At 38.7% G+C, this 72,089-nt stretch overlaps 1 protein-coding gene and 2 long non-coding RNA genes across 3 annotated transcripts; 1 reads left to right on the top strand and 2 right to left on the bottom strand.

Moving 5' to 3' along the window:
• Positions 1-30,344: 30,344 nt before the first annotated feature.
• LOC107763570 (uncharacterized) lies at positions 30,345-31,435 on the bottom strand. The gene is made up of 2 exons (XR_001643066.2): positions 31,347-31,435; positions 30,345-30,862 (listed from the first exon to the last, which is right to left on the bottom strand). It is a non-coding gene; the product is annotated as an uncharacterized LOC107763570 (long non-coding RNA).
• A 987-nt stretch (positions 31,436-32,422) lies between these two features.
• LOC142174779 (uncharacterized) lies at positions 32,423-33,080 on the top strand. Its single transcript, XR_012703833.1, has 2 exons — positions 32,423-32,561; positions 32,651-33,080. It is a non-coding gene; the product is annotated as an uncharacterized LOC142174779 (long non-coding RNA).
• Positions 33,081-43,969: 10,889 nt separating this feature from the next.
• On the bottom strand, positions 43,970-51,341 carry LOC107763568 (UDP-glycosyltransferase 75C1). Its single transcript, XM_016582054.2, is given in 6 exon segments — positions 43,970-44,609; positions 47,123-48,513; positions 49,452-49,724; positions 50,081-50,330; positions 50,986-51,191; positions 51,194-51,341. Coding segments are annotated over 5 exon segments (2,220 nt in total). The 3' UTR covers positions 43,970-44,609; positions 47,123-47,170.
• Between the last annotated feature and the right edge of the window lie 20,748 nt (positions 51,342-72,089).

Genomic DNA, 72,089 nt, shown 5'->3' with positions numbered 1-72,089 from the left:
AAGAGGGGCAGCTGTGAGCACGTGATTTTTGTTTTCGCGACAATCACTCCAAAAAGAAAACGAAAATAATAGCAATTGGTCTTGCTGTAAAATTTCTGGATTTTTACGTGGCACTTTGTTAATTATTTATGATTTTGGCCCATTTTTATTTTTATTAAAACAAAATACAAAAAAATGTGTGTCATGCGTAGTTTGAACCGTAATCCGGTTATTAAATGGAAAATCATAAATATGCATCTTTGTCCTGATTGTTGCCTTGTTTGATTTTACCTACTTTAAATATTTTAATATATGTGTGTAAATAATTGTATTAAGTGTTTAATTAATGAATTTTAATTTGGTTTAATTAGGTTTTGTTTTAAAAAAAAATAAAAAAAAATAAAAAAATAAAAGAAAAGAGTGCAAAATTGGGTTGAAATCAAATTTGGGCCTGTTTCCATTTTTATCTGAGGCCCAAAGAACGTGTGTTTGCCCGGGTCCAGACCAGCTGACCTCAGGAGCTTCCAAACGACATCGTTTCGATATGGTCTGATCTGGGCCGTTGATCTCAGAATGATCAACGACAGATCATATTCCCCATACCCACGAACGAACCCAACCCGTTCAAACCCGGACCAACCCAACCCCTTGCATTCGAAACAACACCGTTTCCCACCAGTTGAAAGATCCTGGCCCTTCATCTCGCCTCATCCGACGGCCAGGATCTATCTATCCACTAACTATATAAGCCTGTAACCATTACCCTGCCCCCCCTATCCAAACCCCCATGCCTTAGTCGTCCCCTCCACGGACCTCAATCCCCCAAACCCTAGCCGCCTCTGTACACCTTCACCATGAAAGCCGGCGGCAAGGATGTCGGTGACTCCCACTTTAACACCGTAGGACCGCCTCACCACCCTGGACATGGATCTGTTAACCGCTTAGTTCGAATCTCCTCCCACCTTCTCGAATCTTCATTTGAAGATTCGAGTCGGACCTCAACTTGCCCCGGTCTACCCCAGTTTCACACCAGACAGTCCCCGGACCTCCCTCATGACCAAACCATGCTTGGTTTGGTCCGAATCTAACCATAGACACCCAGATCCCAAATCTACCACCTAGGTTTCCTCGTGACTGACTTGTGTCTGTTTGAGCCAAGTGATTAGGGTCTAATGGACCTTAATCGAAGTGTTTCTCATTTGAGAAACACTTCGATTAAAGTCCGTTCAACCCCAAGGAAGGTCTATTTGAGTCCGAGCTAAGGCTTTCTGATTTTTCGAGGGTTTAAGGTAAGTTCGTTTTTCTTTTTCTTTATTCAGTTCATGTGTTGATTAAAGGTCTGTTCGTATGGCCAAATGTTTGTTTAATTTGTGTTTTGAACTGTTGTTGTCCACCTTGCTCGGACCTCTGTATTCGGTCAAGTTCTTTCTTCATAATGTGTGTGTGTGTAAACTGTATGTTCGATTGAATTTGAAATTGGTCATTTAATTAGTTCCCAGGGTCATTCTTGTTTTGACAGTGCAATCTGAACCCCCTTTTGTTGATATTGTTGGATTCCTGATTATTGGTTTTCGATTGTACATGTTAGGATTAGTATAGTCGAGTCGACATGTGTCATCAATTAGTTTCAGCTGTCTGAACAACAACAAATTGATCTGCTTCTGTTAAGCATTGTCTGAATCAATTAGGAATTGAGTTTAGCTACTTATAGTTGTTAATTTGAATCAGAAATATAAAAGGATTTGTTTTGATTAGTTGCAATCTGAATTGTTGTCATGTGCACTTCTGCACAGCATGTGCATTTAGGGGACTTTTAGGATTAAAATAAGCTGTCAACAGGTGCTGTCAGAACACACCCCTGCTGCCCATGCCCTGTTTTAATTTAGAAATAATAAGCCCCATCCAGAGATAGGTTTGTCAGGGAATATCATGGGAGGGTTTATACTTAAATGGTTGAGTGGAAACTGAAAAGAAGACAGGCCACATGGGGGGGGAGTTTCTGATTTGTCTAACAGGCTATTAAAGGGCTGATGCTAGGCTTATAAAATAGGGGAATTTCGATTAGAAAAGGACGGATTTGGAGAGACTGAATTTTTTGAAAAGAAAAAGGCAGACAGATTTTCAAACCGAACTCAAATTTTTGAGACTTGATTGTTAGATAGATACAGACACATACACAAGAGAGAAAAACACACAGAAAAATCAGAAACTGTTTCTTCCTATTTGTTGTTTGGGCTTCATTTGTTTTCAGCCTTTTCAATCAATTCTGATTCTTTGAAGTTCCAATTGAGTTTATTGGTTGAGTGTTTTCATTGGTTATTATTGGTATTGGTCTGCCTGGAGTTCTGATTCTACTCCATTGTGTGCTGCTGTCATTTGGCTACCTTTCCTATCGGCTGTTAGTTGCCATTCTTGCGTTCAATTTTGTTCTGCTGTTACCAGTTGTTACTGCTGCTGCTTCTATTGCCATTGCTACTCTACTGAATTCTCTTCTTCTTCTTCTGTAAGCACTTACAGGTACACACTTTCGAAACCATGTTTGTTGAAAGTTTGAAGTTTGAAGCAGAAATAAAGAAATGAACGTTTGTTTACTTCACAATACTTGTGTTCACAAATAGGTTGAATGTTAGTTGGCTTATATTTGTTTAAGTTAATTCCAGCTACAATTGCGCTGTATGAATTAAACACTTCCTGATTGACATATTAGATAGCACTGTTTTTTAGATCAGACGTATTTTCAATGTGTATAACCATTAGGTTTCGATTTAGTTATGACAGTATAATATAGAATCATGGTAAGCATCTGTATGTATTTTGTCTAGACCTTTGAACTGTCAGATCTGTTGTATTTGGTCCTGTTTGACTTCAGGATAAATGTATCCCAAATAAATTCTCATGTGGTTATGTTAATAGGTTGGCCATGTACGCCAACCCTCTTGTTAGATTACTTGTTCCTATATAGGTTCGATATGGGTTTCGATATAGATTCATTGTTTTCGAAATAATGCGATGACTTTTGAGGAAAACTAATAAGAATTTTGAGTTCAATCAGTAGTAGTTTTCCTAGTAAACAGCCAATTCCATTTATCAAGCCCAAATAAGCTAGTTTAAAATTAAAACTTGAAGGTCGTTTAATGTAAATTTAGTATATGTTATTAGTTTGCTTGCAATCTCCCTTAACCAATTAACAAGCGTATTCACTCCTTGAAGACAAAGCATGAGGTAATTCTCACCTCATAAACAACCAATCAGGTAATCGAACAAAATTCGGATTCGTCAAACATAGTAAAGATTTAGTATGTAGTTGCTTAAACAAGTAAGTTTGGTATCTTTCTCTTTTATTTTTAGAGATAAATGTAATAAGAATGTAGTCACTTTAGGATATCCTTTTGAAAGGTAATGAGACGAGCCTCGTCGAATAAAGATACATATCGCGAGGTCCTCAAAAATTGATCATAATAAACACATAAGTTTTTGGGATGGACTGTCTAGACAAAATTCACTCCTTCCCCAAAGATAATAACGCGCTAGGCTCTTTAGGCGCGACTTAATTAAATTGCATTCTTAATTCGGGTGCTCATTGATGTGACCCAAATCCAAATCTCAACGGAGTCAAAATGTGTTGACAGCCACGGGTGCATTGATTGTGACGTGGTTCGAGATGCATTTTCACGACATTGCAATTCTATAGAAATAAATGATAATAATAAAAGCGGTTTAAAACTTAATAAAAGCACGTAAGTCATAAGATGTATTTAAATCAGATATTTAGCCATTATAATAATTTAAGCGACCGTGCTAGAACCACGGGATTCGAGGGTGCCTAACACCTTCCCTCGGGTCAACAGGATTCCTTACTTAGAATTTCTGGTTCGCAGACTTCATTTGGAAAAGTCGAAAATTGCCTCGATTTGGGATTCAAGATAAACCGGTGACTTGGGACACCAAAAACCAAACCTTTCCCAAGTGGCGACTCTGAATTAAATAAATAATCTCATTTCGAACATTGTCACTTAAATTGGAAAAACTCCCTCGCGCATTTAACCCTTCGGAGCGGGCGCGCAAAAAGGAGGTGTGACAACCCCTATGGGACCTGAGCTGGGCCCACCGAAACTGTTTGGGCCGGAACCTCATCATCAAACTCTACCTAAGGCTCTGCCGTTGGTACTGCTGTTCTGGGCTGAGCTTTGCCTTTGCCTCGGCCCCTAGCATGGCCTCGGCCCCGTCCTCTGTCCCTCGTGGGAACTGCTGCTGGGGGATCAGGCTACTGGTTAGTGGATGAAGAAGCACGTGTTCTCACTATCTGTAAAAGAACAGAGTAGAAATTTAATTAGCATTAAGAAACCAATCCGCACGACAGAGATGAATAGAAGTGAAACTGTTCCTAACTTTGCAGCCTCTAGGGGATAAGCACATACGTCTCTGTACCGATCCCTCAGACTCTACCAAGCTTGTCCGTGAATTGTGAGACCTAAGCAACCTAGAGCTCTGATACCAACTTGTCACGACCCGGACTTCCCACCCTCTGGAGTCGTGATGGTGCCTACTCGTGAAAGCTAGGAAAGCCGAGCGTTATAGATTTTATTATCCTTTTTCTTAACCTTTTAACAATTTCAAATTAACATGGAATTGACAGCGGAATAAAAATAATAATAAAAGAAATGCGAAAGACGAAATCTGATAACTTAGCCAAATACTACTACGAAATATTCAAAATACATCTCTACCCAGAACTAGTGTCTCAATATCACGGGCCGTCTACAAATACTACAAACAGTTGTCTAGAAAGAAAGATACAATCTGTCTCTGAAGTAAATGAAAATAGAATATAAAGGATATAAGGGGACGCCAAGGCCTGCGAACGTCTGCAGGACTACCTCGTGTCTCCGCTGGACTGAAGGCAACAACCACTCTAAGGTCCAAAACCTCTAGTATCGAGATCTACATATAGTGTAGAGTGTATTATCAGCACAACTGACCCCATGTGCTGGTAAGTATCGAGCCTAACCTCCGCGAAGCACTGACGAGGCTAGGACAAGACTACCAAATAAACATGTGCAGTTAAAGCATATACGACAAATAATAATAACGAGAACTAGCACTTAAAGATGGGAATGGGAAATATGTTGTGGGGAATATAAAGTACCAATAGAATCTCAATAGAAAAGCATAAAGAACACCTTAAATTTCACATCAGCAAGAATAAGGAAACTGTAACGAATCAATGTCCACTTTTATTCATTGTTGTTGCGTCGCGCAACCCGATCTAAATCATATAACACTATTGCGGCATACAACCCAATCCAAATCATATATAACTGTTGCAGCGTGCAACTCAATCCAAATCATATATTACTATTGCGGCGTGCAACCCGACCCCTCTTGTCCTTCCTTATTACTCCATGTTGCGGCGTGCAACCCGATTCTATATAATATTGTTTCGACGTGCAACCCGATCCCAATATACAATTCAAAACCAATCACAAAAGAATCCTGAAATGGAACAATAAGGAAACAAGAATATCCCGGTAAGGGAATCAATAATAAGAATAAACACATCCGACAAGGGAACCGACAGTAAGAATTAAATACGTCCCGGTAAGGAAATCAGCTATAACCAAACTTGTACCAATATTTAACTTCACAAAGGAAACCTCAACTGAAACCAATACTCAGCAATAAATAATTACCACGAGAATAATCATAATTCTTGCCCAACACGGAGGATCAACAACTTAGACATTTGTAGTACTTATTAAGAAACACAACGATTACAATTTAAGACTCACATGCATGCTTGACTACGACGTATAGATACTCGTCACCACACATATACATTGTACACTACACTAGAACCTAGAAAATAAAGCACAATACCTATTCCCTCAAGCTAAGGGTACACCAAACACTTACCTCGAACTTTCAGGGCCAACTCAAGCCTCAAGCACCGCTTTTCCCTTAGAATTTGCCTCCAATTTACTTGTATCTAGCCCAAATTAATTAAACAACATCAATAAATGCTAAAGAATTTGTACCAAATGCTTAATTATAGGTTTTCTATCATTTTTTCCAAAAAGTCAAAAATTGACCCCGGACCTGCTTGGTCAAAACTCGAGATTCGAACTAAAACCCGATCACCCATTCACCCACGAGCCCAAATATGCAATTAGTTTCGAATTCTGACCCAAAACAAGGTCTAAATTTCAATTATTCAAAAAGCCTAACTCTAGCCAAATTCCTAATTCCTACCACGAAAACTCTTGATTTTTGATTAAAAAATGATGAAAAATATTGGGTAATTGAAAGAGTAAAGTTTAAAATTGATTACCAACACTTTGGGGATGAATTTGTGTGAAGAAAATCTCCTCTAGGTCTTGGGAGTTCGAAAATATGAAGAAAATGAGTTCTGTTTGTTTTGAAATCTGTTTTAAAATGATTGGGCAGGCCTTCATTGCGTTCGCGATGGACCTGTCGCGTTCGCAATGGGCCTGTCGCGTTCGCGATGGGTCAGGCCTAGATGGCCTTCGCGTTCGCGATCAAGTGGCCGCATTCGTGTAGAACAAAATCCCTTTCCCCCAGTCCTCGACCAAAAAGCCTTCGCATTGGCGATAGCAGGTCTGCGTTCGCGAAGGGTAACACCCCCAAGGCTTCGCGTTCGCGACCTGTGTTTCGCGTTCGCATAGAAGGAATTTTTCCTTCAGACTAACTTACCCTTCGCGTTCGCGAGAGTCCCTTCGCGAACGCGAAGAACAAAACATCAGTACACCAGAAACAACAAACCTGCAATCTTTCCTAAGTGTAAAAACATCCCGTGGCCTATCCAAAACTCACCCGAGCCCTCGGGGCTTCAAACCAAACATGCACAATGACCTAAAAACATCATACATACTCACGCATTTGATAAAATCACAAAATTAACATCTTTAATAACGAATTTAGCATCAAAATCAAAGAAAAATTTCAAGAATTCTTAAGTTCAAATTTTAACAACTGAGGGTCCGATTCACGTCATATCAAGTCCGTTTCTTACCAAATTTTACAGGCTCGACTTAAATACCATATAAGACTTGTACCGGGCTTCGGAACCAAGATACGTGCCTGATACTAACAAATTCAAACACATTTAAATTTCCAAAAATTTTTATAATTTCAGTTAAACAATTTTCTTCAAAAATTCATTTCTCGGGCTTGGACTCGGAATTCAATTCCGGACATATGCTCAAGTCCCATATTTTTCTACGGACCCTTCGGGACCATCAAATCATGGGTCCGGGTCCGTTTACCCAAAATATTGACCGAAGTCAACTCAAATTCAATTTTAAAGGCCAAATTAGCATTTTCATCAAATTTTCACATAAAAGCGTTTCGAAGATACGCCCGGACCGCGCACGTAAATGGAGGTAAGATAAAAGGAGGCTTCTAAGGCTCCGAAACACAGAATTTACTTGTAAATCAAGTGATGACCTTTTGGGTCACCACAAGTAGTGACGAGGGGTCTACTTCGACACTTACTAGTGGTCCAATAATATCCAGTACAGTAAAGAAGTAAATAAATATGAGACAGAATAAATATATGAAACAAACAAGTATAAAATACGTGGTACAATTTCCCTTTTTACAATCTTTACTCAAGCTCTCGAATGGCAGGTTCCCTCCATAACCAGAGCATATATATAGATATAGTGGATTTCATCAAGAGGTTGTCATAATTCAAATCAGGGGAAAACCCTCAGCTACACTGGCTACACTGGCTTCTAGCCAAAAGTTAAGCATGATTCCATGAGAATAATATATACATATAGGAAATGCCGAGGCGTACGGCCCGATCCAACATAAAAGTAAACTATGCACTACCGAGGGTCGAACGACGCGAACCATAGATGCATCTATTAACCTGCCGAGACGAACGACCCGCTCCCATGAGAGTGGGGTACATAAATCCTGTCGAGGCGAACGGCCTGATCCCATAAGAGTAGTAGAAGAAAAATACCCCACTCGCGAATAATACGTGTGACACGGTCAAATAAAAATTTAACATTTAAAATTATGTCTCTTTCTTGATTCTTTTCAAAATAAGGGAAATTCAACTCGTAGCTTTTAAAGGGAATTACGCCGCTCGCGAAACATGCATGCGACGAGGTTACACATAGATTTTTTAAGCTATTAATTAATATTACTCAATTCTTTTCGAAATTACGAAGTTCAAATGAGACCTTTTAAATCTTAAATTCTTCGATTTCAACTCCTTTCAAAACATTTAATAAGCAAGCTAAATCTCGCTCCCTCTCAAGGCAGACGATAACATAAATCAATAACAATATCAACAAGGCATGATGTAAGCATAAAACTAACCGGATATAGGCATAGCTAGTAGCTACGTACGGACTCTCGTCACCTTGTGCGTACATAGCCCCCACAAATAGAAACACATAATAATTTATATTTACTTAGAAGATTAGAAAGGGACTTACCTCACTCTGAAGTTCCATAACCGGCTCCAACGCCACTCTAGCACCTAAAACCGATGCCCAACGCTCTAAAACTATCCAAACAATGTGCAAACCAAAGAAAATATACTTTAATACTCATAACCATTCAATTTACAAAAAAATTCCCAACTATGCTTGGAAAGTCGATAAAATTACCTTCGCGCCCACGTGCCCGGATTTCGAAATTGTTCGAACATAACCATTACCCATAACATTATGAACTCGAATATATGGTTTATTCTCAATTTCATGCTCAAATTCTTGGTCAAAATCCAAAAATATAAAATTCTAGGTTTTCTTCCAAATCCCACAATTTCTATAAATTTTCATGCCTAAATCCACATATAGATTATGTATTTAACTCACAATGGGAAGACATCACTTACCCCATAGAAGATGCTGGAAATGACACTCCAAACTTGTTTTAAAATCGCCTCCCATGGAAGAAATGAAGTGAAAATGAGCGAAATCCCCGATTTTAAAAGAACACTACCCGACCGACCCTTAACGCGGAACATCCCTCGCATTCGCGAAGCTCAGAAATCTCACACCTAGAAATTTCTCTTTGCGTTCATGACCCACTGATCACATTGGCGAAGGCCATCTGCCCTGACCCTTCGCGTTCGCGTTCCCTTCTACGCGTTCGCGTAGGCCAAATGGCCTTAGGCCCAGCTCTCCTTTTCCTTCTTCGCGTTCGCGTAGCCTTGGTCGCGTTCGCGAAGGCTTAACCAGCTTTTGCCTCGCGTTCATGTCCTCTGCCTCGCGTTCGCGAAGGCCAAACTCAACAGCCCTAAAAGTTCCTCTTCGCGAACACGGGACTTCCTTCGCGTTCGCGAAGAAGGAAACCAGACACCAGCAACAGTAGTCCAAAATAGCTCCGATTGATCCGAAACCATCCCGAAACATACCCGAGAGTTTTCGGGAACCTGTCCAATCACATCAACCAGTTCTATAACATAACAGGGACCTGCTCGAGGCCTTAAAATACATCAAACAATGCTATAACCATGAATCGCACTCCAATTCAAGCTTAATGAACTTTAGAACTTCAAACTTCTACATTCGATGCTGAAACCTATCAAATCACGTCCGATTGACCTCAAATTTCGCACACAAGTCATAATCTACATTATGGACCTACTCCAAATTTCGGAATCGAAATCCGATGCGGATATCAAAAAGTCCACTTTCGGTCAAACTCCTCAAAACCTTCAAATTTCTAACTTTCGTCAAATGACTCCAAAATGACCTACGGACCTCCGAATCCACTTCCGGACGCGCTCGCAATACCAGAATCACCATACGGAGCTATTCCCAAACTCGAAATCCCAAACGGACATCGATAACACTGAAATGCACTTCAACCCAAATTTATGAAATTCTTCCAAAATGCTAACTTCCACAATAGGCGCCGAAACGCTCTCGGGTCATCCAAAACCCGATCTGAACATACGCCTAAGTCCAAAATCATCATACGAACCTGCTGGAACCTTTAAATTCCGATTCCGAGATTGTTTACTCAAAATTTTCCTCTTAGATAATTCTTCCAACTTAATGCTTCCGAAATGAGAATTTTCTTTCCAAATCCTTACCTAACTTTCCGAATTTTAATTCCGACCACGCGTATAAATCATAATACCTAAAGTGAAGTCGTCCATGACTTCAAACTGTTGAACGACACGCTAGAGCTCAAAACGATCGATCGGATCATTACATTATTCCTGTGAGGAAGTGCATTTCCACGACCCTTTGTTTGTATAGCAGAATCCAAGCTGATATCTTGAAATTTTTTTTGTTAGAAATTTTAATATGGCTTCATATACACTCCCTGTCTCTTTTGTTGCCTATGTTATCAAGATTATGTTGTATTTCCTATCACTTCTTTTTATTTAACTGTGAGGACAAAATGTTTAATCAGGTATAAGTTTCAAGACAAATATTCTCTATGGTAATTGAATGCAATCCAAAGGTGACATATCTTAAATTTTTTCATATCTCTAATTCTCTAAAAAAAATTATTGTCCATTTGATTTAGCCCATACACCACCTGTTAACCGCCTGAGAATCGCTTATCCGCTATTAATCCACCCAGTATCTTATTCGTTTGCTAGCTGATTACTATATTTATAAAGCGATAACTGATAAGCCAAATCATTAAGCGTAAATATCTGTCCGATCCCCCGACAAATCCCTACATATAAGCAGACATATACATTATACCATTGTTATGCCATTTATATTATAAAATATACAATATAGTTACATAATTAAATTTTGCTAATTAAATGAGAATTATCATATTGTTAGAGAGAAAATAGTAAGGGTTTGGGTGGAAATGGGAAGGTTAGGCGTGAGGGTTTGTTATATTTATATTTTTATGTGGAATATAAATGTTTTGCTGTCTGGACATGTAAATCTCGTTATGCTGCTAGGATTCTATAACTTTTTGTAAAAGAAAAATTGTAGTGCTGTCAACCATTAGGCTAACAACTAGGCAGCTAGCTTCTAAATTTAACCGAGGCTATCATGGCGGCATACACAATGCCCAAAATATATTACGACGGCATACACAATACTCCAAATATATCACGGCAGCATATACAATGCCTTAAATCTGTCACGACGCATACACAATGCCCCTAATATATTACGACGGCATACACAATGCCCCAAATATATCATGACGGCATACACAATGCCCCAAATATATCACGACGACATACACAATGCCCCAATATATTACGTCGACATACACAATGCCCCGAATCAATCACGGCGGCATACACAATGCCCCAAATATATTACGACGGCAAACACAATGCCACAAATCTATCACGGCGGCATATACAATGCCCCAATATATTACGACGGCATACAAAATCCCCCAAATCTATCACGGCGACATACACAATCCCCAAATATATCACAGCGGCATACACAATGCCTCAAATCTATCACGGCGGCATGCACAATATCCTAAATCTATCACGACAACATACACAATGCTCCAACATCATGGTTCACAGCCGTTCAAACTATCAGACTCAACACTATCGCTCACAGCCATATCAAAGTATCAAACTCAACACCATCGCTCACAGCCAAATCACGCCATCAAACAACTTAATTTTTTCTTATATTTCTCATAAAATAATATATTTGCAGCTAGTCTAAGATCACCGATTCTGCCAAGCACATAGACCAGGTAGGGAAAATATATTTTCAAAATGGATTTTAGAAAAGCAAATATCAAAGCTTAAAGTCTCACTTATCTCGCTAACCACAAGTTTTCCAACCTTAGAATGTCTAGAGCACTGACCAAATGGCATTCAATGGCCTCAATCTATACAACATATTGATAAATGATTTCACTTAATGGGTTAGAAACTCAATCTTGATATCAATTGGCGAGTAAAATCTCATATTCCCTAAATTTCAAACTTAGAGCTGAACCTCAATATTATAACCACTCATGCCATGAATTTAACGGTGAAAAACATATCCTGATATCACTATCCAACTCACTATATTCATAATATACATCTGCTATATCCCAACATCAACGTCCATTGAATAGTAATATCAAAGTTAAGAAAAGAATACTCAATACCTTAAAATATGGCGGAAACCGAAACGGTAGCTACACGAAATTTAGCTTCTTTTAGCATTTCATTTTTGTCTCTTGTCCACCCCTAGGTGTCATCGAAAACCACTAAATAAAATACTGCCACCAGATGTTCCTTCTTTCTTAATGAAGTGGAATACATCTTATATGCAAAACCTACACTCATATGGGCTATAGTCACGTGACATACTAAGATTAGGTGGCTGGCCCAGTTGATTTCTCATAAATAAAATTACAAGGTCACCTAACTAAAGTAATTATAAAAATCTCATCCACCAACACCTAATTAGTACTTCATCACACACTTTATTCCTCAATATATAAATATTATCTTTAAATAAATACATATTTCTGCACTTACATCCAAATAAACAATTATATTATTTCTATAAGTATTTCTAACAGCTTTATAAAAATTACTTTAATCAAGACAATAACTGAAGAGTTCTTTCTAATCACTCCAACCCGCTTCAAAATTTTCAAAACATTAATGGAATGAATTTCACTATCTCCATGTAACGACCCGACTGGTCGTTTCATGAGTTATAGCTCTATTTTTCCCGTTTCTATTTTCTTCTCTATTCTTCAACTATATTTTATCACATCATGTTGGTTGATTCGGGCCCGGGGTGATTCTGGAGTGGAATGAGGCACTTAGCCTCCTATTTAGAAGCTTAAGTTGGGAAAAGTCAACCGGATGTTGACTTATGTGTAAACGATCTCGGAATAGAATTTCGAGAGTTGGAGTAGCTTCGTAATGTTATTTGTGACTTGTGGCAAAATTTCAGGTCATTCAGAGGCGATTTAGTAGATTTCGACATCGTTTGTAGAATTTGGAGACTTAGAAGTTCTTAGGCTTGAATCTGAGTGTGATTTGGTGTGTTGACGTTGTTTTGAGTGATTCTGGGATTCGACTAAGTTTGAGTGAAGTTATGGGATATGTCGGTATGATCGGTTGAGGTCACAGGGGCCTCGGTTGAGTTCCGGGTGGTTATCGGATCACTATTTGGCTTTGGAAGTTGGAAAATATCTGATATCTTGCAGGTCTCGGATCATTGGAAATGCGGCCGTTAGTAGGAAGTTCGCGGACCGTGGTGGAAGAACGCAGCTGTCACGACTGTAAATCCGGACTCGATCGTAATGGCGCCTATCGTGAAACAAGGTCAGCTGACACAATCTATTTAACCAGTTATAATACTTTAATGTAAGTCATTAATAAGTGATAAATCCCAAAATCAAGTGAAATAGAATAAATGCGGAAATAAGCACAGCCCTACATCGGGGTGTCACCAGTCATGAGCATCTAAACATCCGTCTAAGAGTATGGAAAAGGACTACACAGTCTATTACAGAATCTAGTACAAAGGAAAGTAAAGATAGGAGGGAGAAGCACTGGGCTGCGAACGCCGAACAGCTACCTAGTGAACTCCAAATATCCTGCTGGAAGCAATCAGTCCTCGCTAGCATGACCCGAGACCCCTGGATCTGCACACAGGGTACATGGAGTAATGTGAGTACGCCAACTCAGTAAGTAATAAAAGTAAAGGCAGCTGAGCGATAGGAAAATACGTAGCACACAACAAAATGCTACAACGAGACAGTATAAATCAGAGTAATGCAATAAGACAATAAAAACTCATAGAAACACTTTAGTTCAGTAAAAACCTTTTTAAAACATCTTTTAGTAGTTCAACGAGTGAATGAAAATAGAGAGAAAGATATAAAATATAAATCGCCCCCTCGGGAAAAATACCAACAGAACTAGCCCCTCGGGCTATCTCACAATCACTCGTATTAGCCCCTCGGGCAATAACATGGTACAACATCAGCCCCTCGGGCTATATCACATCTCACACTGGGTACCCACACTCACTGGGGGTGTACAGATTCCGGGAGGGGCCCCTTACGGCCCAAGTGCAATAACAAGCCATCTCGTGGCATAATCAAATAGGCTCTCGACATCATATCAAGCCACCTCGTGGCATAACAAGTCAGTCCCTCGGCCTCATAATCATGAATCAGTACAATACTACTGCGATACGCAGCCTGATCCCATAGTATCCTCACAACACAGGCCCTCGGCCTTACTCAGTCAGAATCTCACAAGCCATTCAGGCAACAGTAAAATATGATGCTCAGCCCAAAATATCATTTAAAGTACCAAAACAGAGTAAATATGGCTGAGTTATGAAAAACAGTAGAATGCAGCATGACTGAGTACAAATGTGAAGTCAAAACAGTGAGAATTGGTAGTGAAAGTCCCTAAGGGTCCAACACAGTTGGCACGAGGCCCAAATATGACATTCAACCCAAAACATGGTAATAATTTCTAAAAACAATTATATCAAATAATTTTTCAATCAAATACGCGACTTAACAGTCATACGGGATGGACTAAGTCACAATCCCCAACGGTGCACGACCCCACGTTCGTCATCTAGCGTGTGCGTCACTTTAAAGTAGCACAACGATGTGAAATTCAGGGTTTCATACCCTTGTCACACCTCTTTTTTCGTCCGCGCCGCCTCAAAGGGGCGCGGAAGGAAGTTTTTTCCAATTAAAGGACAATCGAAACGGGATTTATTTATTTATTTCAGAGTCGCCACTTGGGAAATTTATGGTGTCCCAAGTCACAGGTTGAATCCCGAATCGAGGAAAAGAATGACTCTGTTTAATAGTCTGCACACCAGAAATCCGGATAAGGAATTCTGTTAACCCAGGAGAAAGTGTTAGGCATTCCCGAGTTCCGTGGTTTTAGCATGGTCGCTCAAGTCATATTCGGCTTGATTATCTAATTTTATACAATTATGAACTTATGTGCAAACTTTAAACTCTTTACCGCTTTTATTATTATTATTATTATTTTAACATTGAATTACAACATTGTGAAAAACGTATCTCGAACCATGTCACATCAATGTACCCGTGGTTATCGACACATTTCAACTCCGTTGAGATTTGGATTTGGGTCACATAAATGTGCACCCAAATTTAAGAGTATAACATTATTAAAGACGCGCCTAAAGCGACTAGCGTATCATTATTTTGGGTAGGGTCGTGAAATTGACTAAACGGCCCGTCCCTAAGTCTAAGTATTTTAAAACAAATAATTATTGAGGGCCCCGCAATTTTGTATTTATTTTGGCGAAGCACGCCTCATTTATTTTAAGGATATCCTAAAGTGACTATATTTCTATTAAATTCGTCTCTAAAATAAAAGAGAAAAAAATCCTAATTAATTACATGCTTTAACTAAATTTAGCTACATGTTCATGATTAACCTAATGTTGACAATATTAAAACCTTCATAGCTAGTGAACTAATCAGTTTTGCCAAGCCGATTCACTAAAGACACCAACTTATGTTATTTTCCTCTTATTCCAATTATTAAACAGTTTGACAGTAATGAGCATGCTTAAATATATACTACCTAATAATCAAGCTAAAGTAAAGTATTATTTAATACATCACTACAAGATGCCTAGTTATGCAAAGCGACAGAAATTTACAGAATAATAATACACGAAATAGCCTAAATACAATTAGTAAAAGAAACAAAGAAAAAGCTAAATTAAAACTTCAAAGTTCCATTCTTCATATGTATTCATGGTTTCACATTTCAGCTTACAATATGCCAAAGTTACAGTTGTGTACCTGGTATTGTCAATACAAGAAGAAGAAGGTCAGCAAAGTAGTATATAACATAGCAACATACAGCAGCAGAAAGCCCAACATAGTAGCTTCAACACCTCAATCCAGAAATCCCAGCAACACGGAGAAAACTAGTAAAAATGGAGAAGAAAAATAGTCTGGAAATCTCTCTTTGTTTTTTCTTTCTAGCTTTGAACTCTCTATGGTGTTCTTTCGCTCTCAATATTTCAGAAAATTTGGTTCTATCTTTTTTACTCTCTCCAAAATGAATTATGTCCCTGTATAGAGAGTGTATCTAGAGTGTATATCGAGTGTATACCGCTCTCTCCACCCCCTCTTTTTTTCTTCTCTCTATATAGTTTTTCCTCTTTTTTGAACCCTCTTCTTCCTAAATTTTCTCTTCTATTTATAACAAAATTTTCGAAATTTTCAGATTTGTTTTATTTTTATTTTTATTTTTTAAATAAAATAAATCTCACTTACAAATTGTTTTATTTTTTAGAAAAAGAAATCCCACCTTTATTTACTTTTATTTTTAAAATTCCAACTTTAATTACTTTTATCTTATTTAAAATCCCACTTTTTATTTTTTTAAAAGAGAATCTCACTTTATTTAACTTTTCTTTAAAAAAAATAAACCACTTTCTTTTCTTTTTCTTTTAAAAATGCTACTTTCAATTACTTTAAATTTTTTAAATTTTCAGATACCTTTATATTTATTTTTTAATTCCAACCTTCTTTTACTTTTAAATTTTTTTAAAATTTCCCCAAAACTTTTTATTTTTTTAAATTTTCTACATTCTTTTACTTTTTTTAAAAGAGAATTCCACCTATTTTTACTTTTATATTTTTTTATTCAATACTTCCCTTTTTTTATTTTTTAAATCATTCCCGAAATTATTATTATAATTATTATGTTTTTTAAAAAATAAAATATATATTTTCGGATTTTTTTATATAAAAAAAATAAAACATAATAATAAAAATATTAATAGTGATAATTCACCTTTTATTTTTTTTTGGTATTTTTATCCTATAATAAAAAGTGTCATAAAGCTAAAATAATAGTAGGTTAAAACCCCCTAAAATATTTACATAAAAGAAGTGATAAAAAATTAAATGTTGTCAAAAATTAGGTGTTCACAACCCTTAGGACAATATTTACAATCATTACTTACCTCTATCCGGTCGAAACTCTAGCCCGCAATGACTTTGCCTCTCGAATCGGCCTCCGGATGCTCAAAATCTAACCAAAATCAGTACCTAACCATCAAAATATGCTAAGGGAACAAAGCCCACTCGAAGGTAATCAAATTACAACACAAATCCTGAAATTAACCAAACCCGACCCTCGGGCCCACGTCTCGAAATCTGATAAAAATTACATCGATAAACTCCTTATCCTCCCACGAGTTCATCCATATCAAAAGTACTAAAATCCGACCACAAATGGCCCCTCAATTCCTTAATCAAAGGTCTCCAATCTTAATCCCTAGTTTCTTCAATATTAACCCACAAATTTCCATAAATTTCAAGCCTAATCAATGAAATAACACCATAGGAACGAGTTTTATATTCAAAAACCTTACCTCAATGAAGTTCCCTCTGATTCCCTCTTCAAAATCCCCCAAAAAGCTCCAAAATCGATTTAAAAATGGTGAAGAAAGGCTAAAACTCGCGAAGGAGGGTTTATATACTTTCTGGCCCAGCAAAACTGCACTTGCGATTAAATGGTCGCACCTGTGGTCCCAAGTACGCACCTGCGAAAATGACTTAAATCCTTAGGACTGCATCTGAGGGAATCGCACCTGCAGCCTTCTAACAACAGGTGCAGTTATGACAACAACCATAAACTTCAACTGCCAACCTCAACTCCAAAAACTCCCGCCAACCATTCGAAATTACCCCGAGGACCCTGAGACCTCAACCAAAAGCACTAACAAGTCATATACCACTTCCAAACTTATATCAATCTTCAAAACACCTCAAACAACATCGAATCAACCAAATCACATCGGATTCAAGCCTAAGGTTCCAAAAATCTTCTGAATTCTGCTTTTAATTCTACCAAACCATGTCTGAATGACTTGAAATTTTGCACACACATCCCAAATGACACAACAGACCTAGTGTAACTCCTGTAATTTCATTCCGACCCCAATACCAAAATCTCACATATCAACCGGAAAACGCCAAAATTCCAATTTCGCCAATTCAATCCTAAACATACTACGGGCCTCCAAAACACGTTCTAATCACACTTCTAAGTCTTAAATCACCTCCCGAAGCTATCCGAACTATCAAAATTCACATCCCATCCCTTTTTCACATAAGTCAACATCCGGTTGACTTTTCCAACTTAAGCTTACTCAAAAGAGACTAAGTGTCTCAAACCTTACCAAAACCTCTCCGAACCCGAGCCAACCAACCCGATAATATATAATACAGCTAAACTAGGCAATAAGAGGCATAAATGGGGGGAAACAAAGTGGTAAACATGAAATGACCAGCCGGATCGTTACAGCGGCCGCGGTAGGTGTTCACGAACCGCGATGAGGAGAGGAAGTCAGGTTGGCGGCTGCGATAGATTTTACACGGACCGTAGAAGGCGAGGTTTAAGGTCTGCGATCACGAGAGAATTACTGGACCGTGGTAAGGGTTGTACGGCCGCAGTGAGGAAAACGCTTACCGCAGGATGGAAATTGAGATAGCTATATAAACGAGGTTCTAGGGTTTTTATTTCACATTTTGGACTTTGGGAGATTGGTTTGAGGCGAATTTTCGGGAGTTTTTCAAGAAAATCATTGGGGTAAGTGATTCTAGCATGGTTTTGGCTAATCATCATGAATATATCATTGATTTAATCTTTTGATTAGTAATTTGGTGTGGAATTTGGGAAAAATTTGTAGAACTTCATAAAATGAATTTTTGGGATTTGAAAGCCGATTCAAAGTCGGAATTGAGTGAAACTAGTATGGTTAGTCTCATAATGGAGTGGGTTGTCAAATTTTATGACTTTGATCGGATTTCAAAATATGGACTCGGGGCCAGTCTTTTGAGTTGATCTTTTGACTTTTGGTCTTAAGCTTAGCATTTTCTTATAGGATTGATTCCTTTAGCTTGTGTTGATTGTATCGAATTGTTTATGACTAGATTCGGAGCATCTGGAGGTTGATTTGAGGGGCAAAGGCATCATGGAGTAGGATTTTGGCTTGGTTGAGGAAAGTAATGCTTCCAAACTTGGCTCTGAGGGTTCGAAACCCCGAACTATGTGCTATATAATTGTATTAAGGTGACGCACATGCCAAGTGACGGGCGTGTGGGCGTGCACCATAAAAATTGTGGCCTGGTTCATTCCATAGCACCGCTTAGTGACTCTTTCTTGCTGATACCATTGTTTCTATCTTGTGAGTAAGTAAATGTGCTACAAATCATGCTAGCTATCCTGTTAGGGCTTAACGCCGATATTGTTGAGACCTGAGTGGTTGCTTTTTGCTGTCATTCCATTAGTTTCATAGATATTCTATACTCAGTCTTATCCATGCATATCATATCATGTCTCAGTCTCGCTTGTTATTATTGGTCACCTCATATCATTGTTTCGGGATAGTTTCATGGCATTGTGAGCCCATGTGTGTGAGACTGGATAGTGATGAATGAGTGAGGCTGAGAGCCTGATTATAAGTGACAGTTAAGGATCGGGTTGCACACCGCAACAGATTATTGATTATGCCTTCATTGGCTTGTTATAACGCTCGGGACGTAGGATCCACTCCGGAGTCTGCACACCCACAGTAGGCACGGATGATATTATTGAGGGATGAATTTCCTTGGACATGGATTTGTTCGAAGTATGGATATATGGAGATGGATTTCTCCACAGGGATGGATTTCTCTTTTTCCTCGGTACCGGGTGACTTATAGTCAGTGATGAGTATGTTCCGGGATGGATTTCCCTAGGATGAATGGCCATATGTGGTACCCAGTGGTTGAGTGTATATATCTATATATACCCGGAGATGGATTTCTCCTCAAGATTGGATAACCCTTGTTTCCTCGGTACTGGATGACTTACAGTCAGCATTGTATATGTTCCGGGAAGGATTTCCCTGGGTTGAATGGCCATATGTAGTACCGAGTGGTTGAGCACTTAAGAGTGGGAGCACATGGTGCATTTCATACATTTTGTGCATTGTGCATTGGCATGTAAAGTTAGCTGAGCTTTATATTTTACATTGTTCAGATTTGTATTTATTTCACTATTGAGCCGTATTCCTGAATGAATAGCATGCCTACTTTAACGCACATCTTATTTCTATTTTCTGTTGAGGTTATGTTTGTCACTACCTATCAGTCCATATGTTGGACTTTTTACTTACTGAGTTGGTGTACTCACATTACCCCCTGCACCTTGTGTGCAGATCTAGGTGTTTTCAGTCCTAGTGGCAGTCACTGATCGAGGTTGCAGGCTTGGGAGATTGTTGAGGTATCTGCATGGTGTTCGCAGAATCCTAACCCTCATTCTCTATTCTAGTTATGTTTTAGTTGTATTCAGTAAACATTGTAGTAGGCTATGTTTTTTCTCTCTATATGTTCATGTATGATAAGTTAGGATTTTAACATATTTTATGCCTCTACTTGCCTATGCTTTGATCATATAGTGTTACAAAATAGTCCTAAAAGGCTCACAAGTTGTGCTTGATTGCAGGTTTGATTGACAAAGTGATGAAATGTCAAAGATCAGCTCAAAAAGGAGTGAAACCTGCTCAAAGTATCAAAGACCAAGAAATCTAAGGACAAAGGCCTAGTGCGGACTGCGAAAAGTGGAATGCGGCCGCACTAAGTGGATCAGAGATTTGATGAATCAGGCTAGAAGAAGCGCGGCCGCGATACACATCTCGCGGTCCGCGGTAAAGGCTCCGCGGCCGCACTACTCTTTTGTGCGGTCCGCGGTAAAGGCTCCGCGACCGCACTACTCTTTTGTGCGGTCCGCGGACATGAGATTCAGAGAGATGAAAAATTGCAAAGCCAATGCCATGCGGTCCGCGGTCGTGATTGCGCGGACCGCACTAGATCCCTTCGCGACCGCGGTCTATTTTATGCGGTCCGCGGAGTCCAAGATCAGAGAAGATGAAGTCACAGTCTCAGATCCTAGTGCGGCCGCGGTCTATTTAGTGCAGCCCGCACTGACCCCGCAGGGGTATTTTTGTCTAATTTTTCCAGCCTAGTATAAATAGAACATTTTACAATTTTTTAGGTATTGAGACATATCAGACAACAGTTGTGCTCGTGAGAACGAATTTTGTAGCCATTTTTGGCTCTTTTGCTTTACATTTACGATAGATTCTTGTATTTTAATTTTAGCAATTAATTATTATGCTCAGTTCTTCATCTATTTATTCAATTTCTTTATCTAGCATGAGTAGCTAAACCCATTAGCTAGGGTTGTGGCTCAAACCTAGAGTGGGTAATTGATGGGTGTTGCCATCTAGTGTTAGGTTGACTATGGGTGTTTGCTATTTAGGTTGAATTTATGTTTTAATCTTGAATTGGTGGTTGCAAATACTGATTCAAGTTTTGTGGGTTTAACTCTTCTTGAGAAAGAGAGCCTATGACCCTAAAAATTGACCCAACAAGAAATTGGGATGGACTCATGAGAAATGATAGTCCCAATTAATGGGTTAAACCTCGAGAGAGTAATTACCCTACTTGAACCCTAGTTGCTTGATCTAAGTTGCCTACCCATTTGGTCTTGAGAGAGTCAATTGGGCAAAATCACTCTCTCTACCGAGAGGTGTGAGGGTGGGTAAAATTGTGCAACGGTTATAGTATAAGCCCCAATTATGTCAATCGAACCTTAGTAACATCTACCCGTCAATTAGCCACCTAGGTAGTGTCACGACCCTAGTGGTCATCTTCCCATTAGATACAACTTAGCAATATTCTCGTAGCTTAATTTAGTGTTAATCAATAGTTTTACAAAAATAGTTATAATTTTAAAACCCAAAAATGTTTGAAGTGATATTAGGAGTACAAACACATCTCTAGGATAGACAGACAATTCAACTCTACTATTAGCTCCCTGAGGAAATTGATCCCGACCCTTATATCGGGTAAAAGCTATTACGACCCGCTCTTCCTACCTTAGTATAACGTCGAGTTGGAATCAATATACTCTGTGACACCCTAGTTTTGGGCTGGTTGAATCGTGTTAGGAATTTTTCTTATGTTATGAACAGTTTATTTTCTTAAATGATAACCACTCTTTTGCAAATGTTCTAAAGTTTAGTGTTGTGGTTGGTTTTTCGTTGAGTTGAGGCTGGCCTAGTTCCACGATAGGCATTATCACGACTGGTTGAGTTTGGGCCGTGACAAGTTGGTATCAGAACCTAGGTTACATAGGTCTCATGAGTCTTGAGCAGGTTTAGTAGAGTCTTGCAGATCGGTACGAAGACGTCTTTACTTATTTTCGAGAAGCTGAGAACCTTTAGGAAAACTTCACATTCTTGAATTCTTTTCATACAAATATGTTGATTCTAGAATAGAACTTCTATTATTCTATTCTCTCACAGATGGTGAGGACACGTACTATCGGTCAAAACGGATAGCCACCAGTACCACCAGTTGGGGTCGCGAGGGGTCGAGGTCGGGGTAGAGGCAGTGCCAGAGGTAGGGGTGCAGGTTGCACTGCAGCTAGGGCAGCACCAACAGATCCACCAACTGCTCTAGTTCTGGATCAGGTTCCGGGTGTAGATTCCCTTGCGGGACCAGCTCAGGCACCAACTGTGCCTATGGCTATTCTAGGTCTTTAGGAGACCTTGGCTTAGATTCTGACTGTGTTCACCAGTCTTGCTCAGGTGGTCGTTGTTTCTACTACAGCAGCTACTTCCCAGGCTGGGGGAGGCATTTAGACTCCCACCGCCCGTACACTCGAGCAGGTTGTTCAAGGACTTCAGACACCGGGGGCACCACCAGCCCAGTTGATTGCACCTGCTCAGGACTATGCGGTTCCAGTCATGCCTGATGATGAGCAGTGTAGATTGGATAGTTTTGGTAGGCGTTAGCCTCCGACTCTCAGTGGTAGAGAGGGCGAGGATGGGCAGGGTTTCTTGGACAAGTGTTAGAGGATTTTTCATACATCGGGTATTCTGGAGACTAGTGGGGTCTCGTTCACTACCTTTCAGTTCTCTGGAGCTGCCTTTACTTGGTGGAAGGCTTATGAGAGGCGTAGGCTTATTTGTGCAGTGCTCCTTACCTGGCATCAGTTCTCCATTCTCTTTCTAGAGAATTATGTACCATAGTCCCGTAGAGAGGAGTCGCAGGCAGTTCAAGCAGTTGCATCAGGAGGATATGACTGTGATGCAGTATGAAATGAGGTTCTCTGAGTTGGCCCATTATGCTATCTAGCTGGTTCCCACGGATATGGAGATGACCAGGAGGTTCGTTGATGGCTTCACTTATCAGCTACAGATTTTTCTTACTAGGGAGAGGGTATCTGGTGCTTCTTTTGAGGAGGTAGTTGACATTGCCAGAGAGATAGAGTCAATTCATCGCCAGGAGCGAGTTGAGAGAGAGGCCAAGAGGCCTCATGGATATGGTAGTTTTGGTGGTGTTCCTTCTGGAGGTCAGTTCCAACATGGCAGAGGTCGTCCATTCAGACATGCTCAGTTAGCTCATTCAGGTCACTATAGTGGATCATCTGGCCAGGGTACTCACAGTTCACATCAGGGCCACTTATCTCTTAGTGCCTGTCCAGCTTATAGTTCGACTCATGCACCATCAGTTCAGGGCTCATCTATGCATAGTTCTTCTAGTGGATATCCTGGTGCTCGGGGCTCCCTTCAGTCACCATAGCCAGTGGCTGGTAGAGGTTGCTTTGAGTGTGGAGACTTGGGTCATATCAAGAGGTTTTGTCCCGACCTTATGGGAGGTTCATCCCATCAGAGGAGTCAACATTCGGCTTCAGGACTAGTTACTTCCCCACCCGCCTAGTCAGCTCGGGATGGAGGTCAGTCAGTTAGGGGCTGCCCTAGAGAGGGAGGCTGATCAGCTGGTTGTCAGGCCCATTTCTATGCACTCCCTACCAAACCCAATGCTATTGCTTCAGATGCTGTGATCACAGGTATTCTCTCAGTTTTCCATAGGGATGCCTCTATATTATTTGATCCTGGTTCCATTTTTCATATGTTTCATCGTATTTTCTTATTATCTGGATACGCCCTACGAGTCTCTTACTTCATCTGTTCGTGTATCCACTTCTATGGGCAATACTATTATGGTGAACCGCGAATATCGGTCTTGTGTGGTGACTATTGGGGGTTAGGAGACCTAAGTAGACCTTTTGTTGCTTAGTATGGTGGATTTTGATGTGATATTGGGTGTGGATTGGTTGTCTCCGTGCTATGCTATTCTGTACTGTCACACTAAGACAGTGACGTTGGCTACGCTGGGAGTGCCACGGGTTGAGTGGCGAGGTTCGTCAGATTATGTTTCTAGTAAAGTGATTTCATACTTGAAGGCCCAGCGAATGGTTGAGAGGGGATGTCTTTCTTATTTGGCCTTTGTGAGGGATGTCAGTACAGAGACTTCCAGTATTGATTCGGTTCCGGTGGTGAGAGATTCCCCAGATGTATTTCCTAAAGACCTGTCGAGCCTGCCGTCGGACAGGAATATTAATTTTCGTATTGATTTGGCGTCAGGCACGCAGCCCATTTCTTTTCTACCGTATCGTATGGCACCGAAGAGTTAAAGGAATTGAAGGAGTAGCTTCAGGAACTCCTTGATAAGGGGTTTATTCGGCCTAGTGTGTCGCCTTGGGGTGCGCTTGTTCTATTTGTGAAGAAGAAGGATGACACTATAAGAATGTGCATTGACTATGGGCAGTTAAACAAAGTCACAATCAAGAACAATTATCCTTTACCTCGTATTGATGATTTATTTGACCAGCTTCAGGGAGCGAGGGTGTTCTCCAAGATTGATCTCAGGTCAGGATATTACCAGTTGAAGATCAGGGACTCGGATATTCTTAAGACATCTTTTAGGACTCGATACGATCATTATGAGTTCCTTGTTATGTCTTTTGGGCTGACCAATGCCCCAGCAGCGTTCATGCATTTGATAAATAGCATGTTTCAGCCTTATCTCGACTCATTTGTTATTGTATTCATTGATGATATTCTGGTATACTTGCGTAGTCAGGAGGAGCAAGCTGAGCATTTGAGAGTTGTATTAAAACAGTTGAGAGAGGAGAAACTTTATGCAAAGTTCTCCAAGTATGAGTTTTGGCTCAGTTCAGTGGCGTTCTTGGGGCACGTGGTGTCCAGTGAGGGTATTTAGGTCGATTCGAAGAAGATAGAGGCAGTCCAGAGTTGGCCCAGACCGTCCTCAACCATAGAGATTCGTAGCTTTCTTGGTTTGGCGGGTTATTACCGTCAGTGTGTTTAGGGATTTTCATCTGTTGTATCACCCTTGACCAAATTGACCCAAAAGGGTTCTCCTTTTAGGTCGTCGGATGAGTGTGAGACGAGCTTTCAAAAGCTCAAAACCGCCTTGATCACAACTCCAGTGTTAGTTATGCCGTCAGCTTCAGGTTTATGCAGTATATTGTGATGCTTCTAGAGTTGGCATTGGGTATATGTTGATGTAAGAGGGGTAGAGTGATTGATTATGCTTCTCATCAGCTGAAGCCCCATGAGAAGAACTACCCTGTCCATGATTTGGAGTTGGCTGCCATTGTTCATGCGTTGAAGATTTGGAGGAATTATCTCATGGTGTATCTTGTGAGGTGTTTACTGATCATCGTAGCCTCCAGCACTTGTTCAAACAGAAGGATCCCAATTTGAGGCCGCGGAGATGGTTGGAGCTGCTAAAGGACTATGATATTACTATTTTGTACCATCCGGGGAATGCCAATGTGGTGGCCGATGCCATGAGTAGGAAGGCAGTGAGTATGGGCAGTCTTGCATTCATTCTTGTTGGTAAGAGACCTCTTGCAGTTGATGTTCAGGCCTTGGCCAATCAGTTGGTGAGGTTGGATATTTCAGATCCCAGTCGGATCCTAGCTTGTGTGTTTTCTCGGTCTTCATTGTTTGATCGCATTAGAGAGCGCAAGTATGATGATCCTTATTTGTTAGTCCTCAAGGACAAGGTTCTGCATGATGATACCAAAGGTGTGACTATTGGGGATGATAGGTATTGAGGATGCAAGGCCAGATATGTGTGTCCAATGTAGATGGACTTCGGGAATTGGTTCTAGAGGAGGCTCACAACTCCTGGTATTTTATTCATCCGGGTGCCACAAAGATGTATCAGGATTTGAAGCAGCACTACTAGTGGAGGAGGATGAAGAAGGATATAGTTGGGTTTGTAGCACAGTGTCTCAATTATCAGCAGGTGAAATATGAACATCAGAGGGCGGGGCTTCAGCAGATAGAGATTCCATAGTGGAAGTGAGAGCGAATCACCATGGATTTTATAGTTGGAATCCCACGGACTTTGAAGAAGTTCGATGTTATTTGGGTGATTGTGGATTGGCTGACCAAGTTCGCGCACTTCATTCTTGTGTGTACTACTTATTCTTTAGAGCGGTTGGCTAAGATTTATATCTGAGAGATTGTTCGCATGCATGGTGTTCCAGTGTACATCATTTTAGATAGAGGTACTCAACTTTCTTCGCAGTTTTGGAGGGCCGTGCAGCGAGCGTTGGGTACTCAGGTGGAGTTGAGCACAACTTTTCACCCTCAGAGAGACGAGCAGTCCAAGCGTACTATTCAGATTTTGGAGGACATGTTACATGCTTGTGTCATTGATTTTGGAGGTTCATGGGACCCGTTTTTACCGCTCACGGAGTTTGCTTACAATATAATTATCAGTCGAGTATTCAGATGGCTCCATATGAGGCTTTGTATGGGAGGAGGTGTAGATCTCCAGTGGGATGGTTTGAGTCGGGCGAGGCTAGGCTTTTGGGTATAGACTTAGTGCAGGACGCTTTGGAAAAGATGAAAGTGATTCAGGAGTGGCTTCGTACAGTGTAGTCAAGACAAAAGAGTTATGCTGACAGAAGGGTTCGTGATGTATCTTATATGGTTAGGGAGAGGGTTCTATTGAAGGTTTCACTCATAAAGGGTGTTATGAGATTTGGGAAGAAGGGCAAATTGAACCCTCGGTTCATCGGGCCTTTTGAGGTAATTCGTAGGATGAGGGAGGTGGCTTATGAGCTTTCGTTGCCGCCTATCTTGTCGGGGGTGCATCCGGTATTTCATGTTTTTATGCTCTGAAAGTATATCGGCGATCCATCTCATATTTTGGATTTCAGCACAGTTCAATTAGACGGTGATTTGACTTATGATATAGATCTAGTGGCTATTTTGGAGCGGCAGGTTTGCAAGTAGAGATCAAAGGATATAGCTTCAGTAAAAATGCAGTGGAGAGGTCGGCCCGTGGATGAGGCTATTGGTAGACCGAGCGAGAGATACGGAGCAAATATCCACACCTATTTGAGGCTTCAGGTATGTTTCTAGACTCGTTCGAGGTCGAACGTTTGTTTAAGAGGGGGAGGATGTAATGACCCGGTTGGTCGTTTCATGAGTTACAGCTCTGTTTTCCCCGTTTTTGTTTTCTTCTGTGTTCTTCAGCTGTGTTTTATCATATCATGTTGGTTGATTTGGGCCCGGAGTGATTCTGGAGTGGAATAAGGCACTTAGCCTCCTATTTAGAAGCTTAAGTTGGGAAAAGTCAATCGGATATTGACTTATGTGTAAACGATCTCGGAATGGAATTTCGAGAGTTGGAGTAGCTTCGTAGTGTTATTTTTGACTTATGGGCAATATTTTAGGTCATTCGGAGGTGATTTGGTAGGTTTCAACATCGTTTGTGGAATTTGGAGACTTAGAAGTCCTTAGGCTTGAATTCGAGTGTGAGTTGGTGTGTTGTCGTTGTTTTGAGTAGTTCGGGGGTTCGACTAAGTTTGAGTGATGTTATGGGATGTGTTAGTATAATCGATTGAGGTCCCGAGGGCCTCGCGTGAGTTTTAGGTGGTTATCGAATCACTATTTGGCTTTGGGAGTTGGAAAATATCTGATATCTAGTGTTCTGAATGTTTCAAGTCTTGGATCATTGGAAGTGCGGTCGCGGTAGGAAGTTCACGGACCGCGGTGGAAGAACGCGTCCGCGGTAGGTGTTCGCGGACCGCGGTGAAGAGAGGAAGTCAGGTTGGCGGCCGCGATAGATTTTACGTGGACCGCGGCAGGCGAGGCTTAATGTCCGTGACCGCGAGGGAATTACGCGGACCGCGGTAAGGGTTACGCGGCCGTGGTGAGGAAAATGCGGACCGCGGGATGGAAGTTCAGAGAGCTATATAAATGAGGTTCTAGGGTTTTTATTTCACATTTTGGACTTTGGGAGCTCGGTTTGAGGAAAAGTTTTGGGAGTTTTTCAAGGAAATCATTGGGGTAAGTGATTCTAACACTGTTTTGGCTAATAATCATAAATATATCATTGATTTATTCTTTTGATTAGTAATTTGGGATAGAATTTGGGGAAAATTTGTGGAACTTCATAAAATGAACTTTTGGGATTTGAAAGCCGATTCGAAGTCGAAATTGAGTGAAACTAGTATGGTTAGTCTCATAATCAAGTGGATTGTCAAATTTTGTGACTTTGGTCGAATTTTGAGACGTGGGCCCGGGGCGCGTCTTTTGGGTTGACCTTTTTACTTTAGGTCTTAAACTTAGCATTTTCTTATGGGATTGATTCTTTTAGCTCGTGTTGATTGTATCGAATTGTTCATGGCTAGATTCGGAGTGCTCGAAGGTCGATTTGAGGGGCGAAGGCATCGTGGAGTAGGATTTTGGCTTGGTTCAGGTAAGTAACGCTTCCAAACTTGGTTTTGAGGGTTCGAATGCCCGAACTATGTGCTATATGATTGTATTGAGGTGACGCACATGCCAAGTAACGGGCGTGTGGGCGTGCACCGTAAAAATTATGTCTGGTTCATTCCATGGCACCGCTTAGTGACTCTTTTTTGCTGATACCATTGTTTCTATCATGTGACTAAGTAAATGTGCTACAAATCATGCTAGCTATCCTGTTAGGGCTTAACGCCGATACTGTTGAGACTCAAGTGGTTGTTTTTTGCTGCCATTCCATTAGATTCTTAGATATTCTGTACTCAGTCTTATCCATACATATCATATCATGTCTTAGTCTCGCTTGTTATTATTGGGCACCTCATATCATTGTCTCGGGCTAGTTTCATGGCATTGTGAGCCCACATGTGTGATATTGGAGAGTGATGATTGAGTGAGGCTGAGTGCCTGATTATGAGTGACAATTACGGGTCCGGCTGCACGCCGCAGCAGATTATTGATTATGCCTTCATTGGCTCGTTATAGTGCTTGAGACATAGGATCCCCTCCGGAGTCTGCACATCCACAATGGGTGCGAATGATATTATTGAGGGTTAGATTTCCCTGGACATGGATTTGTCCGAAATATGGTTATATGGAGATGGATTTCTTCACAGGGATGAATTTCCCTTTTTTCTTGGTACCGGGTGACTTATAGTCAGTGATGAGTATGTTCCGGGATGGATTTCCCTGGGCCGAATGGCCATATGCGGTACCGAGTGGTTGAGTGTGTATATCTATATATACCTGGAGATGGATTTCTTCTCAGGGTTGGATTACCCTTGTTTCCTCGGTACTGGATGACTTGCAGTCAGCATTGTATATGTTTCGAGATGGATTTCCCTGGGCCGGATGGTCATATGCAGTACCGAATGGTTGAGCACTTGAGAGTGGGAGCACATGTTGCATTTCATACATTCTGTGCATTGGCAAGTAGAGTTAGCTGAGCTTTATATTTTACATTGTTCAGATCTGTATTTATTTGACTGTTGAGTTGTATTCCTGAAAGAATAGCATGCCTACTTTACCGCACAACCTATTTCTATTTTTTGTTGAGGTTACGTTCGTCACTACCTATCAGTCTATAGGTTGGACTTGTTACTTACTGAGTTGGTGTATTCACGTTACCTCCTGTACCTTGTGTGCATATCCAAGTGCTTTCGGTCCCAGTGGCAGTCATTGATAGAGGTGCCAGGCTTGGGAGATTGTTGAGGTATCTGCATGGAGTTCGCAGAATCCTGACCCTCGTTCTCTATTCTAGTTGTGTTTCAATTGTATTAAGTAAACATTGTAGTAGACTATGTTTTTTTTCTCTAGACGCTCATGTACTCCGTGACACCCTGGTTTTGTTCTGGTTGAATCGTGTTATGAATTTTGCTTATGTTATGAACAGTTTATTTTCTTAAATGATAAACGTACTCTTCCGCAAATGTTCTAAAGTTTAGTGTTGTGGTTGATTTTTCGTTGAGTTGAGACTGGCCTAGTTCCACGATAGGCGCTATCACGACGGATTTAGTTTGGTCGTGACACTCCAATAATTTCACATGACTAAATCTAACAATGGACTATCATAGTTCTAAAATGAATCACGAAAATTAACGGAGTGTCACACTAAATATCTTATAAAGAAATTGTTGTAGTTGGTTATTATTAAAGGCAGGTTTGGGACTCCTTTAATTTGAAACAAGGTATATATTTGGAGTAAAAGAACGGAATTCATTCAACAAGAAATAATAAATAAAATAAAAATACAACATACTCATACGAAAACACATATTTTTCGTAATAGTAACACCTTAGACTATTTGCATCTTTTGGAGTTTATCATATCCAGCACATATTTATTCAGATTCCAGAACAATAGATAGTCACTTGTATTCTTTACCTTACACATGACACAAAGCTTAAAACGGAGCAAGTAAAAATAAAAAGACCACAAAAATTGTATTTATGAATTCGACCGATTATTTGTGTAAAATCATTTTTATCATATGAGATTCAAATCCTGGGATAGCATCTCATTGTAATATCATAATGATTATGTGCCGTTCGACATTGCCTACACTCTGAACCTCTGTTATTGCAATTTGCATCAGATTTGCAGAGGTTGTAACATCCTTTTTTATTAGTAAGATCTGGTACTAGAATTTGCTCAATCACCTTTTCTTCTAAAGGTAAGTCTCGCACCGCCATCGCCCCAGTGTTTGAATGAACTGCATAATATATAATCAATCAAATTAATATAAGTAGAGATACATAATTATACAAAGAATTAACCTAAATAGCTATATAACCTACAAGGGGCGGATCTAGTGTTAGGATAGCGAGTTCATCTGATCAACTCAGTACTTGCGATTCAGAGTATATATTTGTGTAAAAAGTCACTAAAATTATAAAATATAATAGATAAAAGTCCATAACATAAAAGATTTAATGAATTTAATGCTAAAAACCTTAAAAATTATAGAGTTTAAAATCGGGTCCACCTCTCTAACAGATTACTAAAAATAACCAACGAAAATTTAATATAAATATAATTTATATAATATGTGTATAATAATATAAGTTTATAGTCAAAATATAATTTATGTATAATAATTAACAAAAAGTAAACAATAAATTCAGCTGGCTATTTATCTAAAGATATATATATATATATATATATATAAGTGACTAAGGGATGATGAAGTTACTCACCAGTTAGTGCCACAAGGAGAACACAATAAAAGAAAGCGAACTTGTGAGCCATTTTAACAGAGTTTGGAGTAGCTGATTGCGAGAAGAGATCCACAAATAAAAAATTACAAATAGATACTAAAAGATTACATATATATATATATATATATATATATATATATATATATATATAGGTTTTTAAAAATTTCTTAAATATATGAAAATATATATCTTAAAACCTATATTATCCATTGCTAGTGTCCCATGTGCATTCTCTCTCCGGCGGCTAAAATATATAAAGCAGCCAAGGATGAATAGTTTTTATTATAAAGAATTAGTTGTTTGATACAAGATTATTCATTATTGTAGCACACAATATTTTATTTATATAAAATGCACTAGTTGCTCAAGTGAAAGACCGCCTATAGTCAAAGAATTGAAAGTGCTTTAGGCACTTCTGTAGAGAAAGTCATAAAATACATTAAAATACATATTTTAACGGCGGCTTTTCTTTGATCTATCACACGAGGAGAGCTACAATGTCGAGTGCGGATTCAGTTAAACTCAATTTTTACTTTAAATATTGTATTTATTTGAAAAATACATTAAATATGTATAAATTATTAATTTAAAGTCTAGTAACTTAAGCCGATAAAAATCTCGAGCCTATAAGCTTGAAATTTTGATTTCCACCTATGATTGATTATATTTTATTTGAGTGGAGGCTTTTCTTTGATCAATTACAGGTGCGGAGCTAGAGTGCGGAGAGCGGGTTCAGCCGAATCCAGTAACTTTGGTTCGAATATTGTATTTGTCTTAAAAATTCAAAGATATATATACATTATTAATTTAAAATGCAGTAACTTAACAGTAACTTAAGACGATTGAAATCTCGAACCCATAAACTTGAAATCTTGATTCCGCCTCTGATTTATTATATTTTATTTTAGTGGTGGTTTTACTATGGAAGCACCTAAGAAGATTGACTTTTAATAACAAATAAAGATACTATATTGTAAGGACACTAGCAGTAAATAGAAAAGGTTTTTAGATAGATATATTTTTATATTTTTACAACTTTAAGAGGCGTTATATATGTCCTTTCATCAATCAAGAAAATCCACTCCCACAATTAATTAGCTCTTCTTCTACTCCAAACTCTTGTTAACATGGCTAAGAAGTGCCTATCTCACAAGCTCTATTTCGTTTTTTATGTTCTCTTTGTGGTACTAACAGGTTAGTAACTTCATCTTCTTTTATTCCCTTGGTAAAGTAATCTAAAAATTTATTTATACTGACGACAATGTATACTCGTTATAATGCAGTTCATTCGTTTTGGTCCTCAAACACTCGAGCAATGGCTTTGCGAAACCTACCTTTTGAAGTAGAGGTTATTGAAAAGATTCTGCTACCAAACAGTCTTACATATACTCAACGTTGTTGGGACCGTTGTGAAATTAATTTTGATTGCAGAAAATTGCCAGGTTGTGGGTATTGTAGACGGCAGAGTTCTAAATCGCCGTTTAAGAGATGCTTGACTCCACGTTGACCGATTTGAATCTCATATGTTATAAAAGTTTTTAACTATTATTGCATTTTTACTCTAATTTCCAGCTCCTTCTCCTTTTGACCTTTGTGTCACTTGTAAGATATAAAGTACGCAGGGATAAGCCGTACAACTTTTTGTAAGTGAGGTCGTATTTATATAAAAAAAAAAATAATAAGTATTATTTAATATCATTTTCCAACAAGTAATTGAGAGCCTTTGCACAATGATTTGGTTGAATATTATTTGCAAATGGAGTTATAGGTATGATTCCACTTAGCCTCAAATTTTACAAAAATGCTCATTCAAAGATGTTTAAAAGAAGAATATCTAGGTCCAACCTCAAACTTAGGGGTGTACAAAGGAAACCGACAAATCGCACTAACCCGATAATTCGAGTCAAACCGAGAAAAAAACTTGACTATGCTTTGGTTTGATTTGGTGGTGTTGGAAAAACAACCCACTATAAATTGGTTTGGTTTTGTTTTAACTAAAGAAAGTCAAACCGAAACCAAACCAAACCGACATTACATATATAGAAATTTTAGATATATTTAATATATAAATATACTTATTGTGATGTAATTTATAAATTTTTCTTAATTTTTTTTATAATTTTATCTTTTTAAGATATTATTTCAAGGTTAGATTTAGAACTTTTGAATGTTCCAATAAGTTTTATAATCATTAATATTAGTAACTTAAATAATGCTAACAAAAGCCCAAAATCTCAAACCAAAATCAAATCAATATTAATGCTAACAAAAGACATTCAATTCAATACTATGAACCACAATATATTGAATATCTATTTTTTGTTTTGCAATAATTTAGATAAAAATGCATAACCTATTTTTATTTTTTCTTTAGCGTTTAGTCATGTAATTAATACTCCCTTATTAATCTACTTATTTTAGCATGACTTAGTACTTTTAGATTATGTTTATTTTTATTATGGCTTTTTAATTGGCAATATTTATATTACATAATTTTATTATTTCTATTGTTGAATATTTTAGAATAATTCCATGACACATCTCATATTTTGTATTATTTTCTTGGAAAATACCTTATATAGTTGTATCTTACTAGGATTAACGAAATATTTTGAGCACAAATTATATATTTTGTGCTACAAAGATTTTACCCGGAAAAAAACTTGAATAACCCGAGAACCCGAAAAAATCGAGATTGAAAAACCCGAGTTATATTTGTTTGGTTTGGTCTTTAAATTTAATAACCCTACACAATTGGTTTGGTTTGATAATTGCAAAATCCGAACCAACCCGACCTATATCACCCCTACTCAAACCTACAATCTTTACTAAGGTCAAATATGAGCTTGATAAGTGAACCAAGAAGTACTCTTCGCCAATAAGCGCTATCATCATTATATAGTTACTTTTGCAGAATATTAGTGGAAGCAACAATATTAGGTGATTTATTCTCATCTATTCAAACTTTGATGGACAGATATTCGATACATATGTTGATGGAACGTAATAGATACCTTATGGAATTAGTCGTAGACTATTTCGTGTGAGAGATTCAAATTGGTCATTTCCAGGACCAAGCATCTGATGTTAGATCTTATTATCCTTTTGCTTACTAATTACTATAGTGCAATCGATATATTGCGTACAAACTGAACCTGGAAAACTCTGGCAAAACGAATGAGTTGTGCAACATTTGCCATAAGATTTCCCATTGGTAAGATCTGGGATTAGAATCAGCTCAATCATCTGAACTTCTGAAGATAGGTCGCAGAGCCATCACTAGAGTGTTTGAGGACCAAGATCATTGAACTGCATAACATAACATAACATGATCCATCAAATTAGAAGAATTATCCTAAATATTGCTCACCAAATCCTATAAACTAAGGATTCGGCGGACAAGGACCGAACTGCCTTCGTCAAAAAATTATATTATGCAAGGTCTGCAAGGTCCGAACTCCTTTTATCGATCGATCAGTCAAGATGGTTTTTGGACGCTAATATAATGGTGTTTTATATTTAGAATAACTAAACTAATGATAATCTTCCTTATTTTATTTGGAATCTTAAGTAGCTCAATTCTCATCTTTACTATGTGAGACAACCCTCTGTTCAAGACCTAGAGGGTGTTTGGATTGGCTTTTAAGCTGGCCAAATCAGCTTTTAAGCTCTTTTTAGATTTTTCAGTGTTTGATAAAGTTAAAAGTGTTTAAAATAAGCCAAAAGCAATAAGTTGGGCAACCCCAACTTATTGCTTTTTGGCTTAAAAGTTATTTCTCAGAAAAAACCACCTTTTTAAGCCAATCCAAACGGGCTCCTATTCAAGATCAAGATCGATATTTTCTGGATCATGTCTAACCTTGATCCAGAAGGAGATTGGCTAAGACAGGAAGCTCGGGCTGACGAGCGCAAAACACAATACAAATCGATGCTCGCTAGCCAAAGATAGTATAGTATGATTGTTGTCTCCACAAGGATTGGATTTAAACAATGCTCTAGTAATTCCTGGTTTAACTGCTATTCAGGATGATCAAAACTTGATTGGAATGACTACGAACTACGATTAACTACTAAAGTAAAGCAATTGGCAATTGACGGCAAAGACATAGAGATTAGCAGAGCTGGTTTCTTATCAATGTGAGAAATAAGGGTTTTGACACGATAGGTGCAAGATTATTATTCTATATATGATACTGTTATATTTCACTTTTGAGGTTCTATTGATTCTCACGAATTCAAGAATTTGATTAGCTTATACTTCCGATTCAGACTCCTCTCTCGATTAAATCTAAATCTTTCAAATAAACTAATGTGAAGTGCGGTGAAACTTAAGAATCTATTGATAGGAATGATCTAAGAGAAACTTCTCGAGAATATGTCTCAATCTTAATTTAAACGGTAACTCAAAAAGCTCTCTGGATTACTTCAAAGAATCACCAAAATAAACTAAGGCATACGCTGTAATAATATTTAATAAGATGTTCCTCTTCCGATTAAACACTATAAAGAATAAAATCACAACTATATTAAAGTTCCTCCAATAAATTCAAGCAATTAAACAGTGGTCAAATCCATAAGTAATAACCAAGTCACCAAATTATTTCAAACTCTAAGATAAACTACTCCATAGAGATATGGAGAAAGCCATCACAAAAAGAGTTAAAGAATAAGAAAGCTTCAATCTAACGTTACAATCCAAACTCCCGTATTGAATTGATGGAAAGATGATGAAATCATGTGTCTTGTAGCCTCCAATGCTCTTCATAAGCTTCCCCAGTCAAAAGTCCTCCAAAAATCATATTTTTGGTGTATTTATAACGTGCAGGAACGGGTCCGGATATATGAAACTACCCTTTCCAAGCTGAAACAGGAAAAATAATCTGAGAATTTTGTATACGCGCGTCTCGCCTAGCGCCGCACCATGCGGTGCACTAGTGGGGATGTTCATAGAGCAGTTTCTGACAGGTGGCAGTATATTACATTGTCGCACCGCCCCATGCGACACAACAGTAGGCTTTTTATAGAGTATTTCGTTTTCTTTACTTTTTGACATCCAGACTTGGCTCCCGACCCCCGAGCGATCCCTGTTAAATTTTTTATGGGCTTTTACTCAGACTTCAAAGCTCCAACTTGTTCAATTTAGCTCCCGATTATCTTTTTAACTCGGAATCACTTCTTGCAAGGCATAAAATACATAATAAAGTACAATTCACTATCATATAAACTCAAACACAAATAAAATATAGTAATTAGAGTGTAAACTATGACTAAAACACGGGTTTCTAGCGGGCCCTCGAGGATCCGCAAATACATATCCTCTTCCGCTCTATGACTCACTCTAATTATCGAACGCACTAGTGAAGGGCCACATATATTGGAAGAGCTTTAGCACTTACACAGGGATAGTCATAAAATACATAATTTTGGCGGATTTTCTTTGATCATAAGTTTTATTTTAATGGACTGGGGCATATGTAGCACGTAGGTGACGGATTCAATTGAATTCATAATTTTCGATGCGGAACATAAATTTATGTGTAAAAATATATAAATCCATAATCTCAAGAATATACTAGATTCAATACTAAAAAACTTAAAAATTAAAGCCATAAAGTTTAAATCTTGAATCCGCCTCTGTAGTAAAGGTTGTACTGTGTAGTGCGGAGACACTTAGCAAGATTGATTGTTTTACTTTGGTTGTAATAATTGGATTTGTTAAGAAATTTTAAAAGGAAAAAAGAATACTTTTAAAATTTATAGTATTAAATATGTTATAATATTTGTGTAACTATTAAACGCTTGAAGCTTGTTATGATTTTAAATATGTCATAATATTTGTATAAATATAAAAATTTCTCGTTAAAATAATACAAACTATTTCGTTCTTTTTAAATATACCAACAAGAAAATAATGTCAAATAAAATTAAATGGAGGAAATAACGAATAAATAATGATTATCTTGGAAGGATTATAGGATAATGATATATTGGTATAGCATAGTCTTATGCGCCGATGTCATAGCCACGGGTCGACACAATCAACTCATCTGCCTAGTTTGATTGCGCACTAAGTTAAGGAAAAAGAAAGAAATGATTTTGGAATTTCGCAATTTTAAATATGTTGTTGTTATAAAATAAAGACTGTAAAGTAAAGACAAGTATAGAGAGAAACTGTTATATTATTCGAGTTCAAACTGATGTACATAATGAACTGAAATTTCTTCTATTTATAGAAGAAAGGAAGCTATTGTGTAAGCTGCTACTATACCAGATATGGATAATCTTTTACTGAGAGCAATGTTTATCCATAACGGAGTACTGAAAGGATAAGCTTATTATACCCGATATGGATAATCTTTTACCGAGGGTAATGTTTATCCATAACTGAGTACTGAAAGGATAAGCTTATTATACCCGGTATGGATAATCTTCTATCGGGGGTAATGTTTATCCATAACTGGGTACTTAAATGATAAGCTTCTTCAGGAAGCTTATTTCCAATAGAGTATTAAATAGATAAACATATTTACGTTGGAGTCTCATATGGATAAGCTTCTTCAGGAAGCTTATTTACAATGGAGTACTAAATGAACATCCATAATATAATATATTTATAACACTCCCCCTTGGATATTCATTAAAAGATAATGTGCCTCACTAAAACCTTACTAGGAAAAACCACGTGGGAAAAAATCCCAGTGAATGAAAAAGAGTACACATATTTAGTAAGACGCATTGCTAGGTGCTTCATTAAAAACCTTATAAGGAAAACCTCATGGGAAAAAACCTTATAAGGGAAAAAGAGTGCATCGCGCATTTTACTCCCCCTGATAAAAACCTTGTTTCAAATATTTGAGTCTCTGCATTCCAATCTTGTATACCATCTTCTAATAAGTTGAAGTTGGCAAAGATTTAGTGAATAAATCTGCTGGATTATCACTTGAACGGATTTGTTGCACATCAATGTCACCACTTTTCTGAAGATCGTGTGTGTAGAATAATTTTGGTGAAATGTGCTTCGTTCTATCTCCTTTTATAAATCCTCTCTTCAATTGGGCTATGCATGCAGCATTGTCTTCGTATAAAATTGTGGGTCTTTTCTCACATTCCAAACCACATTTTTCTCGAATAAAATGAATTATTGATCTCAACCATACGCATTCCCTACTTGCTTCATGAATAGCTATTATCTCAGCGTGATTTGAAGAAGTAGCAACAATAGATTGCTTTGTGGAGCGCCATGATATGATAGTACCTCCATATGTAAATACGTAGCCGGTTTGAGATCGAGCTTTATGGGGATCAGATAAATAACCTGCATCTGCATAACCAACAAGGTCTGCACTATCTTTGTTAGCATAAAACAAACCCATATCAAGAGTTCCCTTTAAATATCGCAATATATGCTTAATCCCGTTCCAATGTCTCCGTGTAGGAGAAGAACTATATCTTGCTAGTAAATTAACAGAAAATGCTATGTCAGGCCTTGTAGCATTAGCAAGATACATTAGTGCACCAATTGTACTGAGATAGGGTACTTCGGGACCAAGGAGTTCCTCGTCCTTTTCTGGAGGTCGGAACAAATCCTTATTCACTTCAAATGATCGAACAACCATTGGTGTACTCATTGGGTGCGCTTTGTCCATGTAAAAGCGTTTTAAGACCCTTTATGTATAGGCAGATTGATGGATAAAGATCCCGTCTGCTAAATGTTCAATTTGCAGACCAAGACAAAGTTTTGTCTTTCCAAGATCTTTCATCTCAAATTCTTTCTTAAGATATTCAATTGCCTTTTGGAGCTCTTCTGGAGTTCCAACAAGATTTATGTCATCAACATAAACAGCAAGTATAACAAATTCTGATGCCATTTTCTTTATAAAAATACATGGACAAATAACATCATTTATGTAACCTTCTTTCAGCAAATATTCACTAAGGCGATTATACCACATGCGCCCAGATTACTTTAAACTGTACAAAGATCTTTGTAATCTGATTGAATACATTTCCTGAGATTTTGCTTCAGGCATTTTAAATCCTTCAGGGATTTTCATATAAATTTCATTATCAAGTGAACCGTACAGATAAGCTGTAACTACATCCATTAGATGTATTTCAAGCTTTTCATGTAGTGCTAAACTGATGAGATATCGAAATGTTATGGCATCCATAACAGGTGAATATGTTTCATCAAAATCGACTCCAGGTCGTTGTGAGAATCCTTGTGCAACAAGGCGAGCTTTGTATCTTTCAACTTCATTTTTATCATTCCTTTTTCGCACAAAAACCCATTTATGACCAACTGGTTTTATACCAGCAGGTGTTTGGACTACTGGTCCAAAGACCTCTCTTTTAGCAAGTGACTTCAATTCCGATTGAATTGCCTCTTGCCATTTTGGCCAATCAGATCTTTGTCGACATTCTTCGACAGATCGAGGTTCAAGATCCTCACTATCTTGCATAATATTAAGTGCAATATTATATGCAAAAATATTATCCACCTCTATTTCAGATCGATTTAAATTAATCCCATCACCGATCGAACTTATTAAAAGTTCCTTACTCACATGAGCTTCGGGCTCATTGATTTCTTCAGGAATCTCAGTACTAATCAGATTTTGGGTCTCTTCAGGAGATCCCTTCATAGTATCGTTTTGATCATTTGTCGATTTTCCTTTTCGAGGATTTCGATCCTTAGAACCCAAAGTCCTACCACGCTTCAGGCGTGCTTTAGGTTCACTATCTCTCATGCTAGTAAATGGTCCTATTGGGACATCAATTCGGATAGGAAAATTCTCTGCTGGGATATGTGACTTAGTTATCCTTTTCAAATCAGTAAATGTGTCTGGCATTTGATTTGCTATATTCTGTAAATGGATGATCTTCTGGACCTCCTGATTACATATAGGGGTACGGGGATCAAAGTGAGATAATAATGAAATTTTCCACACAATTTCTTTTTTTATTTCCTTTTTCTCTCCCCCTAATTGTGGAAAATTTGTTTCATCAAACCGACAATCTACAAATCAAGCAGTAAATAAATCTCTTGCCAATGGTTCAAGATAGCAAATAATAGAGGGTGATTTAAACTAATTGTGGAAAATTTGTTTCATCAAACCGACAATCTACAAATCAAGCAGTAAATAAATCTCTTGTCAATGGTTCAAGATAGCAAATAATAGAGGGTGATTTAAACCCCACATATATTCCTATCATTCTTTGTGGTCCCATCTTACTACGTTGTGGTGGTGCTATTGACACATATACAACACATCCGAAAATTCGTAGATGGGCAATATTTGGTTCATGACCAAAAACTAATTGTGACGGAGAATATTTATTATAATATATCGGTCTGAGACGGATAAGTGATGCTGCATGAAAGATAGCATGGCCCAAGCAGTAGTGGGCAATTTTGTTTTCATAAGTAGTGGTCTTGCTATCAATTGCAGGCGTTTAATAAATGACTCTGCAAGGCCATTTTGAGTATGAACATAAGTTACAGGATGTTCAACTTTTATCACAACGGATAGACAATAATCATCAAAAGCTTGAGATGAGAATTCTCCAGCATTATCAAGGCGAATAGCCTTTATAGGATAATCTGGGAATTGTGCCCTTAATCGAATTATTTGGGCTAATAGCTTTGCAAACGCCAGGTTGCGAGATGATAGTAGGCATACATGAGACCATCTTGAAGATGCATCTATTAGGACCATAAAATATCTAAACAACCCACTTGGTGGGTGAATAGGTCCACATATATCCCCATGTATACGCTCTAAAAAGGCAGGGGATTCAATACCAACCTTCATTGGTGATGGTCTAGTGATCATTTTTCCTTGATAACAAGCATCACAAGAAAATTCGTCATTTGTAAGAATCTTCAAGTTCTTTAATGGATGCCCACTCGAATTTTCAGTAATTCATCTCATCATTATTGATCCGGAATGGCCCAAACGGCCATGCCAAAGCACAAAAGTATTTGAATCCGTAAACTTCTGGTTTACGATAGAGTGTGCTTCAATTGTACTAATTTTTGAATAGTATAAGCCAGAAGATAAAGTTGGTAACTTTTCTACAATGCATTTCTGGCCAGAAATATTCTTTGTAATACAAAGATATTCCCTATTCATTTCATCTATTGTCTCAACATGATACCCATTTCGGCGGATATCTATAAAACTCAACAAGTTTCTTCGGGACTTGGAGGAGAACAATGCATTGTCTATAGTAAGTTTTGTTCCCTTAGACGAAATATTATGGCTCTTCCAGAGCCTTCAATCAAACTTATATTACCAGAAATTGTTGAAACATTTGTTTTTTTCCTTATGCAAATAAGAAAAGTATTTCTGATCGTTGAATATGGCATGAGTTGTTCCACTATCAATAACACAAATATCTTCATGATTTGTCTTTGATCCAAACATAATTTGAGGGTTATCCATATTCTTCAAAATAACATAAATAAAATATATTATAGTAAACATCATTATCAAAGCATAACTTTTATTTATGTACAACAATTACATAACCATACTATCTATTACAAACAACAAAAATTAAAATATTTACATTTCTACAGATTCACTACCGATTACATGACTTGTTTCTCCTTCTGGGAGTGCAAAGTAATCAGCTACATCCAAATGCATGAAGTCTAAATTATCTTCAGAAATAAAATTTGCTTCAGCATTTTTCTCTGTCTTCTTCAGGGAGGCTTGATAAAGCTCAACCAGGTGCTTTGGCGTACGACAGGTACGTGACCAGTGCCCTTTTCCTCCACATCTATAGCATGCATTTTCTACATTTGGCACTTGCACCGCATCATGCTTTTGTTCCTTCCTTTTCCACTGCTGGTGGTGAAGAAGCTTCTTTGGTGCATTATTATTACCATGATTGGGGTTTCTTCTCCGACCACGGCCATGACCACAACTGGGGCCACGGCCTCTTCCACGTTTAGCTTGGTGGAAGTTCGTCTCATTCACTTCAGGGAATGGACAAGAACCAATAGGTCGACTTTCATGATTTTTCATTAATAGCCCATTATGTTGCTCTGCTATAAGAAGATGTGAGATAAGTTCAAAATACTTTTTAAATCCCATCTCTCGATATTGCTGCTGCAGGAGCATATTCGAGGCATGAAAAGTGGTGAAAGTTTTCTCCAACATATCATGATCAGTAATATTATCACCACATAATTTCAATTGGGAAATAATTCTGAACATAGCAGAATTATACTCACTGATAGATTTAAAATCTTGTAGCCTTAGATGAGTCCAATCATAATGTGCCTGTGGAAGAACGACCATCTTCAGGTGGTCATAACTATCTTTCAAATTATTCCACAGTATGACTGGATCTTTAATAGTGAGATATTCCATTTTCAGGTCCTCATCAAGGTGATGGCGTAGGAATATCATTGATTTGGCACGGTCTTGGTTTGATGCCTGATTTTTATCCTTGATGGTGTCTGCTAGACCCATCGCATCAAGATGAATGTCAGCATCAAGCACCCAAGACATGTAGCTTTTGCCCGATATATCCAGGGCTACAAATTCAAGTTTAGAAAGATTTGACATTATTTAGGAAAAGAAAGTTCTTACCTCTAATACTTTCAAAGTATTTGCTCGAGATGTCAGAGTCTCGTGCTGATAACGTGTTATAAAATAAAGACTGTAAAGTAAAGACAAGTATAGAGAGAAACTGTTATATTATTCGAATTCAAACTGATGTACATAATGAACTGAAATTTCTTCTATTTATAGAAGAAAGGAAGCTGTTGTGTAAGCTGCTGCTATACCAGATATGGATAATCTTCTACTAAGAGCAATGTTTATCCATAACGGAGTACTGAAAGGATAAGCTTATTATACCCGATATGGATAATCTTCTATCGGGGGTAATGTTTATCCATAACTGGGTACTGAAAGGATAAGCTTCTTCAGGAAGCTTATTTCCAATAGAGTACTAAATAGATAAACATATTTACGGTGGAGTCCCATATGGATAAGCTTCTTCAGGAAGCTTATTTACAACAGAGTACTAAATGAACATCCATAATATAATATATTTATAACAGTTGTTAGATTTTTATGATTTAAAAAGTATATTATCATAATACGGGATAAAAATAAAAAATTTAAAATTAAATTATTTTTAAATATAAAAATAAATTATTTTTTTCCAAACTTACTAATTAAAAAATAATATTATTATATAAAGTAAAACAGAAAGGGTATTGACTAATATTTAAGTATTAGTTAAGCAGATGATATGAATCGAAGTGAGTGTTAGTATTTATACAGCTGTAGATATCTTTAACAAAATTGCAAAGGAGTGTCTTATCGTACCTGCTCGAAAGTGACGCCAGTCATATTCTTCCATTGGACAAATTTATATTTTCCTTTAAGCCAAAGTTTGATCTATTTAATCAGACGCTAGAAAAATACAAAAAAAAGTTGTTTGATCTATTTGAAGTGAAAGAAAGAATTCAACAAAAAATAATTAATGGAATAGAATTCAATAAGAAATAAAGGAAAGGAAATACAAGTAACATACATAGTCATACACATGATGAAGATCATCATAACATATTAATATGGTAATACCTAAACACACATTTATTTATTCAGAAGAATACAGATAGTAACTTTTATTTTACAAGTGACACAAAGCTTAGAAGGATCAAGTAACAACAACAACATACACAATTTATTTTTGCAAGTGGAGGTTGGGACGGGTAATGCATACACAGACTTTATTTCTATCTTGTGCAGGTAGAAAGTTTGTTTTGATAAGATCATCGGCTATTAGAAGGTGCAACTAACAACAACAATAACAAGAACAACATATCTAGTGTATTTCTATAAATATGGTCTGGAAAGGGTAGTGTGTACAAACCTTAGCCCTACCTTGTGACGGTAGAAAAACTGTTTCTGATAGACTCTCGGCTCACAGAACGATCAAATAAAATAAAAAGGACCATAGAAAACATGGCTTTTATCATCTGAGAATAATTAAAATTGGGTTAATTTGGAGCCATGCAACTCTTAGACGACCTCCAACGCATACTCTTTCGACACTGTGAACACATTTTCTGTACATTGCATTCTGCACTAGATTTGCAAGGGGAGAAACATCTGCCTTTTAATGAGGTAAGATCTGGAATTAGAACCTGCTCAATCATCTGTATCTCTAAAGGTAGGACTCGCATAGCCATCACTTGAATGTTTGATTGAACTGCATAACATGTAAAAATCAAATTGTTACAAGATACATCATCTTTTTACAAGTGGTCGTTCAAAAATAGCTCAATTTTAAAAGTAATCAAAATTTAGCCATTTTTCATGTAAATATAAATTTGAACAAAAATACTGTTCAAAATCCGGAAAAGTAACCAGCATAATATATTGGAGTTCCAGTATAATATACCGATCCAACATAATATACTGGAGTTTGGAGCACCGGTGCTCCAGTCTCAAATATATTATATTGGAGCCAGCAAAGTATACCAGTCCAGCATAATATGCTGAAGTTCATACACAGGTGCACCGAACTCCAGTATATTATGCTGGATCGGTCTCTGTTGCTACAAAATAGTAGCTATTTTTCATTGACTTGGTAAACGCTGGCTATTTTTGAATGACCAATCAGAAAACTGGCTAGACCGAGCTATTTTTACTGTATATAATAGCTCTCACACGCGGGTCTTGGCACTGGGCGGGCTAGGTTGGGTCAGTCTATTATTTTGACCGGCCTTAAAATAATTAGCCCGGCCTTACATGGGCCACAGGCTAGCCCATGCACATTTCCATCTTATATTGTCTTTGATCCAGTAAATGAAGTTTGGAAAGTTGGCATAACTTCTGTGCCTTCCTCTTAATTATTGGGGCAAGTGCACGGATTGACATTTTTTATTTTGAGATTAGTTAGTACTTATTTTGTTCTGAAATTTTAAACTAAAAATCTAAACTTCACAACAATTTAGGACATTTTTTCCTAATAAAGTAAACTAAAAAACTGAAATTCAAGACGCACTGGCTAGTTTCTAAAGAGCAGCCCTTCCCTTTAGAGTGGCTACCTGGTGCCATTTCCACTTAATTATTCCATATGGATGCACAACCCAATAGGTCCTAACCGTTTGGGCTTGGCCCATGTTTGGTGGTGGTAGCCCAGTTCAAGATAAAAGAAAAGAGCATTTTCTATTGTTCACATTTCTGCATGATGAAAATTGACTTGTAGAGATTGTGTAGTTTTTAACTTCCACTTGACTAAAGAGAGATTTTGAATGTGATATGATTTCAGTAGGGACTTGTGCTGTAGTATGGGAATTTTTTTCTTTTCTTGCTGGTTTCATGTTATATATAAAGGGCAGCCCAATATACTAAGCTTTCGCTAATGCAGGGTCCGAAGAAGGGACAAACCCACAAGGTTCTATTGTACGCAGCAGAGGCGGAACCAAGATTTGAACCTTATGGGTTCGGGGTTGTATTCCTTTAAGCTATTGGGTTCTAAATTAATAAGTTGTACATATTCAATGGATTTCTTAAGACAAACACATAGTTTATTCCGGGTCCGAAGAAGGGACAAACCCACAAGGTTCTATTGTACGCAGCAGAGGCGGAACCAAGATTTGAACCTTATGGGTTCGGGGTTGTATTCCTTTAAGCTATTGGGTTCTAAATTAATAAGTTGTACATATTCAATGGATTTCTTAAGACAAACACATAGTTTGAACAAAAGTTACTGGGTTCCGCCGAACCTGTACTCTGCCTCTATCCCTAGTATGCAACCTTACCATGCATTTCTGCAAGAAGCTGTTTCCACGGCTCGAACTCATGACCTTATAGTCACATAACAACAACTTTACCAGTTACGCCAAGATTGTTCTTCTCCATGTTGATACATAGTGCTTACAAAATAAATACTTCGTTGGTTTCTTGTTGTATCTTTTGACTCAAGTGGCGTATTTTTGCATCTGATAATTGTTACTCAGTATCTTACACCATACCAGGAACTTTTCATATTTTTCATACCAGAAATCCTCCCCCCCAAACCACCAAATCAAAAAAAGAAGCACACCAGTAATAGAACAGAAAGAAAGCAGACTACAGATCAATTTGGATTGCAAATTACTGAATGAGATGTACTTTTTTGTGCTCGAAGGGTATATCGTATCTGCACAAGTATCAAATTAAGCTAGACTTACAACTAAGGCACTATAACTTATTACTAAGTCTTAGCACTTGTATTCAGACGCGCTACTTACTTATAAAATCAGTTCAATACTTGATAGTATGTTGAGGCATGGCAGATGAGAGTTTCTCACTTGTTTAGCTACAAACATGTGTGATGAACTAAACGTTTGAGATACATGCACATCCAATTTCATAAACGAACCTTCATGACCTAGTGGTCAACATAACAATATCGACATTTGTCGATAGGCTACCAATATAATTTAATTCCAGTTACATATTTCAATTACGTCTTTCATGACTCTTAGATCTAGAGGATGTTAGGGTTATAGTTAAAGCCATTAATAGAAAGAAAAATCATGTTAGATGACAGATTATTTACCCTATTCCCAAAAAAAATTGGTTTCACTACATATAGAGAGTATTAAGGCTACATTAAAATATGATTTTAGTTACTAAAGCAAGTATCGGTTACAACATATTAAATGCACTAATAATACTAAAAAAAATTACATTTTCAATGTATGTAAGTTAAATTCGAATGAGAAAGATTACCGAACTGCATCCATTGGTCTGACCTTTTTCTTTCAACTTATGAATGATTTATCCACCAAGCAAAACCTCATGAACATAAGCCTTGAGATTTACATTAGATGAACCCTCTTCTTTCATAGCATCCTTAGCCAAATTCCTCCATTTCTTAGCACTCTTTCTTAATTCTTCCCTTTTTTCCCCATCTCCTACCACAATCTCTATACACCTCTCGAACTCATTCCTCTCAATAACGCCTTCATCATTAGTGTTTACCCTAACTCCCGTCTTCCAAACATCTTGAATAAGCTTTGCGTTGCATAATTGATCAGTCCAGAGGGGACATGCCACTACTGGCACCCCCGAAGCCAAGCTCTCAATAGTTGAATTCCAGCCACAGTGAGTCAAGAAACAAGCCAAAGAAGGATGTTGTAAAACCTCCACTTGAGAACACCAAGAAACAGTTTTACCTAACTCTTCCAATTCCTCTTTGCAACTCAATTTTTCAAATGGTTTTTCACCATTTAGTCCATCTCTAATTACCCACAAAAAAGGCCTTTTACACAATACTAATCCTTGAGCAATCTCTTCCATAAGATGATTTGGTATCATAGAATAGCTACCAAATGCTATATATATTACAGATTCTTTAGCCTTAGAATCCAACCACTCAATATAATCCCTTGAATCCTGTCTCATATCAGCTCCAAATGAAGTATCAAAACTATCATTTCCATCAAGAAAAGCTGAAGGAATTAAAGGGCCAATTCCAACCATATTCACATTCTTTAAAACCCTCAAAGCATCAGTTTCTAAAGCATCAAAAGTATTCACAAGCACCCTTTGGTTTATCTCACTATTCATTAACTCGACATGATCTTTCATTGACAGTAATGCCCAATCATTTGAATCAGCAAACACGAACGAAGGCAAATCCCGAGGGAATAACAAAGGCAATCCATGTAGCTCTAAAAATTGATCCTTTGGACAATTCTTGATAGTATCCTCATAACCATTGAAAAAATAGTAGTAAATATCCAATACTGTGGCTGGCTGAATCCAAAGAAACGTCGATGGAACGTTTATGTTCTTGGCTAGTAAACCAACCCAACCAGTCAAGGTCGTGTAAACAATACGTTTAAAGGGGTTACCCTCTTTTGCCCTGGTTTTGACCAAATTGATCACAAACTCCGAACCCTGAGTCCTGAATGAATTATTGAACTCGTGGAAGTTATTCATAGACCCTTTGAAGTTGCCATCAAAACCATCAGAGAAAGGAGCAAATGTTAATCCTTCTATAGTTGGAAGATTTGCGATGCGATTGAAAGCTGTTAGACTTGTGGAGAATGTGACATTCACTCCTAATTTGACTAAACGTTTGGAAAATTGAATGCATGGATTGATGTTTCCTTGTCCTGGAAATGTCACAAGAAGAACATGGCAATCATCTTTCAAAGTTTCCATTTTTGAAGTAAGAGTTGGTTACTGTTGTAAATATTTTTTCTTTCCCTGGAAATGTTGGTTATGTTTGTTAGTAGATTTTAGATGTTATATAGAGAAGATAATCAATAAGTGGAGAATATTGTAATCACTGACCTAATCCAGATAACATCCATACACATTCACTTATGTACTCTATTATCTTTCAATTTGCAAATGTAGCCACAAATTTCCCACAAGTACAAGTTATCTCAATTTCCTGCAATTAGACATTAAATTTTGAAGGTGAAAGATCTGAGAGAGAGACAGTTGGGCCCACAAACGATAGAGAGAGTAGGAAACAGAGAGAATTGCTTTTGTTGTGGTTAAAAATCTATTAACCCGGTTCATTTCATTTGAAGAAAATGATCATACACATATCTCTTGTATTTTATTTACTGATTTGATCATGTGAAAAGGTTCATATAGCTAAAATAACATTTGTAACGGATTATAAAACCATATCTCCCGAGCATATGAGGTGTAAAACTCACAAACTGGACTATAACTTGTCATGATCTTTTTGTACTTTTTCAACTTGGATTTTATTAAGTAAAAACTTAAAGGCGAAACATAAGTAGAATCTTGTACTTGGTAAGACAGAGATACCAAGACCACTAAGCTATGTTCATTTTATTACAAGAAAAACAACAATAACAATACCCAATGTTATCCTACAAGTAGAGTCTAGGGAGGGTAGTTCATACGCAAACCTTAACCCTATCTTGTGCAGATAGAGAGACTGCTTCTGAAAGACTCTCGGAAGCGATAATCGTTTTATTCTCAAGAGATAAAAAGGAAGAAGAGAAGGACCAAAAAAAGAGAAAAGAAAGCTCCATAGATTAAAGACTAAGTTTTAAAACATATTAATAACCTTTAGCAACCTCATCAATAAAAGCCTTCAAATTCTTGTGTGAAGATCCACCTTCCTTCACAGCTTCCCTAGCCAATTCTTTCCATTTCTCAGCATTCTTTCGTAATTCTTCCCCTTTTTCTCCTCCATTCATTACCAATTCAATGCATTTTTTCATTTCTTCACTTTCCACAAAACCATCTTCATTCACATTTACCCTCACTCCACTTTTCCGCACATCTTCAATTTGTTTAGCATTTGTCATTTGATCAGTCCATTGAGGAAATGCGACGACTGGCACTCCACAAGCTAAGTTCTTCAGAATCGAATTCCATCCACAGTGAGAAACAAAACATCCCAAAGATGGATGTTTTAACACTTCAAGTTGTGAACACCACGACACTATTTTTCCTATTTTTTCCAACTCTTCAATACGACCAATTTTTTTCTCGTCTTCTTTGCCTTTTTCATTTTCTTTTATTACCCATAAAAATGGTTTCCCTATATCTATCAACCCTTTTGATATCTCCTCCATTTGACTAACTGATGGATTCATTAAACTCCCAAAGGATATATATAAACAACTGATGAATTTTGCTTTGAGTTTAACCATTCAATATAATCATTTGATTTCTCAAAAAGATCAGCACCAAAAGAAGAATCCAAAGGGTCATTTCCATCCAAGAAAGCAGAAGGAATTAATGGTCCAATTCCATAAAATTTGTAATTTTCTATAGCTTTAAGTGCCTCAAATTCCAATTCATCAAATGTATTCACAAGAATTTTAGGGTTGATTTCAGCATCTAATGTGTCTATTAATTCTATGAAAGGAGGAAGTGCAACACGAAGACTTCCTTTTGCACTTGAGGGAAGTAAAAATGAAGGAAGATCTTGAGTTTTCTATTGTGGAAGCCCTGGAAGTTGAATTAACCAATGATCATTGGATTCATTAAAAATGGATTTTTCATAACCATGAAAGTGAAAATAATTTATGTCCAATATTGTAGCTGGTTGACTCCAAAGAAGAGCAGAAGGGATGTTAACTTGCGACCTCCTGTTGAGACATAATATAATTAAATAATTAAAACTAAGTTTTCTCTAATAATTTCAGCAAGATATTAGAGCAGGTAAGATGTCCAATCCTGAGTTCAAACCTTCACATGTTTGGTCCAAGTAAAGAATTAGGCTCAAACGTGAGAAGGCGTCTAGTGATATAATATACAACAACAAACTCGGTAAAATCTTACATAAAAGGGGTCTGGCAAGGTAGTGTATACGCAAACTTTATCCCTACCTTATGAAAGTGTTGTGACATAATATAACTAAAAAAGGGCAGTTTAGTACACTAAGCTCCCGCTACTAGGAAAGGGCCGGACCACAAGGGTCTAGTGTATGCATTCTTACCCTACATTTCTGCAAAAGACTGTTTTTACTGCTCGAACCCGTGACCTCCTGATCATATGACAACAACTTTACCAGTTACGTCAAATATATATCTCATATAATTAAATATCTCTAATAATTTAAACTTTTAGACTTAATGGTGACACATTACCTCTGCTGCCCAAGGAAGAAAACTGGAGTAAAGAAGGCAAGTTATAGGACGACCATTTTCAGAGCAAGTAAGAATAATTATTTTCACAGTTTCACTTCCACATTTACAAAGTTGTGACATGTAAAATACTGGGGCTTTTGAATGATCAAAAGCATCATCAAATCCATTAGAAAATGGAACAAAATTCAACCCTTTTGGATAACAATGGATTTTTCATCCATAAGTTTTTGGGCGTAGATGCTTGTTGAAACTGTCACTTCTATGCCCATCTTGACAAGATTTTTGGCAATTTGTAGTGCTGGATTAATATGTCCTTGTGCTGGAAATGTTGTTAAAATAATATGAGGCTGCACCATATTTTCTTTAAAAAAAAAAAAACAGCCCATATTTTCTGTGGGGATTGAACCCACGACCACGTGGTTAAACGCTCTACCGCTGTGCTAAGACGGCCTGCACCATATTTTCCTTGCCTAGTTAAAATGATATATGGCCTTGTATTTTTTTTTTTGTATATAATAGAGAGAGAAGAAATATACTTTCTTGGTTGGTTCTGAAGTGGATATTTGATTTGCTAAAGAAATATGTAACACATTTATATATTTTAGCGACCCGACCGGTCATTTTGAGAGTTTTAGCCTCGTTCCCCCATTTACTGGCCCTTTTACATTCTACACCAATTATATGACTTCCCGGGTTAGTTGGTTCGACTCCGGAGAGATTTCAGAGTAAGTTGAGACACTTGATCTCTTAATTGAAAGCTTTAGTTCAAAAAGTTGACCGAATGTCGACTTATGTGTAAATGGCCTCGGATTTAAATTTTTATGGTTTCGTTAGCTCCATTAGGTGATTTTGGACTTAGGAGCATGTCCGGATTGTGATTAGGCTCATAGTGGGATTAGGCTTGAATTGACGAAAGTTGGAATTTTAGAAAGTTTGAACGGGAGTGGCCTTTTTGATATCGAGGTCGGATTGAATTTTTGGAAGTTGGAGTAGGTTCTTGGTGTGAGTTATGACTTGTGTGCAAAATTTGAGGTTAATCAGACGTGATTTGATAGGTTTCGACGTTGTTTGTAGAATTTGAAAATTTCAAAGTTCTTTAGGCTTGAATCCATGTGTAATTCGTGTTTTTGAGGTTACTTGAGGTGATTTGAGGGTTCGACGAAGCTCGTATTGGGATATAAGTCTTGTAGGTATGTTTGGTTAAGGTCCTGTGGGTCTCCGGTTGATTTCAGGTGGTTAAACAGACTTGGATTAAATTAGAAGTGTAGTAGAAGGTTTTCCACTATTGGTGTAATCGCACTTGCGGAGTGGGAGCCGCAGGTGCGTGCCCTCAGAAGCTGGAGGTAAGTCGCAGAAGCTTCCAAGGGAGTGAGGCAGCAGAAGGTCGCATGTGCAATAGTTTTCCCCCACTTGCGTGACCGCAAGTGCGGCAGAAGGGCTGCAGAAACAGATTTGGTCCTGAAGATTGACTCCGCAGAAGCGGAGATTTGTCTCGTAGAAGCGTGTCCGATGGAGCGGAAAATTGGACGCAGATGCGGAGCTAACCGCAGAAGCAGGCTCTAGGGCACACCTATGAGACCACAGAAGCGGTTAAGTTGTCGCAGGTGCGGAAAGCCTGGGCAGAAACTATAAATACGAGACTTCGAGATTTTTCACCATTTTCATCATTTTGAGCTCGGACCTTTGAGATTTTGAGAGGGTTTTTTGAAGACATTACTGAGGTAACCTCCTTGTGTTCATTCTTCTTTAATAATGATGTTCCCCACTAATTTCCCACCTAGTTGGCGTGTTTTTGAGGTAAATTTTGGGGATTTGAGGCTAGGGATTTAGAGAATGAATTTTGTGTATTTGGATGACCATTTAATGCCGGATATTGGTAAATTTGGTATGGTTAGACTCGTGAGTGAATGAGCATTCAGGTCTTGTGACTTTTGTTGGAGTTCAAGACATGGGCTGGGGGCCGGGTTTGAGCCAATATCGGATTTTGGCTATAATTTAGTGTTTTTCTTGTTGAATTGATCCCTTTAGCCTATATTAATTGTATTGTAGTGCTTGTAACTAGATTTGGGACGTTTGGAGACCGATTTGAGAGGAAAGGGCATTTAGGAGTAGAGTTTTACCAAGATTGAGGTAAGTAACACTTTCAAACTAGGTTCTGAGGGTTCAAAACTCTGAATTATGTTTTATGTGATTTGTATTGAGGTGACGCTCATGCCAAGTGACGGGCATGCAGGCGTGCACCGTGAGAATTGTGACCTGGTTGGTTCCATGGCACCGTATATTGACTCTATCTTGTTGATATCCGTGTTTTCATCATGTGGTAAAGTAATTGAGCTGTCAATCATGCTAGATATCATGTTTAGGCTTCATGCCAGTACTGTTGGGACCCATAGCGATTGTTTCTTGCTGTCACGTAACTGATTTTATTGATATTTCGTACTCAATCATATCCATTTATTTCATATCATATCCCAATCTCAGTTGTTATTTATTGGTACATCATATCATTCTTTCGGGCTAGTTTTCATGACATTGTGAGCCTGTAAGTGAAACTGGAGAGATTGATAACTGAGTGAGGCCGAGAGCCTGATTATGAGTGACAGTTATGTGATTGGGCTGCATGCCGTAGTGGTTATACTGATTTGTGATAGTGTTTGGGCTGTAGGAGTCCCTTCAGAGTATGTACATACCCCCAGTGAGCGCAGTTGATATTATGAGGGATGGATCTTCCCTCGACATGGATTTTGTCCGAAGTATTTGATACTTGCAGGTGGATCTTCTCCGCAGGCCGGATTAGCCTTCCTCGGTACTGGGTGACTGATGGTCAGTGATATATATTCCGGGATAGATCTTTGCACCTCGTGTGCAGATCCAGACGCTTCTGATCACGGCGGCTGCTGATTAAGGAGTCAGATCCCGGAGATTATCGAGGTAGCTGCATGGCGTTCGTAGGCCTTGACTCTCATTCATTATCTCTATATGTATTTCAGTTTTTATTCCCTAGACATTGTAGTAGACTATATTTTGGTATAAATGCTCGTGTACTCTGTGACAACCCGATTTTGGGATCGATTGTATCGTATTTTGGATTGTTTCTATTTTCAAAAAGGCTTTTTCTTAAATATTAATTACTTCCGTCTTTATTTTCAAAGTTTTTACTGTATTGAGATGTTAGGTAATGGCTTGCCTAGTCTCATCATCGGCGCCCTCACAACGAGAATTTTGGATCGTAACATATAATATATATATATATATATATATATATATATATATATATAAGGAATTATGTGATGATCTACTTATTGAATGGTGAAGGTTGGCACAATTTTTGTATGGAATGGGGAGTGCAACTATCATTACTTGTGTAATGATAAACAGACCTTTTTGTGTAATAAATGACAAATGATGGACCTTACTCTAGTTTAAAATTAAAGAGATCCTTGGCGTAACTTGTGAAATAGTAACTTCACAAGTTACTATTATGTGACCAGGAGGTTACGAGTTCGAGTTGTAAAAATAATCTCTTGCAGAAATGCAGCCTTAGCTTACTGCGTACGATAGACTTTTGTGGTCCGGCCCTTTCTCGAACCCCGCACATAGCGGGAGCTTAGCGCACCAAACTATATCTTTTTACTCTAGTTTAAAATTGACAATTTTTGAAAGTAAGACATCTATTTTATTTTTGGAATGGAAAAGATAAGCTTTAGATGTATGTAAGATCAAATTTTAGAGCGCACATTTGGTAATTTAGTCGGAATCCTACACTGGTTAGCCAGATGTTGATTTATAAATATTTTCAAGAACCAAATTGGTTACGGTTAGGATTGCAAACTTTAGAATTACGTATTCCAAATTTTCTTCCATGTTCAACTTCATCTTAAATATGCACAAACTTGACTCTTCTCTTTCAGATACCTTGCCTATTCTCTTGCAAAAAACAAAATCTTAAAACTAATGCAGAGGTCTCGAGTTTGAGCTCTGGGTATAAAATTGTTTTTATTAGGGAGTGCTTTACTTTTAATGTAGGACTTTTCAGCACGAATCCAGATTTAGTTATGGTAGAGTAAGTACTCCTTCATCCTTAACTAGAGGTCTCGGGTCCGAGCCCTGCATAAGGAGTTGCCTTTGTTAGGGAGTGTTTTACCCTTGATATGGGACTTAATTCCCAGAGTGATATGACTTTAGTCAGTCCCAATGTGGGTATTGAATGCCTGGTGAAAAATAAAAAAAGATTATTTTTAAAAAATTAGTTTGAAGTAGGGTGTACAAACCGAACTGTAAAAACCACACCAAACCGAAAAGTCAAACCCAATCAATTAAAAACCCGATGAGGTTTTATTTGGTATTGAATAAAAAACTCCGAACCAAAACGACATATATATATATATATATATATATATATATATATATATATATATATATATATATATAAAATTTTTATATATACTTTTAAGACTTTATATAGAATTTTCTTTAAAAAGTATCTAGTATTATAAATGGAATTGTATTTAAGGTGAATGTCTATATTTTAGAGAGATTTTAGGGTTTGTTACTTTGTGGCTAAGTCATTATTCCCCTATAAATAGAGGAGTTCTATTCCATTGTAATTTATCCCAAATCAATAAGAATTCTCTCTCTCTCTCTATATTTTTCTGCAATACTCTTTTCTTCTTTTATTGTTTCATAACACATTATCGAGAGTCAGCCAAAAGATGGACCTTACTCTAGTTTAAATTTGAAGGGAGTTTTGGCGTAATTAGTAAAGTTGTTGTCATGTGACCAGGAGGTCAAGGGTTCGAGCCATGGAAACAGCATCTTGCAGAAATGTAGGGTAAGACTGCGTACGATAGATCCTTGTGATCCGGCCCTTTCCCAAACCCACATATAACGGGAGCTTAGTGCATCGGACTGCTCTTTTTTACTCTAGTTTAAAATTGACAATTTTTGAAAGCAAGAGATCTATTTTATTTTGGAATGGAAAAGGTAAAATTTAGATGTATGTAAGATGAAAATTTAGAGTACACATTTGCTAATTTAGTCGGAACCCCACACTAGCCAGATGTTGATTTATAAATTGTTTCTAGAACCAAATTGGTTACGGTTATGTTACAACCCAAACTCGATCTGTTGTGATTGCGCCTATCGTGGAACTAGGCCAACCTCAACTTAATAATTCAACACCACAAAATAAATATTTTAAACAATAAATACGGAAGCGATAAGTCATTAAGGAACATTTTGAAAACATAATAAAATCCAAATTATGATACAACGGCCCAAAACCGAGGTGTCACTGAGTGCATGAATATCTAGTGGAAAACATAGTTTGTTACAATATTTAAATGAACAAACTAAAATACATCTGGAGAAAAAGAAGGAGAGTTAAGTCCTGCGAACTCCGTGCAAATACCTCGATAGTCTCCTAAAGCCTGACGCCTCGATTAACGACTGCCACTGGGACCAAAAGTGCCTGAATCTGCACACAAGGTGCATGGGTAACGTGAGTACACCAACTCAGTAAGTAACGAGTCCAAACTGTGGACTGAAAGGTAGTGACGAGCTCAACCTCAACAGAAATAATAGAAATGAATGTGCAGAAATGTAGGCATGCTTTCAATTTAATAGGCAGTTGAAACAGTAAAATAGAGCAGATACGAACAAGGTAATGAATAAACTCTGCTACATCTACATGCCAATGCACATGCTGTATGTGATGCATCATGCTAAATATCTCATGTGCTCACACTCTCAAATACTCGTCCACTCAGTATTGTATATGGCTCATACGGCCTAGGGAAGATCCATCCCGGATTATATACATCTCTGACATCAGTTACTCAGTACTAAGGAAGGCCAATCGAGCCCTATGGAGAAGATCCATCTCCAGGTATCAAGTACTTCGGAATCATTCGGTACTGTATATGGCCAACACGGCCCAAGGAAGATCCATCCCGGAATATATACATCACTGATCATCAGTCTCCAGTACCGAGGAAACATGCGCCAATCCAGCCTCATGGAGAAGATTCATTTCCAAATAATAATATCAATTGCGCTCACTGGGGGTGTGTACAGACTCCGGAGGGGCTCCTTCAGCCCAAGCACTATCACAAATCAATACAACCACTGCGGCATGTAGCCCGATCCCATAACTGTCACTCATGATCAGGCCCTCGGTCTCACTCAGTCATCACTCTCCAGTCTCACCCAAGGGCTCACAATGTCATGAAACTAGCCCGGAATAATGATATGATGTGCCAATAAATAACAATTGAGACTGAGATATGATATGAAATACATGAATATGACTGAGTACAGAATATTAATGGAATCAGTAAGATGACAGCAAGAAATGACCATTAGGGGTCTCAATAGTATCGGCGTGAAGCCCTAACATGATATATAGCATGATTTACAGCTCATTTACTTTATCACATGATGAAAACACGGATATCAACAAAAAAGAGTCACTAAACGGTGCCCTGGGAGGAATCAGGTCACGATTTTCACGGTACACGCCCGCATGCCCGTCACTTGGCATGTGCGTCACCTTAATACTAACCATATAACACGTAGTTCAGTGTTTTGAACCCTCAAAATCAAGTTTGAAAGTGTTACTTACCTCAAACCAAGCAAAATCCTACTCTGCAATGCCCTTGCCTCTCAACTCGACCTCCGAACACTCCGAATCTAGCCACAAGCAATACAATTCGATCAAATATAGGCTAAAAAAATCAATCCCACAAGAAAAATACCAAATCATAGCCAAAATCCGAAATCGGCTTAACCAGACTCTTGGGCCCACGTCTCGAAATTCGACAAAAGTCACAAAACCCAAAAGCCCATTCACTCACGAGTCTAGCATACCAAATTTACAAAAATCCTACCTCATTTGGTCATTCAAAACCCCAAAATTCACTCTCCAATTCTCAAGCCCTAATCACCTAAATTTCACCTCAACACCACACAATCTAAGTGGGAAAAACAATGGGGAAACAAAATTTTTGATCAAAAATAAGTATGCTTACCTCTGAAATCCCCACAAAAATCCTCTTCAAAATTGCCTAAGCTCGAGTCCAAAATGCTGAAACAAGACTAAAATCGCAAACCCTTGTTTTTAAATATCCTGCCCAGTTTTTTCGCACCTGCGGCTTATAATCTGCTTCTGCGACCATCGCAGATGCGGTAACTTCATCGCACCTGCACCTTCTGACCAGCTCCTCCAATATCGCATCTGCGATCTCTTTCTCCTTTCTGCGGGATCGCACCTGCGATGAGACATCCGCATGTGCGATTATGACAGTTGAGTTCAACTTCAGCAGCCCTTCCAATTTCCAAACTTGTTACGTAAATCATTCGAAATCAGCTCGAGACAATCGGGGCCTCAACCAATCATACTAACACGTCCCATAATATCATACGAACTTGGTTGAACCTTCAAATCACTTAAAACAACATCAAACTACCAAATTGCCCCCCCCCCCCGGATTCAAGCCTAACAACTTCTAAATTTCTGAATTCTTCAAACGATGCTGAAACATATCAAACCACGTCGGAATGAACTCAAATTTTGCACACAAGTCAGAAATGACACCACGAACCTACTCCAACTTCCGGAAATCTAATCCGACCCTGATATCAAAATTTTCACTATCGGCTAGAATCACCAAAATTCTAACTTTCACCAATTCAAGCCTAATTCTACCACACACCTCCAAAGCACATTCCGAACGCGCTCCCAAGTCCAAAATTACCTACCGGAGCTAATAGAACCATCAAAATTTAAATTCAAGATCATTTACACATAAGTCAATATCCGGTCAACTTTTCCAACTTAAGCTTTCAAATAAGAGACTAAGTGTCTCAATTCATTCTGAAATCATCCCGAACCCGAACCAACTAATCTTGTAAGTCATAATACAACTGTAAAATACAAAAGAAATAGAAAATAAGGTAACGGGGCTACAACTCTCAAAATTTCCGGCCGAGTCATTACAGGTTAGGATTGCAAACTTTAGAATTATGTATTCCTAAATTTTTATCCATGTTCAACTTCATCTTAAATATACACAAACTTGACTCTTCTCTTTCACTTATCTTGCCTATTCTCTCGCCAAAAAAATGAAATCTTAAAACTAAGACAGAGGTATCGGATTCGAGCACAAGGTATGGAGTCGCTTTTGTTATTTCACTTTCAATGTAGAATTTTCCGGTGTGAATTCAGATTTAGTTGTGGTAGAGTAAGTACTTCTTTATCGTTAACCAGAGCTCTCGAGTCCGAACCCTGAGTATGGAGTCGCCTTTGCTAGGGAGTATTTTACCCCTAATGCGGGACTTCCTAGAGCGAATCCGGATTTAAAGCATGTTTGGATGGTTATTACCTATCATATCGCATTGTATTGTTATCTCAAAATAATATTTGTGTTGATTGTTTAGTTAAAAATTGGTTGTATTGTATTGTTAAATTCATTGTTCCGGAACAATGAAAAGTCCCATTTTCTGAAACAACCAATTTGGTGTGGTGGAGTTATTTCCTATTTTTCTTTCCAATAATGCCCTAACTTATTAATCTATAATTCTATTTTAACCGTTACTTTTTTTTTTTAACTCTAAATCTCTAACCTATAACCCACTTTGTCTTGGTCCCTTTTTTTCTACCAACTCCAACATCAAAGGTAAAAAAGAATAAGTTTTGCCTTCTTTTTTTTTTTTGCTCCTAATTTGATTTTACCTCCAATTCTAATGACTTAGATTTTCAATTAGCTGCATACTATCAGATGTTTTCAAGTGTGGTTGTTTTCAAGTGTACAAACTGTTATTATTTATCTTCCCAACTCCTTCTTTCTTTATCATCGTTCCTTTTTTAAGGATAGTTAATTTTATTTTTCAGGTTTTTGCTCTTGTTTTCACCTGACAATTGAGTTATAGTAATATTATTTATGGTATAATTGCTAAGGATTTTATGGAATATGAATATAACATTATGGATTATATGTCACGTTGCTAGAAAACTATTATGTTATGCACTTTAAATTATGGATTATATGTCATGTTAGGAAATATTACGTATGATCTGAATTCTAAATAGAGTGTACTTATCATTTTATTTTATATTTTATTATTATTATGATCTACTTATTAATGGAGGGTACTTATTATTATTTTTAATATTATTAACTTGTTCCACTAATTTTATTAGAATTTGCATGAATTTAATTTCTTAATCTATTTATAAGATATAATTGGTGATAAATTAGTATAAATGAGTTTCCTTAAATTATTTTTATGCGTAATTCTTGATAATCTTAATATTTAAAATAATTGAGGGTATTTTAGTAAATTTTTCAATTATAGTACAGTAAATATAGTCAACCAAACAATAAAATATTATTTAACAACAGCAAACAATACAATTTATTCAAATATCGTATTCATAAAACGATACGATACAGTACAGTATAATACAATACAATAAGTTATAAAATAATGAGTAACAATGATCCAAATAAAGTGTTAGCCGGTCCCAATAGGTGAAAAACAAAAAAAATGATTATTTTTAAAAAATTAGTGCCAAGCTCTTCGACAAAATCCTTTAGAATATTCTTGTCTAGATTTCGTAGCCGTACTCAATTTTTTTCCCTTTGTCTCAACCGCTCGATCGGCACTCATGACCATTTCTATGCATGCTATTATCGCTTTCAACTTTAATACTATTTGTTAAAATTTCAATAGATTTTCAAGAAGAATATATTTTATACTTCATCCGCCCCTGTCCCCACGTGATGAACCATTTGTTATAATCTTAATTGTTTACATAACCGATAAACTAGAACAGCTAGATTTGAGAAAACCAAAGACCATTCCACTTTGAAGAAACAAATCCCATCAAGAAATGCTTAAAAGACTTTGTGAATGACAAATTAGACAAGATATTTATTTTCATTGATTGATGAAACCAAGGACGATTTCACCGTAATAAAACAAATAATTATATATCTAGGGTATCAAATTTAGTTTATGAAAATATAATAATTGAGAGACGAACCTATATATTAAGCAGAAGGGTCACCGGACCTCGCTAATCTGGGTATTTTTTTAAATATATATATGCGTATATATATATATATGTCATATATTTTACTTGAAACTCTTTAAATTCAATAAAAAATTAACTCATGTGATATATATATATATATATATATATATATATATATATATATATATATATATATATATATATTAAAGATCAAAAACCCTTCCACTTCTTCCAGTACTCTCCATAAGAAATTAGCTCATGTGCCCCATTAGGGATGTCAATGGTTCGACTCAGTCGGTTATTTTATAAATTTTGTACCATACCAATTTTTCGGTTATTCTATTAAGTATAACTAAAATTAGACTTTTGGAAATCATACCAATCATGTCGGGTTCTCTTCGGTATCGGTATGGTTCGGTTAATTTTCGGTATTGTTTTAAATATCCTATAAAATTCATCAATAGAAGTAGAATGCAATAATTGTTTGACTCAAAAGATATTGTAACCATTTTAAACAAATCAATCAAAGATGAAGGGGTAAATCTTAGTTGAGAATAATAATCTCTAGAAAGAATGATAGATAAAGAGAAGACCGGTCACAAGACTTCTTTTACGATCTACTTTTCTCAAAACCTTTTAGAAATCTTCTCATTCATAAATAGTAATGTAACCAATATTCGAAATCCCCCCCTCTACAAGGTTATTGTCCTCTATATATAAAAAGAGCGAGACTCTTCTAAGTAGTAAAAGACAAATTACAAGGAATATTTCTAATTTCCCTAATGGGCCTACATTATTACAAGGATCGTCCAGTCTCTTGTTTGTCTTAAGCTTGTTTCCTCAGGACATCGATTCAAGGAGACCCCGTCAATCGTCGTACTTGTTGTCGGTCGTGATTGGTCAAATTTGGACCCATGCAGTTAGTCCCTTCGCTTGTCAGGGTCGCAACTGAGTGCGTCCTCGATAAGCGGACATCATGCGTTCCTATGGAGAAATTCGAGCCATTGAGACGTTACGACGTGGCCAATGGGGGAAGGTCAGCGTGCTTAGCAAGACACCGGGTAATACACTGTACCAGGAAATGATGTCATCTTCACGTGCGTCATCATTACACATGTTTTTAAGGCAGGAGTTGATGGCTTGATGCTTCGATTCCAGCGTTACTCTGTGACCCTCCGCTTCGGTTCTGGCACTACCCAACCCTATAAATAGGTGAAAGGTTTGTTTTTTCGAAAGTTCTTGGCCATTTCACTCCTGATAACCTCCCTTATTCCTCTGAGCTTGCTCTCATACCTTCCTGTTTCTTCTTCTTACGTTCTTCATTCGTGGCTTCTTCCTCCTTCTTTTGTATTGATACTTCTTTGAATGACATCATGCCAAGGTCTCATCGTTCTCGTGAAGGGGCTTCTGAGGCCACCCCATTGTCCACAGCGCCTCCTTCATGCGGTGAATATACGGTGGTAGAAGAGGGTGAAAGTCCCCCTATGGTGGAGGAATTATTACCGAGACACCCCATGTCTCGAAGTGACTTCCTCAAAGACCCCCCTCCTACTCCTGCCCCCGTTCTTTCTGAGATGGAACAGGTTCACCTTGATGCTCTTCGTATAAAATATAGCATCCCTGCTCATGTTGACATCATTCTGGCGGGGGGAGATTTTATAGATGTCCACAGGCCTGGGTACTGCGCTTTCTATGAGTACCCTTTCGTGATTGGCTACACTTTTCCTCTCTTCCCCTTAGCGGAAGAGTTCTGTAGGTTCTACCACGTTTTCTCGGCACAACTTTCGCCGTATACTCTTAAGGTGCTCCTACTATTGACCAAATATGCGGAGTTGGCGAAATGTAATGTTTCTATCCACCACCTTTTGCACCTGTTCTCACCTAGCTTCCACATAGGTACCATGGTTCATTTGAGGCACCGTGGCACGAAAGGGTTGGTGGTCGGGATAGACGACCGAGCAAGTCACAAGTTTTGGCACAAGTACTTCTTCGTCAAAATCAAACACATTGTCTCCGACTCTGCCAGGTTCCAGGAGCGATGGAACGAGACTCATAAGTGTCGCCACTCATTTCATTCTTCCTCAATCTATATTCGTTATAAAGTCTGTTTGCTTCTCATTTGCAGCTATGGTACACCCGCCCCTCCCTATTGCGGGCATAAGGGATTGGGCAGCCCGTTTGTTATCCTATGCGGTGGAAACCCGTGACTGGCCTTCCTTCGTAAAGCTTTACAACCCTAAAGTTCCAACTGGTGAGTGTTTTCCCTTTACCCCTTTATTGGTTATATATTTTTGTCCATTAATTCGACTGCTTCGTGATGGTAGGTCGAGGAGCTTCTAGGCGGAGGGCGCCAGTTCACTCATTTTGACAGGCCGTTGCTGCCGTGGACACGCAATTTATTTTGAATGAATCTTTTCGGGAGGGTCGTCCTCAACCCGTTCAATTAGAAGGCCCCTCTCAGGTCGTGGTCGTAAGGGAGAAGGCTTCTTCGATGCCGACCCCCACCTTTTGGACGAATCCTCCAATGGGGACGAGCCGTTATCGAGAAAAAGGAGGAGAATGGATCTCGGAAAGGGTGTGGCTATCGACGCTGATAGAAGTAGGGCGTCGCAAATGGAACATGTGCCCACATTCATGGCCGATGCCATATTATCGGGGAGATCTCCTCACATAGAGGGAGGACTAACTAGAGCGCAAGGTCGAAGAATTGAAAGAGCGGGATGAAGAGCTCATGAAGGTCGTCGCCCGCAATAGTGAATTTGAGGCCTCCTTTAGGGCGAAGGAGGACGAGCTTGAGTTGAGCAGGGGGTGATGGACGAGAATGTCAATTTACAGGTGAGGGTGGTCGATTTGACCACTGAATTGAGTGCGAAGGCGGTAGAGATTGAGGGTCTTAAGGGTGAGTTGGACGTTGGAGCCGATAAGTTGGCGACAACTATTTTTGAAACGGTGTCTTTGGAGGATGACCTCCGTATTTGTAGGTCGAAGCTGACTAGACAGAGGGAGGCCTCTATTCTTAAGGTTGTGGGGCTTGAAGGGCATGTCAAATAGTTGGAGGCGGAGTTATCTATATTGAACGTGCAAGTGGCCTCGCTGAGAGCGGAGGATGAAACTCAACGTTCTCAACCTTCCAAGTCCCATGCTTCAGCCGATCCGGTTTGTGCCCTGTCACTTATATGAGTTGTGGGTTCTTGCTAAGGCCCGACTTGACGTGTACATGGCTTTTCATGCCGAGGGGAGGGCGACTGAGGTGGAGCTTCAAAATGTGCATAACGAAGCTCGCCCAGCTCGTGAGGCGTGCAGGTACGACCCTCACACTCTTGATGGAGATGATATCAACTCGGATGAGGTGAACCATCTTGCTTCAGACTCTTGGTACGAAGAAGCTTATCCTATCGAGGATGACGTGTAATCTTTTGTTTGTGTTTTCCTTTTGCTTTGGGGATTTTATGGGAGGGGGCATGCTTGAGCCCGTTTTGTAAGGATCAATGTAAATTATTTTGATGCAATGTAGATTTTATTTTATCGATGGGTTGGGGCCCTTTGTAATTTCTATGGTATCCAGGATACTTGTCGAGCTGTTGAGTCGATTTATCTTTTTGGTGTGGTTGATTCCCCTATTGTTTGATGGCCTTGACCATTGGGATGTTGCTTCGTACTTTTGTCGGAGTAGGATCCCATCGTGGTTCGAATGAGGTCGAACTCATGATTTGTCGATGGCCTTGGCCATTGGGATGCTTCGAACTGTCGTCGAAGTAATATCCCGTCGTAGTTCAAACGAGGTCAAACTCATGTTTTGTTGATGGCCTTGGCCATTGGGATGTTGCTTCGAACTTTCATCGAAGTAATATCCCGTCGTAGTTCGAACGAGGTCGAACTCATGTTTTGTCGATGGCCTTGGCCATTGGGATGTTGCTTCGAACTGTCGTCGAAGTAATATCCCGTCGTAGTTCGAACGAGGTCTAACTAATGATTTGTTGATGGCCTTGGCCATTGGGATGTTGCTTCGAACTGTCGTCGAAGTAGTATCCCGTCGTAGTTCGAACGAGGCCGAACTCATGATTTGTCGATGGCCTTGGCCATTGGGATGTTGCTTCGAACTGTCGTCGAAGTAGTATGTCGTCATAGTTCGAACGAGGTCGAACTCATGTTTCGTCGATGGCCTTGGCCATTCAATGTTGGAGGTATGATCGTATTCCCATAGGAAGGCACATGTCAACTTTATCCATGCAATGGATATTTGATTATATTCTCGTAGGGAGACACATGTCGACTTTATTTATGCAATGGAGATCTGATTACGTTCTTGTAAGAATCACATGTCAACTCTGTACATGCAATGGAGATTTGATTACATTCTTGTAGGAGTCACATGTCGACTCTGAACATACAATGGAGATTTGATTATCTATATCCAGTCCCTTCATTACTCCATACCGGAGATCATGTCGATAGACGGGGTAATGAACAATACTTCGAACCTCGAGACATCCCCCTTGTCACCTCATTAAAAACCTCATCGGGAAAACTAGATTGGGACAAAACCCGGGTGAGAGAAAAAGAGTACGACTTAGGTGGCGCCTCCTTTCAGAAGTGGAAGTATTTGAGATGGGCGACATTCCAATTATTTTGGAGTAGTTTTCCCTCCATTGTCTCTAACTAGAATGCTCCTTTGTTTGCTGCGGCCGTGATTTTGTATGGTCCGTCCCAGTTTGTTCCTAGTTTTCCCTCATTAGGGTCTTTTGCGGCTTGTGTTTTAGCCTTGAGGACGTAGTCTCCGATTTTGAGCGGTCGCACTTTGGCTTTCTTATTGTAATACCTTTATACTTGTTGCTTCTGGGCCACCATTCTTACGTGGGCCATGTCTCTCCGTTCTTCGACTTCATCCAGATCTTGTAGTCTACTTTCGTCGTTGCTCAGTCCGCTTTCATTGGAGTATCTCAAATTAGGCTCTTCGACCTCGATGGGTATAACTGCGTCAGTCCCGTAGACCAGTGAATATGGCATCTCTTCTGTGCTGGTTTATGGCGTAGTGCGATATGCCCATAACACTTCCGGTAGTAGTTCAGGCCATAGCCCTTTAGCATCCTCAAGCTTCTTTTTCAATATATTCAGTATTACTTTGTTGGAGGATTCGACTTGACCGTTGCCGGCGGGGTGATATGGCATGGAGAGTATTCGTTTGATGTGACATTTTTTGAAAAACTCGGTCGTTTTCTTTCCGACGAACTGAGGTCCGTTGTCACAACTGATCTTTTTGGTAATGCCAAAACGACATATTATGTTTTTCCATATGAATGCGATAACCTCTTGCTCACGTATCTGAGTGTATGCACCTGCTTCCACCCATTTAGAAAAGTAATCAGTTAAAACCAAAAGGAAACGTACCTTAGCTCGTCCTGTTGGGAGGGGGCCGACTATGTCCATCCCCCACTTTATGAATGGCCATGGTAAAGTGACGGAATGAAGGAGTTCCCTTGCTTGATGTATCATAGGGGCGTACTTCTGACACTGTTCACATCTCTTGACATAGTCCGCGGCTTCTTTTTTCATGTTGGGCCAGTAGTATCCGGCGCGGATGAGGCATCGGATGAAGGTGCAGTTTCCCGTGTGGGCGCTACAGTGCCCTTCGTGTACTTCTTCCAGTACTCGCCTTGTTTTATTTGGCCCAAGACATTTGGCTAGAGGGCCGCCGAACGTTCTTTTGTAGAGATCACCGTTTACGAGGCTGTAACTGGCTGCCTGTATCCGGAGCTTTTTGGCTTCTTTCTTATCTTGCGGGAGCGTTCCATCCTGCAAATATGCTATGAGGCGGTTGCGCCAGTCCCAAGTTAGGTTTATAGAATGTACCTCGACATGATCTATTGCGGAATGGAGAAGGGTGACCATGTTTTCCTTGTTGATATTTTTGGTGGCCGCCGCTAGTTTGTCGAGGCTGTCTACTTCGATATTCTGCACCCTAGGTATTTGGTCGAGGTGACATTCATCAAATTCTGCCAGTAGTTTGTGAATTTTCGACTGGTACTTTTGTAGTCTTTGTTCTTTGATTTGGAAAGTCCTGGTGACTTGGTTCACCACGAGTTGAGAGTCGCAATGGAGGACGAGTCACCGGGCGCCATATTTCAGGGCTGACTTCAAACCTGCAATCACAGCTTTATACTCGGCCTCATTGTTAGTCATCTCGGGGCATCGTATAGACTGGCGAATTACTTCGCCTGTAGGGACTTCGAGGACGAGTCCCAGTCCAGATCCCGAGGCATTAGAAGCGCCGCCGGTGTAGAGGACCCAGAGGTCGGTATGCGTGGAAGCGTGGAGCACTTCCTGTTCTACTTCAGGCAATATTTCCGCGCTGAAATCAGTGACGAAATTGGCGAGCACCTGCGACTTAATTGCAGTTCGCGGTTGGTATGTTATGTCGTGCTCGCTCAGTTCTATGGCCCACTTGGCCAGTCTACCAGATAGTTCGAGTTTGTGTTTGATACCTCTTAGGGGGAAGGTTGTCACCACTTTTATGGGGTGACATTGAAAATACAGTCTGAGCTTTTGTGAAGCTGCGACCAATGCCAAAGCTAGTTTTTCAAGGTAAGGGTACCTTGTTTCGGCATCGATTAAGGTTTTGCTGATATAGTAGATCAGAGATTGCGTACCTTTGTTTTCACGGACCAAGACTACGCTTACCGCAACTTCGGAAACTGCTAGATACACAAGTAGACATTCACCTGGGTCTGTCTTGACGAGCAATGGTGGCAAAGATAAATACGCTTTCAGTTTTCTCAGGGCGTCGACACATTCTTCATTCCATTACCGTCTGTGGTCTTTTCTTAGCACATTGAAGAATTTGTGACATCTATTCGAGGATCGTGAAATGAACCTCAACAGGGTGGCTATTCGTCCTGTTAATTTCCACACCTACTTTTTGCTGGTCAGTATCTCCGGTATTACATCGATGGCCCTGATCTGATCCGGGTTGACCTCGATACCTCTTTGTAACACTAGGAAACCAAGGAACTTTCTTGAAGTTAAGCCGAAGGCACATTTTTCGGGATTCAATTTCATCCCGTACTGCCTTAATATCTCGAAGGCTTCCTTCAGATGGCCAATGTGATCCTCTTTCTTTATTGACTTTACTAGCATGTCATCGATGTAAACCTCCATGGTCTTACCGAGCTATTCTTTGAACATCTTGGTGACTAATCTTTGATACGTGGCCCCTGCATTCTTGAGTCCGAACGGCATTACCTTATAGCAGTACGTTCCTCGGTAAGTGATGAAAGTTGTCTTTTCTTGATCTTCTTCAGCCATTAGAATTTGGTTATAACCAGAATAGGCATCCAAGAAACTCAGTAGTTCGTGACCCACTATTGCGTCGATGAGCTGGTCGATATGGGGCAATGGAAAGGGGTCCTTCGGGCATGCTTTGTTTAGATCGGTGAAGTCGACACACATCCTCCATTTCCCGTTCTTCTTTTTGACCATGACCACATTAGCGACCCATTGGGAGTATTTCGACTCTCTGATAGAACCGTTAGTGAGTAACTTATCAAACTCCTCGCTGACCGCCTCATTGAAAGCGGTATTGAACTTTCTCCTTATTTGTCGTACCGGCGGGTAAAGTGGATCGACATTAAGCCTGTGTGTGGTGATATTCCTTGGGATTCCTGACATATCTGAGTGGGAAAAAGCAAACAAATCGGTGTTGTTAGTTAAAAACTCACAATATTTACCTGGTTCTGAGAGGTCGTGTCCAATGTAAGACTTTTTATGCTATCAGTATTGTCTAGTTGGACGGGATCGAGATCTTCTACCGTTGCCTTGCAAGCTTCTACGATGTCCGGGTCTTTGATGGCCTCTACTTGTACGTCGGGTTTGGTTCCCGACATAGCTGATTGCTATGCCTCCGCACTTGCCCCTTTTAGTTGTTTGGTATGTATGCAATCTTGGGCGATCCGATAGAATTCTTGGGCGGTGCGTGGCTCGCCTCGGATACTGAATATCCCCCATGGGGTGGGAATTTGATTACTTGATAGAAACTTGACGGGACGACTCGCATGGCGTGTATCCATGGACATCCTATGATGGCGTTGTAGGCTATTTCCTGATTCATGATGTGGAATGTCGTTTCTAGGGTGACCCCTCTTGCCAGGACGGGTAGCATATTTCTCCAGATGTTCACTCTACCGCATTATTAAAACTCGTTAGTATTATACAACGCGATATTATTTTATCCTCGAGCGTCATCTGCATGAGAACTCGTAAGTGAACAATACACGCGCTGCTTCTGTCAATCCGCCATTATTCTTTTTACATCGGTATCCGTGATGCGTAAAGTTATAACCAAAGCATCATAACGAGGGAAAGAAAAACCATCGGTATCCGACTTATCGAAGATGATACTGTCTTCGAGGTCGTCATACCGTTCATGGGCAATTGTCCGTTTGAGTTTATGTGTGGTGGTGGATTTCACATGGTTGATTACCGTGTCGTCGCCACCGCCAATGATCATTTGTATGGTACGAGCTGGTGATGGTGGTTTTGGAGGTCCTTGAGGTTGATCGCGCCCACGAGCGAAGTTGGCCCATCCTCTGTCGCTCAGCAGTTCTTTCAGGTAACCCTGGTTTAACATCCTTACTACTTCTTATCGCAGACCTATGCAGTCTTCGGTCTTGTGTCCTCTTTCCTGGTGGAATTCACACAGGACGTTCGACCTCCTGGTGCTCGGATCCGACTTTATCTTTTGTGGCCACTGCACCTTCGTGCCGAGATTTTCCAGTGCATACACTATTTCTGAAGGGGAAACACAAAAATGATGAGCAGATAGCAATGGAGGCATACCTCTTTCATTTCAGAGGGGTGCGGTGTGTCGAGGCGCGACATCTGCATGTTGTGGAGGAGGCAGATTCGATGTTCGGATATAAGGCTGGTGCCTTTCTCGATTGAAATGTGGCAGTTGATCCCTTCGCTCGTCGTTGCGACGATCTCTCCTTGTCTCGGTCTGGACTGATGTTAATCGCTGAAGCGGGCCATTCAGGTCATCCTCGTCTGCCCTCACTTCGGTGGAATAGGTATTGTGGATCTCTTCCCACGTGGTAGGGGGTACTTCATGAGTCTACTGAGTAACTTTTTGGTTGCTTTTGACCCATTTCTGTTTAACCCATTTTGAAAGGCTGCTACTGCCATCCCTTCTGACACGTTCGGTAGGCTAATCCTTACCCTGTTAAATCGGGCTAGAAAATCCTGAAGTCCCTCGCCCATCGTTTGCCTGACGGCGAAGATATCATTGACCCTAGCCTCGGCCTTTTTCGCTCCCGCGTGAGCGATGATGAACTTATCTGCCATCTCTTCGAACGTTGATATCGATCGTGCTGGTAGTTGGGAATATTATGTCAACGCTCCCGCTATCAGAGTTTCGCCAAACTTTTTCAGTAGCACAGACTGTACCTGTTCTTTTGATAAATCGTTACCTTTTACTGCGGTAACGTAATGAATTAAGTGATCCTCCAGGTCCGTGGTGCCATCATATATTTTCAAATATGGCGGCATTTTGAAGGTCTTTGGAATAGAATGGGGAGCTGCCCCTTTATTATATTGTTGTTCGACGAATCGGCCCACATTGCATTTTGGTAACAACTTCGGAGCACCTGGTATTTTATCAACCCTCTCCTGATGTTCCTTCATCTGGTCGCAGAGTGTTTTGTTCTCATTTTCCATCTCTTCCATTTTCTTTAAGATGGTCGTAAGTGCATCGTTGCCTGTATCAGCAACAGTACGAGTGTTACCTATTCGCGTAGTGCCTGGCTCATCGGCGACAACTGCGATTTCTGCGGGTAATGTGTCTTCGATATCTCCCTGAACGGGTTTCTCCAGCATGCTGCTCAAGGTTTTTGTTAGCCAATCTTCTAATAGCTTTTTCACGGCCGGTGGTGCTTCTTCTGCTGCACATGTTGAAGTTTCCCTCTCACGCAAGACCGTTAGACCTTCGTGCGGAGGAGGTGAGATTTCTCCTTCAGGTGTAGCACTTGGTGTTGCATTTTCGTTGTCTTCCCCACTGGCATCATTGAGGGAATTTAGGAGGTTGTTCGTGATACTTACTATCGCCTTTAGCCTTGCTTCTCCCTTTTCTGCCATTGTTGGCCTTTGTGGAGCTAAAGAGAGGTGGTTATTTCTTTCAAGAATCTAGATGAAAACTACGATTTCAACTATAGAAATCCCCACAGACGGCGCCAAATTGTTTGACTCAAAAAATATTGAAACCTTTTTGAACAAATCAATCAAAGATGAAGGGGTAAATCTTAGATGTGAATAATAATCTCTAGAAAGAATGATAGATAAAGAGAAGACCGGTCACAAGACTTCTTTTACGATCTACTTTTCTCAAAACCTTTTAGAAATCTTCTCATTCATAAATAGTAATGTAACCAATATTCGGAATCCCTCCCTCTACAAGGTTATTGTCCTCTATATATATAAAGAGCGAGACTCTTCTAAGCAGTAAAAGATAAATTATAAGGAATATTCGAAGGAATATTCGAAGGAATATTCCTAATGTCCTCTAATGGGCCTACATTATTACAAGGGTCATCCAGTCTCTTGTTTGTCTTAGGGTCGTCTCCCTCGGGACATCGATTCAAGGAGACCTCGTCAATCATCGTAGTCGTTGTCGGTCGTGGTTGGTCAAATTTGGATCCATACAATAACATGCGTTCTTTTATAGGACTTAACAAAACTCTTTAGATATTTTTACTTTTTAAATGGTGATGAATTAAAAAAATAAATAAAAGATGAGTAGAATATAGATCCATCAACTATTCTACAACAACGTAAAAGAAACCAACCCAAGGCAAAAAAAAATATAAATCACATAAGTAGAAAGATATTAACCAAGCTAGGACTCAAGAATAAAGTTTATAGAAGATTAAATATTCAAAAAAATAAATGTAAAATAAATGAAAGGAATCATATTCAATACATTGTAGTTTGCTACTTGTAATTGCTATAATAATTTGTGTCTTGCTAATAAAGATACTTGAAATAACTTAGTTTAAGTATAAGAAGCATAATAAGTTTTAGG

Source organism: Nicotiana tabacum, chromosome 20 (assembly GCF_000715075.1).
Source record: "Nicotiana tabacum cultivar K326 chromosome 20, ASM71507v2, whole genome shotgun sequence".
NCBI lineage: Eukaryota > Viridiplantae > Streptophyta > Magnoliopsida > Solanales > Solanaceae > Nicotiana > Nicotiana tabacum.
The sequence above is the reverse complement of the archived record's forward strand: the minus strand, read 5'-3'. Positions and strand labels throughout refer to the sequence as shown.